Raw genomic sequence first — 59,457 nt, 5'->3', positions numbered from 1 at the left:
GTTTATTTCCTGACAGTTAATTCTACAAAAATATAAAAACTTGAGTTTTTATAATTGAGTTAAGTGGTAACCGTCCTTACTCAGACTTTGCAGCTATGTTTCACGGGGTTTTTTTTATTCCAAGTTTTACAAAATTTATGATGCTCTTCCTCAAAGCTGAATCTATCTTTCAAAAATAAAATATCACAGTTAGTTCCATGCATTTTGGTTTTATTTGTGGAGTAATATCCTTTCATAAACCAAATTTCACTATTATATAAAATTATGGGTTTAATTATGAATCAAATAGATCTATTCGTGTAGACTCCACTATATGTTTCATTATTAGAAATAACAAGATGAGGTATGATTGACAATGAGACAGCTATCCATTAAGAACCAAAGGACAAAATGTTAACAACTATAGGTCACAGTACGGCCTTCAACAATGAGCAAAACCCATTCCGTATGATTAATCTATAAAAGGCCCGTAATTACAAAATGTGAAGTATTTCAACGAAGAAAACTAACGAATCGAGTGATATTACACAAAAAAACGAAAAACAATTATTGTAGACAGCAACCAGTGATAATCTTTGGAAACTGGGTACCGGCTTGGGACAGACAGAATATGTGATAGAGTTAAACCTGTTGGTAAATGTTCAACCCTTTCCCTAACCTGGGACAATGGCGTTACTGTCTGTAACACAACAGAATAAGAAAAACTGTTAAAATCAGTTGGAAAGATCATCAGATCGGACCTAAAAATATAAATATTTTGTTTGAAATAAATAACAGGATATGTCATTTTAAATAATTAAAGCTACCAAATCATTATTTCACAAAAAATGGAAAAAGTTACCCAAATTTCAGAAAAAAATCATCCATTTTATATGTCAAAACTGGAAAGTAGAAACATTAATGGAAACAAGTCTTACCTTTTTCGGGAAATATGTATATATAAACTGAAACTATTGAAAAAGTACTGACTTTTATATAAGTGGTTGCTATAGAAACTTTTCTACAAATATACTGACATCATTTTTGGAATTATCACTTCTAAATTTGGTAAAGAAAAATCATCAATAGGAATAGTATTTTCAGTGGGGTTCACTGTCAGAGCTAACGATCCTAATTTGGGAAACCCTATTACACACGAGTGGGTTAAACTGCCAAAATATCAAAATTAGAAGAAAAACTATAACTTATGAATAAGCATTCAAATAACATTTATTTTCAACTTGAATACGTTTGAGCATGCGCAGGGCATATTCCAATTAAGATATTTATATATTTTCATTAAAATACTCAAATTTGGCTATACTCTATTTACTATACACAGGCAGTACAATTATTTATCCCATAACCATGACAACTATACCAATCATCATATAACCAATGGAATTGTTTGTATTATTCTATCTGAAAAGGACCCGGAAGATAACCAATGGAATTGTTTGTATTATTCTATCTGAAAAGGACCCGGAAGATAACGTAAAAAAATAATGTGATCATTAGATTTAACATCCGTTATATGTGGGAATAATGATAATAAAGAGTCTATAATTTAACATATACGCTATTGATATCCATATCAAAATAGCTTTTTAAAATGTTTTGTAATGGATTTGAAAAAAGTATGTGATAAAATAAAATAAAATCTTTATCATTGCTTAGAGAGGTTTCACATACCGAAACACGCTCACGCTCTTTTTTTTTTTTTTTTGTAACGTTAAAAACAGATTTTCTGCAGAACATTTATTCAACGTTTCTTTCTCTAAATAAAGTAATTTTATAACAATTGAAGTATGATGCATTATTCACACCATTTGGTTATGAACTGCATGTTATCATTGAGACTTAAACGTAAAAAGAATCCACTACACTCGTTATATGTCTAACATCACCAAGCAAAATATTACGCGGGATAGGACACAAATTACTATTTTACGAGCTTTGGACTATTATTTCTCATAAATTTATCATCGCACTGCACAATGCTTGCAATATTTAAAAAGATAATACAATAAGCTTTCTTTTGATATATCGCATGTTGTCCGAACATTTTTATATTAGTACTGAAACAGTTTTTAGAATAGGTCTAGCACGTTTTTTCGAAGTAGCAACAGGGGCCTGGTTTTCGAAAGTATCCTAAGATATGCCATAAGATATATATTAGGACAAGTTTTATGACCATCTTATGACTATCATATGATATGTCATAGAATGTAAATCAAAGCTGTCCTAAGATAGTCATACCTGTGATGCTCTTATGACTCATAAGTGAACAGATTTTCTTTTTTCTTAGATAATGATTAAAAAATGATAAAAATAAATATGAAAATAATAAGTATGAACATACTAAGGGAGCTACCATTTGATTTTTAGGGGGGGCTAGGATGAAATTTGAAAAAAGGCAGGATGAGCAACTTGGCAAAAAAAAAAGGCAGGACCGAATAGAGTGGATAATAAAAAGGCAGGACAGAGATTACAACTAAAACAGAAATGCAGGACCAAATTTTTCATCCTAGCCCCCACCCCCCATTAAAATCAAATGGTAGCTTCCTAATTATTACACTTCTTATTATTTACGAATATTTATTTTATTCATTATAATGAACATGAAATTATATATGAAAAGGAGTTAAAATCTGAGTTGATAATTTGTTTAAATTTAGTTTGTATATATAGTAAATTTTGAACTTCGCGTTCATATATTATCATACATGAAGTGTTATTTCATTGTGAATACTTTTAATATTCGGTACATCGAGTACCCGCTTGACGAAATGCCCGTGCAAATGCGTTAATAAAGTACTACACTATATATATATAAGGAAAGAAATAATATATGTTATAGTTATCCCACTCGGAATTGGTGTGTCAGTGTAAGATCACCACGATGGCAGGAGGCCAGAGGGTGATCTTACTCTGACACACCAAGTCCGAGTGGGATAATTATTTTACATCCCAGCTCTTCTAGACTATATGAAAAAAACATTTACGCTTCATAACATCTAGTTCAGAATGCAGTACGATAATTATAATATACTTTATATATTACTATATAGTATATACCCTTTATGAGCCCCGGAAACAATGTTTAAATATGTTAAATTAGACTTTGTATCCAGTCGCCCTGGTGTAGGGGGTATGAATCGAGGCCTCATATGCTTAAGGTCTTGAGTTCGATTCCCCGCATAGACACTGGAAATTTAGTGGATTTTTTTTTACATAAATTTTGAAAGTTAGTCTTTATTCCGAATAATAATTCGAACAAAAGAAAGCATGCAGAACAAAGAAACTCAAGGTTGGGTGATCTGGTAGGGGTGATCCGACTCAGATCACCCCTGTTAAAACAAAGGAGTTGGGATGTAAAATATATTTATTATACAAAATCATGAGTAAGAAAAGGAGTCAAAACTTTACGTCACAGGAGATTCAAATTTTAATTGACGAAGTGGAGAAGAATAAATCTTTACTATCTAGCCGACTGAGCAACACAACTGTTATTTTATTGTAATGAACATGAAAAGTAATTAAAATTTGATAAAAAAAAATTGATAATCCTAAGACCATCATAAGTCATGTCGTGAGGTGTCTCAAGTTTACGATAAAAGTTATGACATGCCGTATCTGGGGACACTTTTGGAAAACATATCTTACGACTATGACATGTCCTAAAACCATCATAAGACATGTCTTAGTCATAAGATACTTTCGAAAACCAGGCCCCGGTATCTTGCGACATGTCTATAATTACCTACCCACCATTATTAATTCACATACAAAACTTATTTATTTTTTTGGCACATGTTGTTTGAGGAAAATGATAATAAAGCGGTAAATAATTTTAAAACATGAATAAATGGAAATGTTTGTAACACGTGTCTGCCAAGGAGACTGCAAACAAAACAAATTGTCTGGATATTAACAAAAGAGGAGAAATACCCAGCGGCAATCCAAAATCATAAGAATGATTCAGATATATTAACGCTATAGAAGAAAAACCGCAAAACACTACAGAGTAACAAACAGGTTGTGTAACACAATGTCAAAAATCGGTATCAGCTCAGTTGCTCAGGGAGAGCAAGTAGTTCTTGCTTCACTAATAGAACCTGTCACGATGCTCGTGTCAAGGTAGGTGATATGTGTATTCGATGATTTCACAATTGGATCAATGACTATGTTAACTTCTATCAATGTATTAACGGAAATTTTAAGAATTAAATGTCTTTTGTGAGAGATAATATTCAAGTTAAGGATTATAGTCAAGTTACGAGAAATGATAGTCAATTTAAGAGATAATATTCAAGTTAGGAGATTATAGTCAAATTACGAGAAATAATAGTCAATTTAAGAGATAATAGTCAAGTTAGGAGAAAAAATACTCAGTTGTAGAGATAAAAGTCCCGTTAAGAGAAATAATAGTCATGGTTACCAGAAACAAAAGTCAATTTAAGAGATAATAGTCAAGTTAAGAGAACTAATAGTCAAGTTGGGAGAAATATTAGTCAAGTTAGGAGAAATGATACTCAAGTTTAGAGATACTAGTCAAGTAAATAGATAAGAGTCAAGTGTAGAAAAATAATAGTCAAGTTGAGGGAAATAATAATCAAAATTAGAGGTATTAGTCAAGTTAAGAGAAATAATAATCCAGTTAAGAGATGATAGTCACGTTAAGAGATAATAGTCTAGTTAAGAGATAACAGTCAAGTTAAACGATAACAGTCAAATTCAGAGATAATAGTCCATGTTAAGGGATGATAGCTAAGTTAAGAGATAATAGTCACGTAAAGAGATAATAGTCTAGTTAAGAGATAATAGTCAAGTTAAACGATAACAGTCAAATTCAGAGATAATAGTCCATGTTAAGGGATGATAGCTAAGTTAAGAGATAATAGTCACGTAAAGAGATAATAGTCCAGTTAAGAGATAATAGTCAAGTTAAACGATAACAGTCAAATTCAGAGATAATAGTCCATGTTAAGGGATGATAGCTAAGTTAAGAGATAATAGTCACGTAAAGAGATAATAGTCAAGTTAAGAGATAATAGTCAAGTTAAACGATAACAGTCAAATTCAGAGATAATAGTCCATGTTAAGGGATGATAGCTAAGTTAAGAGATAATAGTCACGTAAAGAGATAATAGTCAAGTTAAGAGATAATAGTCAAGTTAAACGATAACAGTCAAATTCAGAGATAATAGTCCATGTTAAGGGATGATAGCTAAGTTAAGAGATAATAGTCACGTAAAGAGATAATAGTCAAGTTAAGAGATAATAGTCAAGTTTAAGAAGAAAGAAGAAAGAAAAGAAGTAAGCAGTATCCTTTGAGTTTACCTTCCGCTATATAGATGATGTTCTCTCACTAAATAATTCCAAAATTTGGTGACTTTGTTGAACGCATCTATCCCATCAAACTTGAGATAAAGGATACAACAGATACAGTTAAGTCTGCCTCATATCTTGACTTACATCTAGAAATTGACAATTAGGGTCGGTTCAAAACAAAACTTTACGACAAATGAGATGATTTCAGCTTCCCGATTGTGAAATTTCCATTTCTATGTAGCAACTTTCCAGCAGCGCCTGCATACGGAGTATATATCTCCCAGTTGATACGATATTCCAGGGCTTGTATTTCCTATCATAATTTCCTTGATAGAGGGTTGCTGCTCACAAGGAAGCTATTAAAACCAAGAGTTCCAAGTGGTGAAGTTGAAATCATTCCTTCGTAAGTTTTACGGACGACATCACGAGTTGGTTGAACGTTATGGAATATCCGTTTCACAGATGATAGCGGATATGTTCCTAATGTCGTAACTACAATCTCGTCCCCCCTTTTCCCCAATGTGACCTACCGAATAAGACTTATGACCGGGTGGGTACTAACATTAGCAATACGACGAGTGCCACATGTGAAGCAGGATCTGCTTACCCTTCCGGAGCACCTGAGATCACCCCAGTTTTTGATTGGGTTCGTGTTGCTTAGTCTTAAGTTTTCTGTGTTGTGTTTTGTGTACTGTTGTTTTTCTGTTGGTCTTTTTCTTTTTTAGCCATGGTGTTGTCGGTTTACTTTCGACTTATTAGTTTGAATGTCCCTCTGGTATCTTTCGCCTCTCTTTAAGAGATAATAGTTAAGTTAAACGATAACAGTCAAATTCAGAGAAAAAAGTCTAGGTTAAGGGATAATAGCCAAGTTAAGAGATAATAGTCTAATTAAGAGATAATTGTCAAGTTAAGAAATAACAGTCAAGTTAAACGACAACAGTCAAATACATAGATAACAGTCGAGGTTAATGGATTATAGCCAAATTTAGAGATAATAGTCCATTTAAGAGATAGCAGAGAAGTAAAGAGGTACATGTAACAGTTAGGTTAAGTGATAAAAAATGAAAACAACAATTTTAGATAAGATATAACTGGGAACAGTATGTCAATATATATGTTCCTGGATATAATAATCAGGGGAAGTGATAATAGTCAAGCCAAGTTCAGAGATAAGAGTCAATTTAAAAGATAATACAACAGTTAAGAGAGATAATAATCAAGTTAAGAGATAATAATCAAGTTAAGAGATAATAATCACGTTAAGAGAAATACTAGCCCAGTTCAGAGAATTAAAAGTACAGTCAGACAATTCGAGTAAAAATTCAAAACCTTTTTACATGTGTCGAATTACTCATTAATCACACTCTTCCTCATTTACGGAAACGCTTCATACTAAAAATGTGCGCACGAACAACGCCTCTACAACCCTTTTAAAATTACAAAAAGAAGCATTCAATTCTTATAATTACATTTATATGATACAACATTGAAAATAAGAGTTGTATTTAATTTTTCTGTTAGTTTTCCAATGCATGTTGTGACGTTGTCAAGGAATGAAAGTGCTGTGATGGATGTTGAATTTTATTAGGAAACAAATTCTAATTTTGGAATCAATGTCTGGCGATTGTTGTGAGTCAATCAAAATTACGGATTCTAGTGAATCTTTAATACATGTGATGTAATTACAGTCATTTTAACTAAGTAACTTTATGATATATTCAATTCTTATATAATATAACTTCCTGTTATGCAATATATATAATAATAAATGCTAACATCGACATTGACGAAGGAATGACTAATTTATTTATTTTTGTTACTTGTTTAATCCATTTTGAAAAAAAAAATTGGAACGAAGCTAAATAAGGGCAAAACGATTCACATTTAATTATGACAAAAATACATGTATCGGGGTGTGGACCAAACCTTTACATCAATAATGAATAAGTTATTTGTATGTAACGAAGAAGGTAAACTAAGATAGTATTCACGGGTATCTACGTCAACATTGTTTAGAGTCAAACAAATAAAGGGCAGGAAACCAGTCTAGAGAGGAACTTAAATAGCTTAATACTTACTCAATGTAAATTGTGAGGATGTTTCAGACTATCCAACATTGATACACCGATACGTTATAATATTTTAGGAGAGGAATTACATTCTCTAATATCGAGCAGACAATTGAACACATTGATAGATGAACCAATTCTGTTTAAACAAAACAGCTCAAAAAATCTTATTACAACTGAAACAACGGATGGATCGATAACAAAAGTGTTCTGTGTAGAATGAAATGTTAAAATGTATGCGTTATTATTATCATTTTAACAGTTAAGGAAATGGCCGTTTCCGAGCGTTAAAAAACTGACCGTGTAACCGTAAACTGTTAAGGAATTGACTGTGTACCTGTTAACCGCTATTACATTGACCGTTTTATCGATAAACAGTCTGAAATTGACCCTTAAACCTTTAACCGTTAAGGAATTGACTGTTTTAACGTTAACCTGTAAGAAATATATCGCTTTTTACAGTAAACCGTTCAGGAACTGACGGTTTCACAGTTAACCGTTCAGTAATTGATCGTTTAAACGTTTAACTGTTAGCTGTTAAGGAATATTTGTATTGGAGATGGAGAAAACGGTATTTGTCTTGGAATCTTGGCGTCTTGATATCTCGGCCCTATATCCTCGTCTTGGTATCTCGGCCCTATAACCTCATCTTGGTATATCGGCCCTATATCCTCGTCTTGGTATCTCGGCCCTATAACCTCATCTTGGTATATCGGCCCTATATCCTCGTCTTGGTATCTCGGCCCTATAACCTCATCTTGGTATATCGGCCCTATATCCTTGTCTTGGTATCTCGGTCCTATACCTTCGTCTTTGTATACCGGTAACGGAGTGTGTCACCACTAAACACGAATAAGAATTGTGTGGAACATAATTTTCTAACAGTCTAACAATCCCTGCCTCCTGCCCTACAAACAGCCTCCTAACCTCCTCTTTCCGCCACCTTAAAACTAGGCAGCACTATCATCCCCAAGCAACAAAAAAATGAAAAGAACAAAATAAGTATTGAAATAAAAATAAAATTGAAATACAGGTGTACATGTGCAATATGAATTAAATTCGGAGATACATAGGCCAATACATAAACTAGACTATTCACAGGAACGCGTTACGTGTACGGAAAAAGAAATTTTAAGAGAATGCATTATCCTCTGGATAATGTTAATCTTCATCAGAACGGTACTTAAAGCTCTAATATTCTGATTAGGGACTTTCCTTTTAGAATTTTCCTCGGAGTTCAGTATTTTTGTGATTTTACTTTTTATTCTAACAGAGTATGAACATTTTCTGTAATTTTTCAGTTATCCTTTAATGTAAGTAAGCATAATATATAATTATGTATGCTCTGATGTCGACATCGACAGCGATTTTATTCTCCTCGAAAGTACGTCTAGTGGAAACGTGCTCGCCTCATATGCCGGAAAAAGTGGGCTTAATTTATCCCACGCCGGGTCAAACCAAACAACTTTTGTATTGGTATTTTCTGCTTCTCTGCTAAGCACTTGGTAATAAGGGATAAATGTAAAGACTGGTTACTTGGAGTTAGATAAATGTCCGCGAAGGGTGGCATGAGAAAGGGAAAGAGAGAGAGAGAAATTTGTATTTTCAACAACAAAATAAAACCTAGGCAAAACGTTCGTTATCTCTCTTAGCACCGTGATATACATGTAACATTGTGAATATCATATTTTGTGCGGAGATAATAGTTAAAGTAAGGTATATATATTGAAGTAAGCGAGAAAGCAAAACGACGTATCGTATTAGTTCTGCAGGAATAAATTACGGAAAGTTTTTCGGTGTTTGCTTGAAAAGAAATCATTAAAATAATAACATGTGAACGAATCAAACGTTAACGAACACTAACGTCTTCCTGTTCAGCACCGATTTACAGTGTAGGATGGCATGATTTCTTATCAGCAGGTTAAGTACTTTGGGCTTGCTTTCGGTAACTTCGAGCATTCCCTGAAACGATCTGATATTTTTTTGCAATTGTTTTGTTTGTAATTGTAACTATTATACTTTTCTTCTAGTTCGTATGACTGTAATGATTCTTCCACGAACCTTTGTTATTCCAGATATCGAGATTAAAATGGTGGCAGACCTGGGTTCAAATACATGCCAAAATAATAATAATAATAAAATACATTTCAATAACATACTGATTTCTTTTCGTATAGATAACAGATGTATAATGTAATATTATATTTCAATTACATTACAAATGTTATAAATTACATTTCAAATACTTTTGTGCTAAGAACTTATCAAATAGGATAAAACCGTGAACCATCTAGTATGAGACTTTTTTAATGCACTACTGTTTAACATTGAACCATTTGTACATGTGATAGGGTGCCCAGTCAACGAATTTGATCGATTTGTGTTAACGGAATAACACACGGCTGTATTTTATATCATTGGAAAGAGGAAAACAAGCCTCATCGAAATATTAATGTCGTCAATGTCTACAGTTGTCACGATTTTCTTAAATTTGGGTCAAAGGTCAAAGCTTAAATTTCTAGGAAAACGCAGAGTCACGTTTAGACAGTTGATCACCCCTACATATATGCGTTTATAGCAAAATAAATTCGAATAATTTAAAGGATTATAACTATAGTTTCTAATTTGATATTTATGTTGCCAAATATAGTTCGAGATTGACATTTGTACTTATAGGGTGCACATTTACAATTTTCATTTAAGAAATGAATGCTTCATTTTGTAAATTTATTGGGGTGAAAAAGCGTTGACCGAAGTACATTTTGTATGAAGCGCAGAAGCGCTTCATTCTAAAAATGTGCGCACGGTGAACGCTTTTACAACCCTATCAAATTACTAAAAGAAGCATTCAATACTTATAATTACATTTTTTTGCTAGGATCATGAAAACACGATTTCTATCAAGTTTTTCTTTTACTTACCTGAGCACTTTATTATGGAAGCTCGTGTCATCATGAATGTTACATTTCATTTTGAAATGAAGGTTAATTTCAGAATGACGCGAGATTGCTGTTAGCCAATCAAAATAACGTATTATAATGAAACATACATGTAATGTAATTATTCAGCTGGTAAATAACAGTAACCTTGACCTATTAAACTTTCCAAATTCGGAATTTTTACACAAGATTCGATACAAGTGATCTCTAGAGATGTTTTTCTTAGATATTAACATTTATAAGTTGCCCTCGCAAAATGTTTTTTTCCCGTCTTTTGATAGAAGTTGTTCGTAATGATTTTCTGGGTAAACATCCAATTTTTGGTGAGTGTGGAAGCACATGAAATTGTACTTGGTTCCAAAACTGGTGTAATATTAATGCAGAATGGATTGAATTAGCAGGTCTGAATATATCTTTGCTTTATAGAAATATGAAAGATTGCAAACGGTGAAAAAGAGGGAGGGTTTCTATTAAAGTATATATGACAACAAAATGACAATTAGAAACAGGTTAATCACTCCATCTTACACACTTATATGCCTTTTTGAGCATAAATTGGCCTACAATTGACATGAAGTTAAAGATTATCTACAAATAGAGGGTTGTAAACAACATCAATTCAATTAGAATATAGATCTCTGATTTCGTTATCCTCATATGAGCTTATATATACGAGCACGCGAGTTAATATACATGATATAGATTAGAATTTAAATCAGATTGAAACAACATAGAAAAATTGCCGAAGCTAGCAATAGCTATTACGTTTCATTGTCTACTGTTACGTTGAAAGCCCGCCGACCAGGTTTAGGTTGGAGAGATGATTTCCGTTGTTCTTTTTTAAATCGCATTCAAAACAAGTCGCAGAATGCGAGGCATACAGCATACAGTCTGACGGTGGTAGCGGCAACCCCGTAAACTATTTGTATATATTGATATTTCAGAGGGTAGAGGAATCGGATGATTCATACTTTGTGTATAGATAATAGAAACTATTCTGTTCTTTGAAATTTCTAGATCTCAAAGCATGTACTATAGTTCTAAACTTTGTATTTGAATTTTAAAAGTAATCTGTTTAATATTTAAATAGTTACCATATTTTTAATCTAAATTTTAAACTTTAATGTAGGTAAAAAATGTTTTATTTCATTCTAAATTTGTAGCTAAATTTTTATTGCATGCTATGTATGTAAGATTCAGCTCTGTATTACAGGTTGTTTTATGTGTTTAATTAGACTGTTTTTATGTTATGTATATGTTTTTATATTCTGTCAAAAGCTCCTTAGAGCTTGTGTTTGTGTTTTAATTTGTGCCGAATCAAAATAATTTTTTCTTATCTTATCTTATCTTATCTTATAGATCCATTGTGTTACGAAGTTCCCGTCTGTCATATAATCATTGTCCTTGGCCTCATTTTCATGGTTAAGTGACTGCTAAAAAAACTTTATAGCTTTTTTTCGTCATGTGAATGTCTCACTTGTGAGTTTGAATGTCCCTTTGGTATCCTTCGCATCTCTTTTATCATGAGTTCTAGGATAACTATATTTGGTTACTGATATATGGTATCCTTGCAAGGTCTACATGTCGGTCATACATGGTTCACCTGACCTTGACCTCATTTCATGAATCAGTGAACAAGGTTAAGTTCGTGTTTAAGTCCTTATCTCAGATACTAAAAGTAATGGGACACATATATTTGGTGTATGGAATGGTAGCAAAGTGTCTTTGTGGCAGAGTTCATCTGACCTTACCTCATTTACATGGAACATTGATAATGTTAATTTTATGTAATACCTTGTATAATATGAAAATAAGGAGATGTGGAAGTAAGCAGTTATAGGCAATCGTACGGCCTTCAACAATGAGAAAAACTCATACCGTATGGTCGGCTATAAAAGGCCCGGACATAAAAAATTGAAACAATTCATTTGAGAAAACTAACGGCCTAATTTATAACAATACAATTTGCCCAAAAAATTTGACAGACATGAACCAACGACAACCATTCAAAGACCGGCTCGATCATGACTTGAGACAGGCGTATAAAGAATAAATATAATCCTTTTCCCTAAGAATTTCGACATAATTCAGTCAGTTAGTAAAACATGCTGTACCAGTAGAATCATAGTTTTTACGGTAAGATGTTTATGGTCATACTTTTCTCAGACTATAAATTGATGACGTCCTTTCATTAGCTTTCAGTAAGGGGACGACCATTTGATTTCAAAAGGAGGAAGGGGAGGAGGATTTTGAAAATGAACAACTTTGCCTGGTATTTATGAACTAAAAATAAATGACTTTGCACAAGACCGGATGAAAATGAATACTCTGCAACATGAAATGCAGGATAGTTGAGGATATAAATGTGTACAAAAGTGAAAATAAATTTTCGCGCAGCAAAGCCGCGGAAAAAAATAAGCATGCGTAGCAACAGATGAAAAAAAGGTCAATCCAGAAAAAAATTTCCTGCTGCCAGCTTGGCACATATAGGTCATTGGCTTCAGTGATTTGCTTGGACAAACGTATTGCCAATTTAGCTTTGAAATTATTACAGTTGTGTCTTGTGTCTGCTGGCGTATAATTTATAGCACGAACGGTGATACATTTTTGTTGTCGATCACACCGAGGGGGATTAAGTTCGAAAACATCATTCAAGACCATTACGCAATATTCCGGGTGGGAAACGACACCGACCGATTTGATTCTTATAATAAAATTATATTTTTGTTTAAAAATATCTATTCAATAAAAAGTTTAAAGTATTGAAAAACAGACACAAAACATATTACTCCGGAGAAAATAACAATTTACAAAGTTAGCTGGCTATTCAAAACAAATAAATAAACCACACAACAAGCAAAAATGAGAAATGTATCAAGTGACCACTGTCCTTGTTAATAAGCAACAAAATGATTAATGTCACGGGCTAATCCGTGTTTAATCAATGCCAAAATGTTGACTTAATTTGTGTTTTTAATTGCTAATTTCTTCAAAACTACGTTTATTTCACACATGAAATTTGGCACACACATGCATAGTGTCTTATTGCTTTAATCAGAGTAAACATATCGTGATGATACACGTAATAATTTTGCTTTTAATGAAAATGTGGTAAATTTCGGGTAAAATTTTAGTCTTACTAAAATGCTGAAATAATTATACTGAAATCACTTAAATACTTTCCGCTTTTGTTATATGATATATTTAATGTATAAACTATATTATAAGTACTATTTTAACCACCAACAAAGAGCGTAATAATTTTATTTTTCATGTTAAAGATTCCACGTACAATACGGTAAATGGGGGTACCCTGTAAAAACACGAAATTTAGAAAATCGTGACCATGGGAACTTACGACGACAAAGTCAATCATGATTGTAAAATATAATGATTTTCCTATAATTTGCCAAAACAAATAGCCGTGTGTTATCCGTTAACTTAAACTCGTTAACTAGAGGACTTTTTGGACACTGGGCACCCTACTAAGGCATTGTTGTCAGTTTTGACATTTTATATTTCTGATTACTTACTTACTTAGTCATTCTATGCCTCTTTACACATAGGACAAGGACAAATTACAGCCTCTACATTTCAGTGGAAACAATAAATCATAATTAGAGTAATTACATATTATGTTGGAAAGGCATCTGCTATGTGAGTTTACCCCACATTAGATTTATTCTACTTCATGCCTTTTTTTTAAATCAAGTGCGTGGTTTTTTTTCAATTAATTCATATTCATAAGTTTTTCTGATTTCTTTTTATCACTTTTCACCAAAAAAAAGATTCAGGAAATCCTATTTTTATCAAAATAAAATAAATCCGTATTCTACATTGGGAGAATTTATCCAATAGGTTATCCAACAGTTTGCACTAATCAAATTTTCATTAATATTATAAATTTATTAATTAGTTTGCAAGGCAGAACGATATTGCCTTTGACATAACTAAGCAAGGGATCGAAATTGTACTTGTTTAACTAGTATAGTGGAAGAATGTATCCTGAGGTTAAGATTATCGTTAATGTTTAGAATAATAACAAATACACAGAGACTAAGGGAGCTACCATTTGATTTTTATTGGTGGCTAGGATGAAATTTGAAAAAAATAGGCAGGACAGGAGTTTTGAGTAAAGAAAAAGGCAGGATGAGACACTTGCAAAAAAAAAAAGTCAGGATGACAATTAAGGTAAAAAAAAGTCAGGATATACTTTAAAAAAAAAGGCAGGACCGAATAGAGTGTAAAAATAAAAAGGCAGGACAGAGATTACAACTCTTTCAGTGGTTTATGTGTACTTCTTGTGGCAAAGATCGAGCTAAAGTTCACTCCACTTCTGTCAGAGTTATGCCCCTTTATAATTCGGAGTAATCGTGTAATAATTTTTTACACACATGTACACATACATATTTATAAACATCAAATAAGAAAACACATATATATAGATTGTAAACATTTTTATCATACTTCTTAATTTGTTAAAACATTTTATCCAAAATAAGGAAGTAGAATTAAATGTGCCTGTAATTATTCGGCAGATATCATAGGGAGGTCAATTCAAGAAGAACATGCGTTAATCAATAACAGACAAATCGTGGGTTCGAATCCCGGCCGGGTCAAACCAAAAACTTGAAAATTGGTATTTGTTGCTTCTCCGTTTACCAGGAGTAAGAGCAAAGACTGATCGGCTCGGAGCCTGAATAATGTGTTCGAGTAGGGTGACATGTAATCCTGCGGACTGTTACCTTGTGAACTTGTGATTTTAACAGGAGGCTTTTTTTCAATGACATAAGCTGTTTCAACAAACGAAATGGGTTCCGTCACTAGAAAGTCTTTAAAAGTGTTTTTCGTAGAAACATAATTTTGCGTTTCAGAAACCTTGGTTGAAATCTTTTGATTCAACAAATTACTACAGCTGTAGTTTCGTTTTATTTTCGTCTTTGCAAAGTTCGTTTTTCTTCTAATTTAGATATTGGAATTTTTGATATTTTTAACGGACTCGGATATTTGCCAATCTTAATAAAATCATTTATGATGCTATCCATGTTTATGTGCGACAAGGACGTGAACTCTGATATGTTTTGTGAAAATTGCAGCGTCTATTATATTTCTCTTATTTATTGGATACTTTCTCTTTTCGTTTTGTATATAAATTATGCCGTTGTTTTATTCGTTTGAATTATTTTATACTAGTCATTTTTGGTCCCTTGATAGATTACTTTTCAGCGTTGAAGGTCGTCCTGTAACCTATAATTGCTTACTTTACTTGATTGTGTCTTGGATTGAGAGATGTCTCATTGGCACTCATACCTCATACTCTTTTCTATATACAAAGCACGTTTTAGAAAACCTAAATTGACAACATGGCACCCACTATGATCCGGAGAATCAAGTTAAATGATTGAAGATATTACACATAAGTCAATAGGACAGCAGCCGAACGATAAAAAATACCACTTATACTATAGGTATATTTTGGGATAAAATTAGCAACAGACGGACTTCATCGATGGACGAAAGTATACAAAATATGTTAAGCTATTTGCCGTCCCCGCTTTTTATAACACAATTTTTGAGAATACTGAATATTATGATGTACTTTCTTTTAGACCAGGTCCTGATAATAAGTTTATACATCCAGTGCAGACAAGTCTGCGTCTGTCGTTGCATCCATATTGCCGGACAGCCTGTAACGCCACAACGGGAACATGCTTAAAATTAAGCAGTGTTTCAGTGCCATGTTCTTTGTGTTTTTCGAAGCTGCAATGTTTTTGGAATGGCATTATACAGGTTTAAAGAGCTCAAATGATTTTTATACTGGACAATGGTCAATTCATTGGAAATTTCACTTATTCACGCCAATGTATTTATAAAGGTTACTCGGGAACACGTGTATTTGTTTACTTTTAACACGTGTGTTTAAATCAAAACATGTTTATGTTTAATTTGATTGGACCATCAGTAAGTTATTACCGGTTTAAGTTATATCAATCATGATAACTTCATGCTAGAATTTTAGCGCTAAAATTATAATAAGATATCTAGAATTGTCATTCGAGGTTCGCCTATCCGACAGAAAGGTTCGTTTTTTCTTAAATCGCCACTTGGTAAAATGTCCGAATCTTCTCCACGTCTGGAATTGAATGAAGACATACTACTCGAAGGAGATAATAGTTTACCGCCACCTAATATTCATAAAGCAGCTGATAAGTCGTCTGATTTGGTAGATACTGTAGAGCTTTTTAAGACAATTTTAGACAGCAAGTTAGGTGAGTTGAAATCTGAACTCATACAAGAACAAGATTGCCTTAAGAGAAAAATTAAGGAGGACGTCACTCTAAAAAATTAAGGGGGAAGGAAACAGAATTCAGTACACCTTTAACGAGGAATTATTAGACACTGTTAATAAACTTTCAAAATTCATCCCTAACTCCAATACTCAAGCCTATAGATTAGTTCTTGACATAACTGATAAGATCAAAAGCCGTAATAAGAAAATACGCATAGCTGATGCTTCCCCTGCTGGTTGGGGAACCGTTAGGGAATACGAATCCAATGCCGTGGCTTCAGATTCTGAAGATGAGAGAAAGATACGACAAGCTGAGACCAGAGCTATCCGTACCTCCAAGGAGAAGTCAAAATCTCGCCAGCAACCTTACCCAAAAAATCCGCCTCGTCAACAACCTGCGGAATCTTATGGTAACCCTGCTTACGCTCAGCATTATCAACGTAATCAGCAACAGCCCTTTCGTGGGAGCTTCGCAAGGCGTGAGCCTTGCTCAATCGACACGTGCCACTACTGCAAGCAACAAGGCCACTGGAGAAAAAACTGTCCTCTTCTCGCCAGTCTCAGGTCATCCAACAGCAACTCCACAACCTACCAGAAGTAGTAAAGTAGGGCCTGAACGTCACTCTCCAGTCATTGTGAATGATAAGTATTTAGACACTATTAATGACCAATTTTCTACATGTTTTGTTGATAACGATTATATAGAATCTTTTTTAGATCAAGTTCAATATTTTGAAAATTGTCAGTCATATGATAAATTTAAAGGGGTGAAAGGTAGATTAGCTTGTCATGTAAAGTATTGGGAAAATATAGGTGCTTGTCCTTTTGTGCTTGATACAATAAAAAATGGTTATGTTATTCCATTTATAGATACACCTTTTAAAATGTACCACAGAAATAATAGATCAGCACGGCAGAATACTGAATTTGTCACAAAGTCAATTGAAGATTTAGTTCAAATAGGTTGCGTAATTAAAGTGCCTTTTCAACCATATGTGGTAAATCCATTGAGTGTTGCTACTCAAAAGTCCGGTAAGAAACGACTTATTTTAGATATGAGTCAATTGAATAAACACATAAAGCGCGAAAAAATAAAATTTGAGGATTGGAAGTTAGCTATACAATATTTTGACAAAGATATGTATCTGTTTAAGTTTGATTTAAAATCTGGTTATTTTCACTTAGACATATGCTCACAGCAACAGACTTTCTTAGGTTTTCAGTGGGAAGGTCAATTTTATTGCTATACTGTTTTAGCTTTCGGAATTACTACCGGTCCGTACATTTTTACTAAATGTTTGAGGCCACTAGTAAAATTTTGGCGTGGAAACGGTATAAAAGTTGTTTTGTATTTAGATGATGGATTTGGCATGAGTCCAGATGAAAATACATGTAATGAGCAATCGTCCTTCGTAAAAAGGTCTTTGATTGATGCTGGTTTCCTTATTAACGAGGAGAAGTCTGTTTTTAAACCTGTTACCGAGTTAGAATGGTTGGGAATAGTTTGGAACTCGAAAGAATACAAATTATCTATTACTCAACGTCGAGTTGACGATTTGATTTTCTCATTGAATGTAATTTTGGCTAAATTTCCCTATGTTACAGCTAGATCTTTAGCTCAGGTTGTAGGTAGAATTATTTCTATGACTCCCGTAATCGGAAATGTGGCTAGAATTATGTCAAAGTTCTGTTACATGGAAATTGAAAGTAGAATTGGGTGGGATATTCCCATTACAGGGTACAAACCCGTCGAGGTTTTATCAGAGTTAAAGTTCTGGTTAGAAAATGTCACCATGATTAACTATCGTAATTTATGTCATTACAGTAAATCTTCTGTTGTCATATACTCAGATGCTAGTAATATTGCCGCTGGTGCATACACCGTTGAATTAGAAAATAAGATTTTCCATAAGATGTGGACATGTAGTGAAACGGTACAAAGCTCCACATGGAGAGAGCTGAAAGCTATAGAGTTGGCCCTTTTTTCTTTTAAGAATAGTTTCACAGGAAAAACTATAAAGTGGTTTACTGACAATCAAAATTGTGTCAAAATTGTTAATTCGGGAAGTATGAAAGAAAATCTTCATGTTATAGCAAAATCTATTTTTTCATTTTGCATTCAAAAAGGAATATCAATTGACATTCAATGGATTCCCAGAAAAGAAAATGAAAAGGCTGATTATATCAGCAAAATGGTTGATTTCGAGGACTGGGGAGTCACACATATATTTTTCAATTTTTTAAATGATATGTGGGGTCCTTATTCGATTGACAGGTTTGCAAGTGTCGAAAATAGAAAAGTTATGAGATTTAACTCCTTATTTTGGCAACCTGATTCTGAAGCAGTTGATGCATTTTCTCAAGTTTGGACCAATGAAAATAATTGGCTAGTTCCACCAATTAATCTTGTGATACGATCGATTAAACACATTATAGCTTGTAAAGCTCGAGGCACGTTAGTTGTGCCTAAGTGGATTTCTGCTGCATTCTGGCCTTTGATATTCGATAAACATCTGATTTATCAAGATTACGTAAAAGATGTTATTGTGTTTAAAAATACTGATGGTATTTATAAGCAAGGTTCGAATAAGAATACGATATTCGGAATTGAACCGTTTGGTTCGCCAGTTTTGGCTGTTTTGCTAGATGCATCTTAGACATGGCCCTAATATATATAGATATATTTTAGCAGGCATGGTCTGTTTGTGACATGGCCCTAATATATATATAGATATATTGTAGCAGTCATGGTCTGTTTGTGACATGGCCCTAGTATATGTATATTGTAGCAGGCATGGGTGTTTATGTTGACATGGCCCTAGTATCGGTAATGATATTGTAGCAGGCTTGGTTTTTTATTTGACATGGCCCTAGTATCTATAATGATATTTTAGCAGGCATGGTAATTTGTTTTACAGTTTATGGCCCTAGTATCTATAAAGATATTGTAGCTGGCGTTGAAATATTTGAATATATATTATATTTTACTGTGTATAGAAATCTGAAATATGCTAATAATTCGTCCTCTGTATATGTATATAAAATGTTATTGCAATTTTACGTTTTTCAGATATTTTTTCAGTAGGACATTGGTCAGACTTTAATTCACAAGTTGCCTCTAATAATGATCTCAGCAGTTTGTTCAAACAGTTACCAGAATTCCTTCTTTCGTCCAAGGCTGCGAGTACTCAGAAGAAATATAGATATGCCTTCAATTCATGGTGTAAGTGGACTAGTCAATATTCTTTTTCACCATTGCCAGCATCTCATTTACATATTTCTTTATATTTAATTCATTTGTCTGAAACTGCAAAATCGGTTTCAAAATTAAATGATGCTTTTTACGCCATAAAATGGGCACATAAATTAGCTGGCGTTGCTGATCCCAGTGAAAATAATCTAGTTGCATCTGTTCTTGAAGGGGCTCATAGAAAAATAGGTCATTCAGTTGTCAAAAAAGAACCTATCACACCGCATATTTTGAAAAATATTGTATGTAAATATGCTAATAATACTTGTAATTTAAAAGATGTAAGAATAGCATGTATGTGTTTATTAGCCTATGCTGGCTTTTTAAGATTCTCCGAGTTAGCTAACTTGAGAAGGTCTGATATACAGTTTTCCCCTACTTACCTTACACTTCATTTAGTCAAGTGTAAAACTGATGTATATAGGGAAGGGAAAGATGTTGTCATTTCAAAAACAGGGAATATTACATGCCCGGTAGATGTACTTCAGCGTTATCTAAAGTTAGCTAACATTCCTGAAGAATCGAATGATTTTATTTTTAGATCTATTTGTTATTGTAAATCTTTGAATATATACAAACTTAGAAAGAGTAGTCATATTTCTTACACCAGAGCCAGAGAGTTATTGTTATCTGCACTTGACAGTTTAGGTCTTGATAAAAAACAGTTTGGCTTACATAGTTTGAGGTCAGGAGGAGCTACTGCCGCGGCAGAAGCTGGAATAGATGACCGGTTGTTTAAGAAACACGGGAGATGGAAAAGTGATAAAGCCAAAGATGGTTATGTTAAAGAGAGTATACTCAACAGATTGTCAGTATCTAAGAATTTAGGATTGTAATTTATATTGTTTGTCCCCCCTTTTTCTTTATGTCCCTTTCTTTATCAATCGAAGCTTTCTGTGCTGTCGGGGCGAGCTGATAACCAAAAACTGTGTTGAGTTTTTACTTTGTAAATGCTTTATGTTCGTTTGAAGTATTGAATAAGAACATAAATGTATTTATAAAGGTTACTCGGGAACACGTGTATTTGTTTACTTTTAACACGTGTGTTTAAATCAAAACATGTTTATGTTTAATTTGATTGGACCATCAGTAAGTTATTACCGGTTTAAGTTATATCAATCATGATAACTTCATGCTAGAATTTTAGCGCTAAAATTATAATAAGATATCTAGAATTGTCATTCGAGGTTCGCCTATCCGACAGAAAGGTTCGTTTTCCCACCCACCCACCCCTTTTATTAAGACTTCATAGGAATGTGAATCAGTATGTTATGTAGAAAATAGTTGATAAAATACATGTATGTAAATCGAAATGATTTTTTCTTCAACTTATAGAACATTTTTCTATTGTAGATTGTGTTTATATGTGATGGCAGCGGTCGATGACAGCAAATTGGACATTTGTTTATTGTTTATAATAAAAATAAGCTTTCTGTGCTGTCGGGGCGAGCTGATAACCAAAAACTGTGTTGAGTTTTTACTTTGTAAATGCTTTATGTTCGTTTGAAGTATTGAATAAGAACATAATGAAATTAATGCACAGGTACAATGCATAACAATGGACAAAACCTGTTCAACTTCTTTTTAATCTGAGCATGCAAATTGAAGATTATGTTGTATATTTTAAATTAAACACTTTTTCGCAGACAAAAAACACTTATTATGAGAGTCCCAGACACTATATTAGTTGACAGTTTTCCCACTAATTCCACGTGTTTTTCAGTGGTAGCCCACAATGCATTGTAGTTCACTGAGTCGATTGGTCAGTTTTTCAAGGCCATGTTTACCTTCTATTTGGGAAATTAATATGCAAATATATTCTGACGTCAGGAAATCTACAATTCCCGACCTGATAAACAGTTACATTTACCAACAACAATTACTATTCTTCTTTAAAATATAAATAAATGGGGAATGTGTCCATGGGATACATAATGATGCTCCCGCTTGCACATAACGTTTTAAAGGGACATACCTCTAGAAATGTAAAAGTGATGCTACCCAAATTCGTACTTGATTTGAGTTTTGTGGTTATAAGCATTGTGTATAAGTTTCATAACACTTGATTTAGGCAAACTTAGTTAGAGAACGGAAATGAAAAATTCAGCAGTGTTTCCATTTGTAAAGGGACATAACTCTGAACGGTAAAAGTGACGCATCCAAATTCAAATTTGATCTGTGTTTTATGGTTAGAAGCATTGTAAATAAGATTCGTAACATTTGGTTTCGGCATATTATTTATATTTAAAAGGGGTGTTACCCTAATATATCTTCATTACTCATTTTTAACTTTTTCATAGACACCAACTAGAATTATTATTTGACCTAACCTAACATTTACCCGCCACATATCTTTTTCAACTATGTTTTTATGTTTGTTCTCTCCTGCTTTGTTGACAGTTGTCTCTTTGTCGTTTTTATTTTGACTCTATTGTTTGGTGTCTGTTTCTCTATGACTTAAAAGTTTTTTAATGTTCAATTTTTGTAAAGGGTAAGGTATTGGTATGACATGTATAAAAATACTGAGCTGCTTACACTTCTAGTTCACAGGTTTTTTTTTAAGTTCGTGTTTCTCATTTTTAACACTGGTTTACCCTGTCGTGCTTTGTGGACAGTTGTCTCTTTGTCATTTTTTTAAACCATGGTGTGTGGTGTTTGCTTTTACTTGACTAGTGACTTTTTTTAATGTCCCTTTTTTGCATATAAAATATTATTTTGTTCGCTCTGATATATGAATAAAACCTTTCATTGCTTTATTTGTACTGATTGTAGCAAAGATCGAACTAAAGTTCGATATATAGTTCACCTCACTTGTGTCAGAGTTATGCCCCTTTATATTCGGAAAATATTGTGTAATAAAATTCTTTTACAAACATGTACACATACATTTTAATAAACATGAGAATAAAGAACACATATATGTATACATTGTAATCATTTTTATCATTCATAGTATATACAAATACAAAAGGAACAATTGAAAATCCAAATTGTTCAAAGTAGCCGACATGGCCAAGGAATGCCCTAAAACGTCATGATATGATAACAATGAAGGGTTTGGGTTTGGTTAACAGAATAGTGAATAGTGTAAATTTGACAGAAAGTTGGACCACAAAAATAAAGAATAGAGAAAATAGGCCCCAAAAAAATAAAGAACAAAGAATGATGGGGAACGAAAATATAAAGATTTGAAAATAAAGGGCAAACACATAAAGAATACAGAAACTTACATAAAAAACAAGGAATACAGAAAACTGACATAAAAAACAAAGAATACAGAAATGAAGACCCCACCATTCCCCACCCACCCAGACCCTCCTAATGCACTAGCTGGCAGTACAACAGTTTATAAAATATATTTGTCCAAACTAATGTAACTTGTCCCCATCCAGTCATCAAGAGATGCTTCGCCATCTTCAAATTCTGGCAGCGGACTTGTGTTGTTCGTTGGAGCTCGTTCCTCCATTTGTATGTCGGAACAAGTACCTGTCGGTACCTCTTGCGAACTCCTGAAGTAGGTCAAATCTTCAATATCTCCGTGATCATCCTGTTCGCCTCCTCGTGAATACTCTATGGTGTCATTACTATCTGTTTTAATCTCAACTTCTAATGCTTCATATGTTTCTTGTTGCACTTGCATTTCAAGCATATTTACGGATGTTACGTCACAGTTATTAAATTCTGTCATTATACAAGCAGTGTTCATTGTCATTTCTCGACCAATTGCAGGAATTTGTATTGGTTCTTCGAGGTGATTTGAGAAAACACCGACGTTTCCAAGAAGTTTTTCGGTAAGCCTGATCTTTTCTTGTTCTAGTTCTTGAACCTGCGACCTTAGTTGCTGATTCCTTTCTCCCAAATCGTCCTTCAACTAAAATAGATAATATTTAAGTTATGTTCTAATTGTAAAAAGTAACCCACAGAAACCAGTTCATCATCGTTGGACGTATTATGTTTATCACGTTGTATATATCCGTCTCTAGTTTTCATTGTTGTTTCCTTAACGTCCAGTCGTAAATATTTCATGATTATTCAGGACGAGAGAAATTAACAATAACCACAATGGGTAGGTTCTGAAAAGTGTGTAAATCGAAATTTAATGCCACTCAAAATGGAGGATGTTTGATAGGGAATAAAATGTTTTGACCTACGGACCCAATTTTGAGATCAATTAATTATTTACTATACAAAATGGGGAGATGAGAAAATATAGAAACACAGAGAAGAAATACATCGCCTTAACAAATACCACTGATACTTCTTAATTTGTTAAAACATTTTATCCAAAATAAGGTAGTAGAGTTTTAATTGCCTGTAATTATTCGGCAGATATCATAGGGAGCTCAATTCAAGAAGAACATGCGTTAATCAATAACAGACAAATCGTGGGTTCAACCCCGGCCGGGTCAAACCAAAGACTTGAAAATTGGTATTTGCTGCTTCTCCGTTAACCACGCGGCATTCAGGAGTAAGAGCAAAGACTGATCGGCTCGGAGTCTGAATAATGTGTTCGGGTAGGGTGACATGTAATCCTGCGGACTGTTACCTTGTGAACTAGCATGTAAAAAAATCCGACTCAGCGTGTCGGTCTAGTACAAGGAAGGTTTATATTCATATCACATGATCATGTTCTCGCCCTGAATATACATTTAATTTGCCACTGGATTTTAAACAGCCACCCATCCATCCATCATTCACGATGATGTTTTTGTACAATACAGATTTAACTGAATGTTAAATAAATAGCAATTGTTTTATTATTTATTGAATACTTTAAAATATTTTGTACCGATAATCGACTTAAAAAATTGAACGGTTTTTCTTTGTGTGAGTACGATTTTGAAGACACTAAAAATAAAATGCTCCGCAGGGCGCAGCTTGATACGACCGCAGAGGTCGAACCCTAAACAGTTGGGGCAAGTATGGACACAACATTCAAGCTTGATACAGCTCTGAATTTGGATTGTGATTAAATATTTGACACAGCATAGGTTTCTGACACAGAATGAATGTGGTCTAAGAACTTAAAAATTTTAAATTGGACATTCACCTATTATGGTCCAATATCCAAAATCTAAATACATGGTTAGATTCAGCATATCAAAGAACCCCAAGAATTCAATTTTTGAAGAAATCAAACAAAGTTTAATTTTGGACCCTTTTGACCTCAATGTGGACAAAGTTGATAACGGGGCCCAAAAATCAAAAATCTAAATACATGGATAGATTCAGCATATCAAAGAACCCCATATATTCAATTTTTGTTGAAATCAAACAAAGTTTAATTTTGGACCCCGATTTGGACCAACTTGAAAACTGGGCCCATAATCAAAAATCTAAATACATGTTTAGATTCAGCATATCAAAGAACCCTAAAAATTCAATTTTTGTTAAAATCAAACTAAGTTTAATTTTGGACCCTTTGGACCTTAATGTAGACCAATTTGAAAACGGAACCAAAAATTAAGAATCTAAATACACGGTTAGATTCGGCATATCAAAGAACCCCAATAATTCAATTTTTGATGAAATCAAACAAAGTTAAATTTTGGACCCTTTGGACCTCAATGTGGACCAATTTAAAAACGGGGCCCAAAATCCAATAAAATGCTTCGCTGGGGCGCAGCTTGATACGACCGCAGAGGTTGAACCCTGAACAGTTGGGACAAGTATGGACACAACATTCAAGCTTGATACAGCTCTGAATTTGGATTGTTATTAAATATTTGACACAGCATAGGTTTCTGACACAGAAAGAATGTGGTCTAAGAACTTGAATTTTTTTAATTTACCTATTATGGTCCAATGTCCAAAATCAAAATACATGGTTAGATTCAGCATATCAAAGAACCCCATATATTCAATTTTTGTTAAAAATCAAACAAAGTTTAATTTTGGACCCCAACTTGGACAAACTTGAAAACTGGGCCCATAATCAAAAATCTAAACACATGTTTAGATTCAGCATATCAAAGAACCCCAAGAATTCAATTTTTGCTAAAATCAAACTAAGTTTAATTTTTGACCCTTTGGACCTTAATGTAGACCAATTTAAAAAACGGGACTTAAAATTAAAAATCCAAATACACAGTTAGATTTGAAATATCAAAGAACCCCAATAATTCAATTTTTGATGAAATCAAACAAAGTTTAATTTTGGACCCTTTTGACCTCAATGTGGACAAAGTTGATAACGGGGCCCAAAAATCAAAAATCTAAATACATGGATAGATTCAGCATATCAAAGAACCCCATATATTCAATTTTTGTTGAAATCAAACAAAGTTTAATTTTGGACCCCGATTTGGACCAACTTGAAAACTGGGCCCATAATCAAAAATCTAAATACATGTTTAGATTCAGCATATCAAAGAACCCTAAAAATTCAATTTTTGTTAAAATCAAACTAAGTTTAATTTTGGACCCTTTGGACCTTAATGTAGACCAATTTGAAAACGGAACCAAAAATTAAGAATCTAAATACACGGTTAGATTCGGCATATCAAAGAACCCCAATAATTCAATTTTTGATGAAATCAAACAAAGTTAAATTTTGGACCCTTTGGACCTCAATGTGGACCAATTTAAAAACGGGGCCCAAAATCCAATAAAATGCTTCGCTGGGGCGCAGCTTGATACGACCGCAGAGGTTGAACCCTGAACAGTTGGGACAAGTATGGACACAACATTCAAGCTTGATACAGCTCTGAATTTGGATTGTTATTAAATATTTGACACAGCATAGGTTTCTGACACAGAAAGAATGTGGTCTAAGAACTTGAATTTTTTTAATTAATCTATTATGGTCCAATGTCCAAAATCAAAATACATGGTTAGATTCAGCATATCAAAGAACCCCATATATTCAATTTTTGTTAAAAATCAAACAAAGTTTAATTTTGGACCCCAACTTGGACAAACTTGAAAACTGGGCCCATAATCAAAAATCTAAACACATGTTTAGATTCAGCATATCAAAGAACCCCAAGAATTCAATTTTTGCTAAAATCAAACTAAGTTTAATTTTTGACCCTTTGGACCTTAATGTAGACCAATTTAAAAAACGGGACTTAAAATTAAAAATCCAAATACACAGTTAGATTTGAAATATCAAAGAACCCCAATAATTCAATTTTTGATGAAATCAAACAAAGTTTAATTTTGAACCCTTTTGACCTCAATATGAACCAATTTGATAGCGGGGCCCACAAATAAAAATTCTAAATTCATGGTTAGGTTCAGCATATCAAAGAACCCGATATATTCAATTTTTGTTGAAATAAAAAAAAGTTTAATTTTGCACCCCAACTTGGACCAACTTGAAAACTGGGCCCATAATCAAAAATCTAAACACATGTTTAGATTCAGCATATCAAAGAACCCCAAGAATTCAATTTTTGTTAAAATCAAACTAAGTTTAATTTTGGACCCTTTGGACCTCAATGAAGACCAATTTAAAAAACGGGACCCAAATTAAAAATCTAAAACCACGGTTAGATTTGGCATATCAAAGAACTCCAATAATTCAATTTTTGATGAAATCAAACAAAGTTTAATTTTGGACCCTTTTGACCTCAATATGAACCAATACACCTTTCCATTTTCTACTGGTATGCCCCGCCCCCCTTAGCAACACATGGCAACCCAACATCCTAGGTCAAGCTAATCAACAAAATGGCGGTTATTATGAACATTGAATAATAACAAAGTAAAGAATTTGTTATAACAGATATAAATAAGAGCAATATATTGTTCATATATTTGTTTTTGTGTTAAAGTATGATGAAATAGTTACTCCTGAAGAGTTGAGAGATAAATTTATGACATTTTGAAGAAATTATGTCTATTTATACTGAAATAAAAAGAAACAATTAAAATACTTTTGCAAATTTCAAGCTATTAGATTACCCTCATTCCCCAAAAATATAATCTAACAACTAGATATAGAATATAATATTGCATGATTGATAAGATGAATTACAGATTTAATTAAGCATGGCTAATGAATGCTGATAAGTGTGTTTACTGTGTAGAAAAACACAGCATGGGTCAACTTATAAAACAAGCATCCTTGCTCCAGTAGCTATTAGATTATTTATCAAATAACATTTAACCGGTTTTCTTTTTTAATATCCATAGATAACTTATGATAATTAAAATTCTATCACTAAGTAAAAAATAAAGAAGAAAAGAAAATTAATTTATTATTTGCTTACATGAATATTTGGTCATTGTAGTTCTTCTTTGTTTTAAATTTATATACGCCTCTTGTCCTTAACAGAAATCTTTGCACATTGTACTCACCCTTTTTTCAAATAAAGAAAATAAAATATACCGGATACTTCTAACTTCCTTTCATTTTTTTAATTCATACACAAAATTTGAAAAAGGTCAAGTACAATCAGCAAATACTCTCACAGTAGACCAAAGTCATATCAAAATTAAACATCATCTTACTTGTTATGAAGCATCTATTGAAATATATTTTTTTATTATTATTTCAGTTTCCCCTCTGTCTTATAACAAAATGCTAGCGATGAGGGCATTACAAACGTAAATACTTTCATTTTTATACATTTTGTACACGAAAAGACTACAAATATCTGATTCACTACATCATTCCATGCAGACTTTCAGATCAGTAATTCTTATTTCCATCTCATTCCAATGATGTTGTATATAATTTTTCATTCAGATTAATTTTAAGGTGGGAAAACTTACATTATCTCTAAAACAATTTGATTGTTAAAGAACATGGAATAATTCTTGTATAAATATTATACTGGAAAATTAAAATTTTGTATAAAATCTGCCAATCCAAAAGATGATCAATACCCTGAAGTTTTCAGTTTAAACTGCTTCCAAGTACAAATATTTTAACATTTGAATAAAGTTGGGGATGAGTTGTTCTATGTAATTGAAATTGGAAAGGTGTCAATTATTTTGTTTCTAAATCTTTACTATATTATAATTGTAATTTCTAGAAATTTTACATACATGTACTAACTTACATGTTTTATTGTTTAAACTTTTAAATTAATGCAAAAAATATCTATTTCAACTCAGTTTGTACACCAATTGAAATCTTGTGTTTCAGAATATATATATTTTTTTTATTTTTCAAAATAGCATGTAAACAATATTTCAAAAACAATAAGCACTGCCATTATATTCCTTTTTAATTGATTTATAATAACTTTCATACATTGAAACAAAATTTTTATTGTTTCAAGTTGACAAATTGACCTTCCTCTACCCTCTAACATTGATTCCTTTCCCAAAAACAAATTCTGGACAATTTAATTGTGAAAATTTTAAGAAATGTTAGATCAAATTAACTGTTTAGATAAGAATGTTTGATCGAGGTTATGGCCGACAACACGTGCTGCTACCAAATGTTTACACATGTGGTAAATTTACCACATGTGATTGGTCAATTAACTGATGATTGACAGGAGAGTGGAAAGGTGTATTTGATAGCGGGCCCACAAACAAAAAATCTAAATACATGGTTAGATTCAGCATATCAAAGAACCTCATATATTCAATTTTTGTTGAAATCAAACAAAGTTTAATTTTGGACCCCAATTTGGACCAACTTGAAAACTGGGCCCATAATCAAAAATCTAAAAACATGTTTAGATTCAGCATATCAAAGAACCCCATATATTCAATTTTTGTTGAAATCAAACGAAGTTTCAATACTGGACCCTATCTTGGACCAACTTGAAAACTGGGCCCATAATCAAAAATCTAAACACATGTTTAGATTCAGCATATCAAAGAACCCCAAGAATTCAATTTTTGTTAAAATCAAACTAAGTTTAATTTTTGACCCTTTGGACCTTAATGTAGACCAATTTAAAAAACAGGACCCAAAATTAAAAATCTAAATACACGGTTAGATTTGGAATATCAAAGAACCCCAATAATTCAATTTTTGATGAAATCAAACAAAGTTTAATTTTGGACCCTTTTGACCTCAATATGAACCAATTTGATAACAGGGTCCACAAATAAAAAATCTAAATGCATGGTTAGATTCAGCATATCAAAGAACCCCATTTATTCAATTTTTGTTGAAATCAAACAAAGTTTAATTTTGGACCCCAATTTGGACCAACTTGAAAACTGGGCCAAAAATCAAAAATCTAAATACATGTTTAGATTCAGCATATCAAAGAACCTCATATATTCAATTTTTGCTAAAATCAAACTAAGTTTAATTTTGGACCCTTTGGACCTTAATGTAGACCAATTTGAAAACTGGACCCAAAATTAAAAATCTAAATACACTGTTAGATTCGGCATAACAAATAAATAAATGTGATCAATGATTTCACAAATCTAATGCGCCATACTGTGCAATTAAAGATTACTTCTTGAAATTTTTCGATATTTGAAATTTGAAAAAAAAAAAATATTTGAAGAATAATTCTTTTTTTTTTTCTGAAATCTGAAATGAGAAAAAATTGACCCCCCACAATTTCTTTTTATCCCCCCCCCCTTTTTTTCCCCCAAAAAATTCTTTCCCTCAAGATATGGTCATAATTCAAATTTCCAAACGAGTTGGCAACCATAATTACCCATTTAAATTTACCATAGTGCTAACTTAATCTATTTTATAATGGAATTAAAAATATAGTGTCAAATCTTTCATATGGATTTTTTTGTAAAAAAAAAAGATGCAACATTTGCAGATATTTTTACTGGTCTTCCTTTATAAATATGCATTTCTTTAAGCATAATTTAAAAGCAGTGTAAGGGAAGTAACCAAAACGTTGTATTTGGATTACCTCCCTTACACTGTTTTAAATTATCTTTATTGTTCATTAACCATTACTTTATACATAATTTAAAAGCAGTGTAAGGGAGATAATTTCAATGATGTATTTGATTTATCTCCCTTACACTGCTTTAAATTATGTTTTGTACTAAAGTATTTGTCCATTAACCAGGACAACCTTGTTTTTCCCCCTTTTTTGCCCCTAATTCCTAAACGGTTTGAGCCATACCCCCCAAAAGCAAATCCTAACCATCCCTTTGTGGTATGGAAACTTGTAGTATAATTTCAGAGAGATCCATACACCGTTCCACAGTTATTGTCTGGAAACTAGAAAATGCTTATTTTTGGCCCCTTTTTGGCCCCTTATTCCTTAACTGTTGGTACCATAACCCCCAAAATCAATCCCAACCTTCCTTTTGTGGTATTTAACCTTATGGTAAAATTTCAAAAAGATCCATTCACTTAAACTAAAGTTAGAGTGCGAAAACCAATGTGTCTTCGGACGACGACGCCGGACGACGACGACGACGACGAAGACGACGACGCCAACGTCATACCAATATACGACCACAAAATTTTTTTGCGGTCGTATAAAAACTTAATACACTATTAGATTCAGCATATTAAAGAACCCCAAGAATTCAAGAATATAACCCCATTGAAATTGATCAAGAAATAAGCAATTTATACGAAGTATCTTCTTTTGCACAATACTGTGCAATTGAATATTTCTTGCTATTGCGCAATACTGTACAATTGACAATTTCTTTTTTGCCCCTTTTTTGGCCCCTAATTCCTAAAATTTTGAGGCAATAACCCCCAAAATCAATTACAGCCTTCCCTTTGTGATATGGAACCTTGTGGAACAATGTCAGTGAGATCCATACACTTACACACAAGTATTTGTCTGGAAGTTACAAAAATGCTTATTTTTGGCCCCTTTTTTGCCCCTAATTCCTTAACTGTTGGTACCATAACCCCCAAAATCAATCCCAACCTTCCTTTCGTGGTATTGAACCTCATGGTAAAATTTCATGGAGATCCATTCACTTAAACTAAAGTTAGAGTGCGAAAACCAATGTGTCTTCGGACGACGCCGGACGACGCCAGACGACGACGACGACGACGACGCCAACGTCATACCAATATACGACCAAAATTTTTTTAATTTTTGCGGTCGTATAAAAATAAATTAAAAACGCATTTAATTATTGTTTAACGTCAGTGTGCGTGTACTGAAAGTAACAGACCAAAGAGAGGTAATTCAATCTTTTTTTCGTAGTAAAACTTGTTTGAACGAGATTAAGCTTTCTTTGTATGTCAACATGTAGTTACGAACAGCTATATAATATTAAACATAATAAAGAAAATGTGGTCTATCAACCTCCAACACTATTTGTCCAAATATACAAATACTCAAAATTCTTAACCCATATCATTAACTTTTACCATGTTCCTGTGACTTTATGTGGCAGTCATTACCATTTAGACTTACCATCGGTCAATAGATCTGGTATGATCGCAAATGGGACTGCTATCCAACAGAACCTTTAAGTTAATGACCCGGATTTCAGCATTTATAAATATGTCACGGTACAGTCTTCAAAGATGAGCAAAACCCATACCATGTATGTTATGAGTTTGTTTGTTTATTTAAACAACTTTAAAGACCCATATATGTACGGATGTAATTTCAATAAATAAAATTAAAATAAGAAATCTTTTTTTATTTACTTGTTTTTACCTGATCAAGATTGACTCTCTCTTGTTTTTTCTTTCCTCTGCACTTTCTGGCTGCAACCCTGTTGCTAGCTCTCCTGCCCCTGGCTTTTTCTTGTTCGTCTTTGGTTAACTGTAAAACACAAAATTTGTTCCTGTTTCAAGACAATGGGAAATCGAAAGAGGAGAGTTGTTCATGCATTTAACAGGAGGCTCCCAAGCGCCTGAATTGCTCACCGGGAATTTTTTGTACATCAATGACTATTTTGCTGTTTAAGATATATTAATACATGTTTAAACATGCCATTTAAATGGGTCTCTCTATCTATCATAGTTTCAGCAAAAAAAAATAAAACAGTTGGAATGACTCATCTGTTAAGGGCAATAACTCTTTCATACAAGGGGTTAACTGACAATTTTGGTTATTGGACTTATTAGTAGGTCATACTTTGTTAAACATGTTTTGCCTTTTACAAATTCTGTCTATCGATCATAGTTTTTGTAAAAAAATCAAAAAGTGGTAAAAATCATCTTTCAAGGGAAATAACCCCACTTAGAAATCAATTGATGATTTCTGTCATATTAAATTATTTGTAGGTCTTACTTTGCTTAACATTTTACCAAGTAAAGTTTCTTTCTATCTATCATAGCTTCAGAAAAAAAATTATAAACATAATAAAATTAGCCTTACAAGGGCAATAACTCCTATACAGCATCAATCGATGAATTCGGTCCTAGACTTTTTGGTAGATTTGACTTTGTTGATCATTTTTGCTGTTTAAAATTTCTCTTTATCTTCAATAGTATTTGCAAAGTACAGTGTACACTACACTTCAACGTTACAGTGATGACTGGATATGCAATGACTTGTTTTAAATTAAACGGGTTATACTCTCCATGTTTAAAAATAAATGGGGAATGTGTCCATGGGACACAGATGATGCCCCCGCTTGCATATAACGTTATAAAGGGATACAAATCAAGAAAGGTAAAAGTGACACTACCCAGACTTGTACTTGATCTGAGTTTTGTGGTAATAAGCATTGTGTATAAGTTTCATAACATTTGGTTAAGGCAAACTTAAGTTAGAGAACAAAAACGAAAAATTCGCCAATTTTCCATGTGTAAAGGGGCATAACTCTAGAACAGTAAAAGTGAGGCGACACAAATCAAATTTGATCTGTGTTTTGTAGTAATAAGCATTTCACATAAGTTTCATAACATTTGTTTAAGGCAAACTAAAGTTAGAGAACGGAAACGATATATTCAGCAATTTTTCCATTTGTTAAGGAGCATAACTCAAGAATGGTAAAAGTGTCCTTTCTACATGCATGTATACATCCCGTAAACTGTCAAACTCAGGTGGATGAACTAGAACTAATTTCTATACCGAAAGGGTACCTTCATAACCTTAGAGGGATTACGATATACTGTGTAACTTGTAAAAATTCTAAGGTGTCAATTATATTAATCCCATCTTTGAGAACAAATATCATTGAGGATACTTTTCAATGCAAAAATAAATTAGAAGCAAATATGCTATACTGCATTCATTATGGTCCGCCACTAGACCCCTCCCCCTGTAAATATCCTAATAACTTACCTCATTAGAACTGTGAGGACTTTTTTCAAAATCTACTCGCAACTCCTCTTTCCCCTCGGACAGTCTTCTCGACTGAATTTTCGCCCACAATTCCACTTTCAGTAGAGGCGTGATCCTTCCACTCTCCAGGGCCTTCCTGCTGGCGCTCATCACTTCCTCATCCGAACATGTATGAGTTGATGTCGTCATCTTCATTGCAAATAGAAAAAAATAGAACTTAGATGTTTGAACATTTATGCATTAACAAACTGACGACCAATTGATTCTTATTTCCCCTTTAAACCACAGGTGGTTGGGGCTTTGACTCCCTTTTTCTAGTTTTTTGGGGGGTTATGATTTTTGCTAAATTTTCTTTAATATTTCAAACCTATTTTCCGTTATCCTATGTGTTCTTCCCTATACATTTACCAATCGCTCGATACTTGAAGTTCAAATGTGCCGAACCACCATTACATTAATAAAACAGCACGTATGAAAATGACTTTTTAATATATTGAAAGATTAAACGTATAAAAACAAGAACACTTAAGTAAGGGAGAATTAGTTGAAATGAGGGGAAAATCTTAATTCCCTCCCAATATAGAGGGGTCCATGCCCAAGTTTCTCTACTCAGAATCAAATGATCGTTATCTACCCTACTAATAAAATGAATCAGAATTATTTTCGCAACCCGATTTTTTAAACTCGCATCACACCCTTTTTAAACACGCAACTGGATATCGATACTCGACGAATAGAAAATGAAAGGATATGGAGTAAATGTAAATGGGACAAAATCGCACTAAATACATAGAAAACATAGAAAATTATCAATGAACAGGGCTTTTATTCCTGTTCTTCATCTCGACAGTTGATGTAGGGTCCTCAACAATGAACGAATCATTCATACCCTACAACAAGGTTAAGACGGCCCCTAGCGTCGACTTAAGCGGTACTATTGATAAAAATAAACCACAGTCACATTCTTGTATACTGCTTTCATTTATATCATTTTAATGTTATTTATATTTTAAATAGATCAATTGTTGTTTGCTTAGCATCCAGTGGCAAATAGTTCATACATAATATAGAACGAGAACAGCATTTCAATTAATTGATTGATTGTTGTTTAACTCACACCCAGTGGCATTCGAAGATTTATTCACTTACACACATTATAATATCATGAATATACATAGATGAACATGGATACAAAACGTACAACACTAAACAAAAACTTCAATCAAATAACGGAAATTGATAGATTGACTGGTTGACAGCTTAAAGCCCTTTAACGAACATCTGATAAGTCGCAACGAGTGTCAAAATGAAGAACTAAGTCGTAACAAAAGATCTAAAATAATCACGAGAGGAGAAATACTAATTTTAAATTGATTTAAATATTTTAATAGTTGATTGCTTAAAATTCAGTGGCAAATAGTTCATGCATAATTAAGATAATAACAAAATTATAACTGCAGATTGAGTGTTGTTTATTTTACACACAATGGCAAACAGTTAGATGAAATTATACATCGATTGTAAATCAATACTGATTAAGGGCAGAAAATACGGCTGACACTGGAAAGAAAGAGGGCGTGGTAGATAGTAGAAACAATGTTAGAACTTTGCAACGGATTAGCTGAGACCGAAAGATTTGTTGCAATGTCCCTTTTTAGAATAGCTACCACTGCCCCTGCAATTTCTTTTTATCCACCGGAGCATTACAAATCGATCGCTCACAAGTATTTTTGCTGTTGCAAATCTATCAATTTCAAATTCCAAAAGCCGTGTTTTTCTTCAGAAATAAAACGAAATGATAATTTTGAATTACGTTTTGCAACTAATCAGATTCATCGCTTTTATTTTTTTGTTCTAAATTGTTGTTTTATGAAGTGATGAAGATTTCGAACTACGGTGTTATGCAATAAGTATTCGTCGCCTTCAATTTTTTACTACATATATATTTCATATGAAACTACATTTTTCAACTCAATACTTTGAAGGCATTTCAGGTTTGATTTTAAGTAACATGGTACCATTATAATCAGAATTATCACACATTTATATTTTTTTTTGGGGGGCGGTATATTTTTGTTGTGAAAAGTTCTCATTTTCTGATGATTTAAACGCAAGTGTATTTTTTTGTCCTGTAATTTGCTGTATATTTCAACAATATTAAATTGTTATTACATAATGTTCAAATCAGGAGAAAACAATAACAACTTAAGACAATCTGATGACTAAACTGTCATATTTGAAATGTTTATGTTATCACATGTATTACATGTATTTTCACATTAAAATAATGTTTTACACTAACAAATCGTATGAGCAGAGACAATAACACATTAAATAAGTTAAAATATTACAGATAAAGTTACTTAAAATTTTTTTTTTTTTTTTTTAATATCTAGAAAAGGGGGGTCTTTTCCCGAAGCGCCTGCATGTGCCTTTCAACACATGGTTTATAGTAAAATTCAACCATAAGCATGATAAATAACTTCAAAATTTATTTTGTTTTATATGTGATATTGTGTGAAATATAAAAGCAGATGCCGAATACTTATTGAATAATAATATCTACAAAATATTTAAAAATTTAGTTTTGAATTAATTTATTTCATAAAATAAAATAAAAAACAAGTTACTTTTAAACTACAGAAAACACTATGAACCTTCGTTTCTGTTTATGAAAACACTGCTCAGTAAAAATTTTGGCATTCTTCGTTTATTTATAGATCTAGAATCTAGTGTGCCGTGTGCCTTGTAATTATACTTGCGTCATATTCTCAAAGTCGAAAAGTCAAATGAAAAAGCAGGATTTACAAGGTTTGTACTCGTCGAGCTCGAAGTTACGGTACATTTTACATAATCAGTAAAATATTATAAGGTCATATGATTTTAGTCTACCCTCCCCCCTTTTTTACACAAATAATAAATAACTGCAGACCTCCGATGTAAAGCAGTGCCATGACCTTTTACTTTTTAAAAGTGAAATTAAAAGAAATATAAGCTTTTATGTCGTTATGTATTCATAATAAAGCTCAAATTTATTGACAAATGAAAATAATATAATAAGTCACTCTTTTTGCTTAATGAAATTATTTTTTTCACACAAAAACGCAAAAATAAGTTCTTTTTTTATTCTTTTTGAGCTAAAGATAAAATTAGTATTATTCAATAAACATGATATTAATCAAAAATCATTGAATTACTTAATAAACAAGCTTACCTTGTTAGCATTTAAACCACGTTGTTATTTTGTCGATCTGGCAAGTCCTGACATGATCCCAAGTTTGTCCAATTCTAGCAATCTGATTGGTTGTTTTCGTTACGATATATTTATAAATAGTATCTGACATTGTCGAGCGGTAATAAATAGAATTAGGTGTTTTCCACACGACAAGTGATTTAAAAATACGTAACTTTTTGACTAGATTTGTGTTTATATATAAATATTTATGTATGCAAAGAGGAACAACTCAGGGGTAACTTCAACAACAAAAAATATAAAGGCACCGAATTCGAAATTTACATGTTTTTGCATGCATATGTGAAAAAATGAAACTATCTATACTCATATATAAGAAAGCATTATGTTTATCTGGACCGAGAATTTCACAATCAACTAAGTATACGACATTTTTTCCTTCTGTGATGGAGTTGGATATGGGTCGTAGGGTTGTAGGGTTGAAAGGGCGATTGAAGGGGTGTTTATATGTTTGGTGATTTTTTTTTACATTTTTTCTTTACTCGCTCAGATGATTGATGTATTTTTCCCTTCAAATTTACCTCAAACTTGAGAATATGCAAAGTTCAGACATTTTTTAACAACTTATTTAAGATATAAATTTTATAAATTTTAACTCCTCTTTTGCTCCCTGGAAAGAAAAGTCTACAGAAAACGGAAACATCAAAACGCTGTATTACGTCGCATCCTATATATAGCCATGCGCTACGCCCTAGACAAAGAGTTTGTCCTTGAAATCGTTTTTCTTATGAAATAGAATACATAATTAAATATTTTTTCCTTAAGAAATCATAGCTTTATAACAACTAGCACATATATAATTAGATCGTTATATCATGGAAGTAATATTTAAATATTACTTCCATGGTTATATCTTATAACAGTAAATATGAAACACATTGTTAAACAATCAATTTACTGTTTGCAGGCAGATGATTAGCGAATGGGCCGTGTTAGATTTAATCCAACGTAGGACTTACGTTCTGTGGCAAATATTTTATTCATATCTAGGACGATCAAATGAACAAATAATAGAACAGTTTAGCATGTTTAGTGCATGTACGGTCAGCAAAACAAACTGTAATATTTGCATCAAGTCATATGTCTGAACCGACAAGCCCCGAAGGAAGAAACAATAAAAGAAAATAAAAACTTTTGTCCTACAGTTTGGAGCCATTTCTAAATATTGAAATCCTAATTTTTTGCTTTAGTAACATTATCTAGCAAACTGCTTATCAAAATGAATGGTACGTAAAAAAAGATAAGATAAGATATATTAGGCCTACACAAAATGTTGAAAGTATATATAGAGACCACATCAACAACCAACACACTATAGACGCCCCTTAAAATATGGTGGAGATAGACCAATTGTACGTGCGCACAAACGTGCTAGTACCCTAGATAAAAAAAAAAATGTTTAGAATAGAATGGTTTTTTTTATCCTGAACCATAGCATAATTTATGAAATACGTTCGAATTCAGTTTGAATGTCGGCCTTAAAGTCTATGTTACAAAAATAATGTTTTATTTTCAAAAACAAAATGAAATATTTTGGGTGTTTTTTGTGTTTGATCTCGGACAGAAAAAACAGTAAGCTGACGCAATTTCCTTTACATATTCTTGCATGGTCTCACTGTCTTTTTTGTTAAGTCCCTTATAGTCACTTCTCTGAGACTTTTGCAGTAACAGTTAATTCATTAGTCCAAGCTTCTATTTGTATGCAGACCCCAAAGAGTTGAATTGAAGTGCTGGGATATTGTAAACACTAGACACAATGCAGTACAACCCTTGCTAAACTGGAACGTCTTTGTGTGAGGTATACAATACAATACAATACAATACAATACAATACAATACAATACAATACAATACAATACAATACAATACAATACAATACAATACAATACAATACAATACAATACAATACAATACAATACAATACAATACAATACAATACAATACAATACAATACAATATTTTTATTTTTCCAAATTAAAGGGCCCATTAAGAGCATAACATCAATTACAACATGACATAAACATTACAGAGTGATTAAAGAAACATAAAATAATAGTTCAAATGCATGAGGAAAGGGTCAGTGGTCAAGGGGAGGTAATTTTGCTATCTATTAGAGTATTTGACTAATTTTCTGATTTTCTAAGTTGCAGGCCTTTATCAAGGTATGCACATAAAATAGATAAAAAACTGCTATCTTCATTACTCATGATCCATGTAAAAAGATCATTTCTATTTAATTAACTAAACTGGGGTATTTTTTGGTATAATCAGTCATATTTCTTCCGAGGTTATTGTAAAGAGGGCATTCCAGAAGAAAGTGCATTTCATTTTCAATAGAATTTGAATTACAATATAAACATATCCTCTCATATATATACATACATATACATATGGAACAACTTCTGAAAGGGGTTGTGAAATCCGATGCCTTGTGTAGGGTGAGTGTCATGCTCTATGTACGTTCAAGAACGCTTTCATCTCCTCTTTGAGGGGTCGTAGGTGGCTAATTGCAAGGCATATTTTCACAGTTTCCAAAGTTGTTATGACATTTTGATCATCATAGATCCTCAATTATTTCTATTGTTTATGTGTTGTTTATATGTTGTTGACCCACATTAACATATCCTCATTTATTATGCACTGGAAGTCCAAATTTCCCGCACTTCATTCTAAAGCAAATATAAAAAGAAGATGTGGTATGATTGCCAATGAGACAATTCTCCTCAATAGACCAAATGACACAGAAATTAACAACTATGGGTCACCGTACGGCCTTCAACAATGAGCAAAGCCCATACCGCATAGTCAGCTATAAAAGGCCCCGAAATGACAAATGTAAAACAAGCATGCATCAATCAATCGATCAATCATTGAACGCGTTTACAAAAATTAACAGCTACTTTCGAGAGTTCATTTATCCGGATCCGATCTTATTTAATTCACAACAGTCACATGACTACTTATAAAATGTCCTTTCTATGAGTATGTGAGCATTTACTTAGATACACGATATTATAAAATCTACAATTAACATTGGTTTTTTTTTCGTCTTTATATATTGTTTGAACATTTGGTCTTAATGAGAATATCATCAAAATATCGTCTTATATTTCCATAAATATTTGCCAATGTTTAACGTTAAGTAAGCACAGGTCAATTATTCAATTAATCGGGGCACATATAGAATGTTTGGGAGTTAACCATATTTTCTGGCGCCAGATCCTTCCCCTAACCCGAGACAGTGGTTAACATTACAACATATGATAAGAACAGACTATAAACACGGTTGAAAAGGGCTTAACTCATAAGACCGATACAAATCACAAAAAAGCAAAATACTCATAGTACAGATCTGAGAGTACTCGCAGCTACTGAAAGTTAATTCAAAGCCAATAAGCATTAATAAAAAAAAAGGTCATGTATCTAAGACTAAGATCTATTTTAGTAACCTTTGGTCCGTCGTACACTGAACGCTTAGAGCTCAGACTGGTCGCCTTTAATTACTGCTTAAAATGTCACAGAAACAAAATGGAGTTGTCTCTCTTTGATCTTTTAATCATTAAACTACATTTATCGAAGATTTCAAGGATTTCATAGAGCAGCTGACAAAAATATGGTGACGCAGTATTACATTAATATTTATTCACAGGTCACACTCACTAGTTTTTGAAGAAAAACTCTCCTATCCACATACTTTACTACTACTATTGTATTGTTTGTTAATGTGTTCTCGATCTGAATATTCATGAAATACTTGCTACTGGACATTGAACAAGCGACGATCAATCCATTTTTTTGTGTACCGGTTACCTGTCAATATTTAAGTTCATATGCAAGGTTAGTGTAATACATTTAATATAATCAATTCTAGAACTTCTATAAATGTTTGCATTTCCGACAAATCTTGATGGGGAGATAAAGATTCAAGTATCGACTATTTGTGATAGAGGGGAGAGGTTCAGGTATCGACTAATCGTGGAAGCAAATAAAATGTTTGGATTTCGACTAATCGTAGTGGCGAGGAAAAGGTTAAGGTATCAACTAAGCGTGATGGCGAGGAAAAGTTTAAGGTATCGACTAATCGTGGTGGCTAGGGAAAGGTTAAGGTATCAACTAAGCGTGATGGCGAGGAAAACGTTCAGGTATCGACTAATTGTTGTGGGGGAGGAAAATATTAAGGTATCGATTTATCGAGATGGCGAAGAAAAAGTTCAGGTTTCGACTAATTATAGTGGCAAGGTAAGGTTTCGGGTATCGACTAATCGTGGTGGCTAGAAAAAGGTTCAAGTATCGATTAGTCGTGATGGCGAGGAAAAGGTTCGGGTATAGATTAGTCGAGATGGCGAGGAAAAGGTTTGGTATCAACTAAATGTGGTGGCGAGGAAAAGATTCAGGTATCGACAAATCGTGGAGGTGAGGAAAAGTTCAGGTTTGCACTAATCGCGCACTAATCCTGGAGGCGAGTAAAATGGTCGAGGTATCGATTAATCGTGAAGGCGAGAAAAAGGTCCAGGTATCGACTAATCGTGGTGGCAAGGAAAAGGTCCAAGTATCGTCTAATCGTAGAGGTGAGGAAAACGTTCAGGTATCGATTAGTCGTGGTGGCTAAAAAAATGTTCAGGTATCGATTAGTCGTGATGGCGAGGAAAAGGTTCAGGTATTGATTAGTTGTGATAGCGAGGAAAAGTTTTGGTATTAACTAAATGTGGTGGCGAGGAAAAGATTCAGGTATCGACTAATCGTGGAGGCGAGGAAAAGTTCAGGTTTGCACTAATCGTGGATGTGATGAAAAAGTCAGGTATGCGTTAATCGTGGAGATGATGAATTGGTCCAGATATCGACTTATCGTGGAGGTGAAGAAAAGGTCAAGGTATCGACTAATCTTGGAGGCGAAGAAAAGGTCCAAGTATCGTCTAATCGTAGAGGCCATGAAAAGGTTCAGGTATCGATCACATCTAGTAAAGCGATTTGATGACCTAATCAGAGTTTTGGGGGGTTATTTCATTTGTCATTGCTTATCTTTTTTATTTTTTTTTTATTAAAAAATAGGGAGATGCGGTATGATTGCCAATAAGACGACTATCCACCAGAGTTCTAGTGACTAAGATATGAGCAATCATAGATCAGCACATGGCCTTCAACAATGATAAAAAAAACCAAACATTAGTGTTTCGTTTGCTAAATTTTCATATCACGGTTTCTCCAGATTCACACAGATTTGCTTACGTACTTTATGAAAAATTCCCAATCCGAGAACTCTAAAAATGAAATTTATTAATCTGAATAATAACAAAAAGAGAGAGGAGATACAACAAAAAAAATCATAAGTCCAATAAAAACAATCAACATCATGACCAACATGAAAACCACAAAATGACAAACAACTATGACAAAATATTTCACAGAAAACTAAGATTGACCTACACGAACCCTACCAAACCGGTTGTGAACTGTATGGTAAGCAGTTCCTACTCCATTAGTGTCACTCGTCGTGTTAGTCATTGAATGATCAACTTATGGTGATGTATTTCCTGGAAAATTTTTGTTTCCCGCCCCCCTTAATTTTTGTTTTCTTTCTTTAATTATTCAGCATTATGTTCCTATTGCAAAAACATCTTATAAGATAAGAAGGCGGCATGGTTTCCAATGAAATGATTGTGTTGGTAACAGTAAGAACACGTTTATAAAGGACGATAGGTCATAGGTTGATATAAGAAAGAAAAAGAAAATATCTTGAAACACAGCACATGAAAAGATGATCCATGACCAAAGTAACTGAGCAAAAAGCATAGTTAAAACCATATTCGTGTACTGACAACAAATCAAACAAAACAAACTGATCTTTTGGTATAATCACATCTTGCTGAGGTTTCCCGTTTACCCTAAGAGAATTTGGTGTTCCTGTGCACAATTATACTGAGAGCGATATTAAGAGCTTAATCGACACTGTACAGTCTATTGTTGAAGGCCATATGTTGACCTCTTATTGCCTTTGTTTTTTTATGTCTTTGATTGCTACCCTTCATCTCGTTTTAATCTATTTTTGGTGAATTTTTGCCGGCGAACTGTGGGAAGGTACATTAACTGACTACCTTATAAGACACCATAGCCCCACCTCTGCCCTATAATCTTTTTAAGTTATGTAATTTTTTAATGTTTTGTAAATTTTAAGCTGTTTTCTCTCTCTCTCTCTCTCTCTCTCTCTCTCTCTCTCTCTCTCTCTCTCTCTCTCTCTCTCTCTCTCTCTCTCTCTCTCTCTTTTTTATCGTATTCTAGGACTGAGTGTTTCAATTAAGCTAAGTATAGATTTTGTAAGGTAGACAAATCCGCTTTTCGAACAATTAGACGATCAATATCTGGGTAAATATAAGAGCTATTTTTAGTTGAAATTAGCCTCGCACTTGCTAACACTGTCCCAGTTTAGGCGGGTGGTTAAACGCTCACAAACATGTGTAACCCCTCCACATCCTTATGCGTCCCAAGTTAGGAGCCTATTATTCAGTCGTTGTTTACTGTCTGCCATATTTATTGTTTTAGAATAAATCAGTGCATTGTTTTTCTCTTTTGAACTGATTCATCTTTAGTCATGCGTGAGCTTTTAATAGCTTTCTTTACAGTATGGCTTCTACTCTTTTTTTCTGCAGATGACCTAGCTATGGTTGTTATATATCCTCGTCTGTTGGTCTCCTATGACGGTTCAAATCATATTATATTACACTTTTTACCAGCATCTTTCGTTTGGGATAAATTGAAATTAAAATGATGACGACATGCAACGACATAAACAGCTTGTTTACCTTTTATATAAACTAGTAAACACCAGCAATTTTAAAGACACTGCTCAAGTTCTTCGTTTCGACCTTTGGCCTTTTTCATAAACTGCCAACATAAAAAAGATTACTTGCTTCACTTTTGTTACTTTTCTAATGACTGTTACTACATGTAGATGTTATGTATTCATGAAGTCATAGTTTGATATAACTTCATTTCAAAATTTAAAAGACACTTTTGACAAAACATTCAGTTTTAATATCAGCTGTATTTAATGTAACTGAATATTTGTAATATTTATATTCTATAAGTTGTATTGCTTACGAATAAAGATTATTATTAATAAAGAAGCCAACAGATTTTAAAATGATCGGGGTATCAATCTGCTCTATCACTTTCTCAGCTATGATTTATTCATATAATATCCCATGGCTTATATTGTATAATTATCCTTCGACTCGGTTGACACTGTTTTCTCAGGGTAACAATCTGTTCTATCACTATCTCAACTGAATGGTATTTATCTACTTCTATACCACTTGATCGATGTTAATGTTGGTGGACTGTAACTACACAGAAGAGAAACAAACACACAAGCCACTTGTGATTGCTGTTATTGAACACGTGAAACTTATCTCTCCATTTTGAAGCAGTCATAAGAACTGAGGACACAAGCAGCTTAATTGTTCATCTTTTTTTTTCACTCCGTGCCTTGATATGATTCGTGTTTGTTTAGTGTTGTATTGGTATATATACAAATGTGTTTGTCACAAACATTTAATTTGTTTATAAGACCGTGACGATATTTGATTTGTAATATGTTGATGGTATTGCACGACATTAAAGAGATAATGTTATAAATCCAACAGTAAACAGGCAATCTGCAAACAGTCTGTGGAATTAAGGACATTGACACTACGTGTCCAATATGTTACATGTGTGATGATGCTGTCCTTTAATTGTATGAATTGTCATATTTTATTGTATCAACATTCCCATCTATGCGTTTAGTTTACGCTGAATGTAATAAATGTAATTATATCCAAACTCGATATATTTTCAGTAGACATTAAAAGTAAAGAAATTGTTAGAATCCAAATGCTTTCATCCCACTGTTCTTAATTTGTCAAATTTAAGTACAGTTATTCTCGTTTGCATTGCCTCCCCTTGAATGAGACATCATTAGGAAATCAAAGAAATTCCATTTTTTTAAGATAATTAATGTGCATAACTCTTGAACAGCAAATGTCAAAAACGTCAATAGTACTTTACCAGTATCTTATTGTTAATGACATTCATTATGCTAAAATCTGTGAAAAAAATTGTCAAATGGTATTTAATTATCAATCGAAAATCGTTAAAGAAACCAATTGTCATAACTCTTGAACATTTTATGTAAAAACCATCAAAATCGGTCCTGACTTAATTTATTGTCCATGACATCGTGTTGATTTTCAAAAGATTTGAAGAAAGTAAGACTACATGTTTCATAGTCCGCGTTTAAAGATGTCATTGAAAAACCAATAACTGATTATGTTTAAAAAAAAGACTTCCAGTTTTAGTTACTCGACCACAAGGTAAGTTTTACATGATGAGTTCCTTCTGTCCCTTAATTGTTTGACCGATGGTTTAGCATAGAACATAGCAGATATCTCATTTTACCTCCAAATAAATGAAAACCACATTCTACTTTGCTGTTAAAAAAATGAGAATACTTTAATATAGATATAAAAATATCTCTTTTATTGCTATAGATATCTTATATTTTCAAATCTTTCTGATACTGAAAAACTAATTGTCCTGTTAAATCCCTCAAATCTTAACCAAGTGAAAAACAAAAGGTTCAATTAAAACAGACTTTGGAGTCGAGGACAGGGAATTCTTAGTTGATTTGCTTGTTACATGTTTCTGGGTGCTCATCTGAATATATATGTGCATATACACCAACCCCAAAAATACATATTACTGCCAAAGATCTTCAATAATTTTGTCAGAATACATGTATTCCATATTAATAAACCAAATGACCTATAAAACAAACAATTGAAATTCATATGAATCTCACGTGAAATTTCTTGCGTGAATTTCACGTGAACTTTTCAAAAAAAAAGAAGGTGTTTTTCATTATTTAATTAAATCTGAAAATTTAAATGTTATTTGAATAACCCTATTTTCAATAATTCAAGTGAATTTCACGTGGAAAAAAAATCATGCAATTTTTATGTGAAATTCACGTGAGTTTCACGTATAAGTTCATTTGAGGTGAAATTCACATGAATTTAAATTCACGTGAAATTCATGTGAGTGAAATTTGCCTGTGTAATCATAAAAGTTAAAAAGACCAAAAAAAGTACGAAATTGAACAGCATTGAGGAATAAAAAAAAACAGAAAGGGTTTGCCAAATACAGCTATGACAATCTATTCCTGCATGTGAGTAGGACTTACTTAGTGCATATTACATGTGTGTTTTTAATTTTTATCTATATCTTCTGTTCTTTTACAGATCGAGGCAAGATAATTCAGATTTATACTAAGAATTAGCAGATATGGATTTGAAAAAACACAGATAAGATTAAGAATTCACAAACAATTTAATAAAACCACAAGTTAATGTGCCCGTCTAAAATCAGGAATTTCATTAGGTGCGGTCGTTCCTTCCTCATCTGTCGCACTGTCTGGAGAGATTCTGGCATTGCTATCAGATAGTTTCTACTCAGTACCGTTGAATTATTCTTGTAAACTAGCTTTCCTACAATATAATAAATTAATTACTTATTATACGACGTAGAGTTGTAGGGCATACATCAATAAGGTAGCAACCCAGCGAGAAAGTATAAATTTAAAGACTATCTGGAAGTCAAAATACGGTTATTTTATCACGCATGAATATTAAGAGGTGAAGGGGTTATACGCCAGTCAGACAGCAACCAAACAACATCCGAAAAAGACGTTAGGAAGACTAATGTGGTCACAATTAGACCCAACCTCTAAATATGTATTTTGTGTAACATATGTTGTTGTGTTGCTGTCGAATTAACGTTTACACGACATCTTTTCTGATAAAAAATTAACCTTGTAATGTAAATCGCCAAGAATTAATTTTTGTTTTTAAATGTTTTTAATTGGCAGATATAAAACATTTTTTAAATTGAATACGGGATGAAAAGCAACAACTGTCTACAGCCTGTCATGTAATGTGATGAAAGATTCCAGATCCTTGTCAGAACAATTCAATTACCGTCGTTATCTCGCATTTTCTCGCGCCATTACTGGCATTTTCGTGAATATATCTCTTTCCTTATCTTAGTTATTAATCAAATGTAACGACTTGTTTTCCTTTTATCTTATGACAAATTAGAACCTTTAATAAAGACAGAGGTGCCCCGAAGCGAACAAAATGGATGACAGTGTTCTGTAATACCTCAATACTTTCAGCACATTCTATCTGTAAAGATAAGATAGCGAGGAGATGAAAAACAAATTATATATACTGAATGATCGAGGGAAGAAGAAATGTTAATGATATCAAACATTATTTTACTTATAGAAGGTGCTGCATGGTGCACTTTTGTTGTTGTTGGTCCAATCAATTATTTGCTTTCATATATTCTGATAATATGCCACTTCTGGTGCATAGTTACTCTGATTTGGCTTCGATCATTTATCTTTTATTGAGGGATTATGGTTGTTTTATGATTTGTTGATTCATGAAAAAAATTGTTCAAAAGAGAAGTAAACAAAATAGTTTGTTTCTGTTGAAAAATAAACTTAAATTGGATTAAAAGAAAATCTTATTCCTGAATATTTGAAAAAAAAACCTGTGTTTCTGAAAGTTGAAAAAATTGTTAATCCCGAGAAAAAAATCCCAGGATGTCTGAGTAATTTTAATGTTATATTCTTCTACATGTACTAACTGTGTCCGTTTTTAGCTTATCTGTATGAGTAGAAATTAGTTAATATAGTTAAGTATATTACATAACAAAACAGCGTGAATTAGTTTATTATGCACCAGCAGTGGCAGATCTTTCGAGCTTAAAAGTTTTATATTGCACATTTTTGTAGACAAACTATCATACTGAATGTTTTTGACCCAAGTGACCCTTTTCATATTTAATGATTACTGTTATTGTGTTAAACAATAACTTTCCGCTTATGGTCGTCTTCCCGTTTTGTCCTTTTTTTTCATTTTGGAATTTCAATTTCAAATTTACAAAAATATAATTTTTTTCAGTATAAAAACGAGCTGGTAAAATTCTTAACCATTTGTAGATAATTTAGCATTCAACATTTTTTTGTAAAACTGACACCTTTTTCGGAATGAATATGACTCGAGTGTAAGTTGTCTTTACTTGTTCGTAGCAAAAGAAACCATCCGAAACTGCAAATTGACGTTATAAATAAGATGTCTATGAAAACATTAGAATTCGGGCTTCCCAAATGCACCTCCTATATTTATACAACAAAAAGATAGATATATTTTTCAAATTATCATGACAATTAACATGAAACAGATATTAGCGACTCGAGTTTCACAAGAAAGAGGTTTTATTCCGAAATATAAAATGGGACAGTACGTCATGGGCGTGAAGCGTCTGTGTGACTTGCTTATCTTTAAAACGTTCCTGTGACTTGTTTATCAATGTCAGTTGAAGTGAAAGATAGGCCGTTATCTGCATGTTTGGAGCCAATTTGTAGTCTGTGGTTAAAAAGAAATGTTATATATTGGAAATATTTTCTACGTTGGTGATTACAGAAGAATATAAAGCTGTGAGTATTTTTTTTTTCTTTTTCAATATAAAATAAATCGAAAAATTACGGCATGCAGCTGCTTTTCGACAATCTAATGCAATAAAGCATACACTAAATCAGAAATTGAAATTTTTTATTGTCGTACATTACCAGAAATAATCAAATTCTGAACATTGTTATAAATGAGAGGACTGTTCTGCAAAATGAAATCGAATGGGGAATTACTTTTTTACACTTTCAAAACTTAGGTACTGGACCAATTTCAACTTAACAAATATAACTTGCCCGGATAGAACTAAAATCCAATATTTTATTTACTCTGAGAATAAATTGATAGAATGGCTTTCAGTTACTGTGAAAACTCTTAGATCAGTACTTTGTGTCTGTTGTCTTTTCATGTCTCCCATTCGACGAAGGGAGACATTATATTTTGGTTTCTGTAGTATTATTTCATCTTCTGGTTCTTTCTGCTTCTGGTCCTGTATGGGCAAACAATTTTATTTTGTATGTTGACATTAACATATGGTAATCAATATAAAGAAGTATTTCTATAAGATAGTGTGTTACGTATCATTTTGACCTCTCGGGTCAAAATGGTTAATTTTTTTGTCCTAAACATAACGTTAATATTTTGCCTTTGACATAGGGTAATTTTATTTGCTATATGAGTGCACCCTTTCAACAAGACGTGTCACGTACCTTAACAGATGATATCTGACCTTGACCTTTGAGCTCAAGGTAAAATAATTGATTTTAGGATCAAAACCATGTTTTACTGGTTTTTTCCACGGTAGGACCTTTTTCGGTGTTTTTGGTTCTAGAATTGGGATCATACTCCATCCCCTTGATTGAATAATTGATAACTAACTGAAAACCACACCATCCACATCATTCAATCCACACCTTTAAAACATATATTTTTAATAATAGTCTTGTTTTAACCTTTTTAGTCCACCATAAGGCTTGTCCCTTGGGGACATGTACACCTCTTTCATAATATATATTGTTGAATATCTTGAAAATGTTCAGATCCCAACCCCTAAACCGTTCATATTCTTTGTTGTCATGAGATGACTTTTAAATTGCACTTGAGATCGCCCCCAGTTTTTGGTGGGGTTTGTGTTGCTCGGTGTGTCTTTAGTTTTCTATGTTGTGTTTTGTATACTCTTTCTCTTTTGGTCTTTAAAAACTCAAAAGCTCAAACACATAAAACGAATGGACAACAACTGTCATATTCCTGACTTGGTACAGAAAATGATGGATTAAACCAGGTTTTATAGAAAGCTAAACCTCCCACTTGTATGACATTCATATAGAATTCCATTATATTGACAACAATGTGTGAGCAAAACAGACATAATAGGTAAAAATGTCAAAAAAATGGGGCATTAAATGTCTTCAAGACAAATAATTTGTTTCGGAATGAAGTACAAAATAGTTGGTTTCTTTTGAATAAAAATTTAAAAAAAGAGGCAGAATATAACATTGGGGTTTTTAATAATCTCAAGTCGAAGGAAAACCATGCCAAAAAAGAAAATCCACACATAGACAAACAATTGACAGTTCACAAAACACTATTTAGAAAACTAAAGACTGGAAACACAAAAGAACAGTAGGTTACTCCAGGTGCTTTGGAAGGGTAAGCAGATGTGGCATGTACAACTTCGATTAAAGGTGCCAATCTTTGATGTCACACTCGAGGAAATGAGGACTGGATCTATGACAATACGAAAATACCTGTATTCGTCTGTGACACACGCACATATCCGATAACATTAGACCGAATCGTGATGGCGTCCGTAGACGGTACAACTTTCGAATGGATCACTTTAACTTTATCACTATCATATATGAGCCCTTGGTTCAATAGCTTCCTTGTAAGAAGCAACCTCTATGAAGGAAATCATGATTGGAAACGCAACCTTTTGAATATCGTATCAACTGTAATATACTATATATGCTGTTGCGCTGATGGAATGTTGCTACATAGAACTGTAAAAGTGGCAATCGGAAAGCTGACATTTTTTTGTTTGTTTTTTTTGGGTTTTTTTTTTTTGTTAATATGAATAAGAAGACGTGGTATGAGTGCCAATGAGACAACTCTCCATCCAAGTCACAATGTGTAAAAAGTAAACAATTATAGGTCAAAGTACGGCCTTCAACACGGAAGTTTAGTTTTCAGTCGGCATACTTAGCTGTATCTGTGGTATCCTGGAGTAGAATTAGCCAAAACATTTTATAAAATTTCTTGTTCCAATTATGTAATTGATAAAAGTCGATTATTTCTGATTAAAGCTGAGAAATTGTTTTTTTTTTATACGGGAGAAAATAAAACATAAAAAAGAAGAATGATCGAGGCCTTACATCTTTGCACTCCATTGGTCACATGCGTCTAGCCCGATATGACTGTTACCTTAAATTTGATGTTGATGTAATGGCTTTTCTCTAGGAAACAGTGCAGGTCATGGATTTAGACATACCAGATAATGTATAGCTTTAAGATAACCATTGAAGGCTTCATTTATACCATTGTGTTATACGGACCATTTGATATATCGCATGTTAGAATTTCATTTTTATAAGGCTTCTGAAACAGGTTTAAGAATAGATAGAGCACGTTTTTTCGAAGTAACACCGGTATCTTGCGACGTCTGATTTTTTTTACATGTTTATTATAAGGCTATTCTAAAATCCCAGGATACTTAGCGTAAGTTTCTATGCACCGCCACGATAACGATGGGGAGCCTTAAGTTTCCGGTCTGTGCGTCCGTCCTTCAGTTTGCCAGTTCGTCCGTCCTTCATCGGGTGAAAGTTTTGGTTTTAGGAAGTTCACCATGAAGTTTACTGTGGTATCATAACCCTTAAACTTAGTACATATGTTTATGATGCCGTGAACCTTAATAAATGTTTGACAAACTTAAATCCAGATTCAGCTGACTTCATGCCAAACATCAAATTACCATTAAAGAGTGGAATAAGAATTTTTGTTTTGCGCCATTTACTTTTTTAATTGGCTCAGTTCCTTTGAAGTCACGTAATTGGGTGGAATATACATATTTTTATGGAAATATATGTATACATGCCTGCACATGTATGCATTTTGAACTCATTGGTTTGCATCCAAATAAAAAAAAGATTTCGTATATGGCATTTTGAAGTGCATTCTATATATATTTACAATTTTTCTCCCTTGGTGATCGGTGTGGGTATCAATGGTGCTGACAAAACGTTATTATATATATTCATTGCGATTTGATGAGTGTAAAATTATCCTAAACACATCAACATGTGTGGTAAATAAATATGTACAAACCAATCGTAATTACTTTTTTCTCCAAACGTCATGTTCGATTAATAGAAATGAACACAAAGTTTGATGATGAAAACCACAAGTCAAGTTCGATTTCTTTAAGTATACATAACAAGTGATGGTTTATACTGCTATATAGGTAATGATTGATAGTAAAAAATTAAATTTGAGTGTAAATACCCCACCATCAATAGTTTAAGGGGTATTATGTTTTCCTGTCTGTGCGTCCGTCAAGTATCGGGTTAAAATTTTGTTTTAAGGTAGGTTATATTCTATTTTGAGTTGGTTTACCATGAAGATGTGGTAGAAGTCACTTAAAACTTTGTACACATGCTTTTATACGACCGCAAACTTTTTGCGGCCGTATAATGGTATGACGTCGTCGTCGTAATCGTCGTCTTCGTCGTCTGGAGACATTAGGTTTCCAGACAATAACTTGATTATGAGTGAATGGATCTCTATGAAATTGTACCCCACAAAAAGAAAGTTGGGATTGGTCTTGGGGCTATTTTCCCAACTGTTTAGGTATTAGGGACCAAAAAGGAACCTAACACAAGATGTTTTCTTGTTTTAGGACTATAACTTGGATCTCTTTGAAATTGTACCACAAGGTTCCTTACTTCAAAAGAAAGGTTGGAATCGATTTTGGGGGTTGTTGCCTAATCCTTCTAGGAAATTGGCCAAAAAAAAAACAAGGATTTTCTGGTTTCCGGACAATAACTTGAGTATAAGTATGTGGATCTCTATGAAATTGAACCACAAGGTTTCATACCAATAATGGAAGGTTGCGATTGATGTTGGGGGTCATGGCCCTAACCGTTTAGGAAAAGGGGTCAAAAACAATATTTCCTAATACTTTGCATACATTGCTTATTTCTTGACCAATTTCAATGGGATTTAATTCAAGGTTTTGAATTCTTGGGGTTCTTTGATATGCTGAATCGAACCGTGTATTTAGATTTTTGATTTTGGGCCCGGTTTTCAAATTGGTCAACATTAAGGTCCAAAGGGTCCAAAAATAAACTTTATTTTTTTTATCAAAAATTGAATTATTGGGGTTCTTCGATATGTTGTTTCTAATCATGTAATAAGATTTTGGAGATTGGACCATAATAGGTAAATGTCCAATTTCAAATTTTTAAGCTCTTAGATCACATTAGTTCTGTGTCAGAAACCTATGCTGATTCAAATATTTAGTTACAATCCAAATGTAGAGCTATAACAAGCTTGAATGTTGTTTCCATACTTGCCCCAACTGTTCAGGGTTTGATCTATGTGGCCGTATAAAGCTTCGCACTGCGGAGCATTTTATTTAAAATCCTGATGTGAACGTTTTATAATATATGACAAATAATGTTGTCGACCTAAATATCACAGTTCACTGAACACAGAAATGATAAGATTGTTTTGAAAGAAGATTTTCTTGAAAAAGCTTAAGCTCTTGCAACTTCAAATTTGTTATTATTTTCATACCCCGCCGTAGCGGAGAGGGCATTAAGTTTTACCCTTGTCCGCCCGTCCGTCCGTACGTCCCTAAATTGGTTTCCGTTCTCTAACTTAGGTTTTCCTCAACCAAATGTTATGAAACTCATACACAATGCTTATTACCACAAACAGATCAAGTTTGATTTTGGGTGGCGTCACTTTAACCTTTCTAGAGTTATGCTCCTTTACAAATGGAAAAATTGATGAATTTTTCGTTTCCATTCTTTAACTTAAGTTTGCCTCAACCAAATGTTATGAAACTTATACACAATGCCTATTACCACAAAACTCCGATCAAGTACGAATTTGGATAGCGTCACTTTTACCGTTCTTGAGTTATGTCCCTTCATAACGTTATATGCAAGCAGGGACATCATCTGTGTCCCATGGACACATTCCCAATTTATTTTTAATTGAGGGAGCGGGGGTAAACGATATTCGACAAGGGACATATATACCCAATTCATTCTACTGATTATCGCACTGATCGATATTACACTATTGATAGCGACCAATCAATCATAGCAAAATCTTTAAAAACGAAACAATTGAAATGATTTTATCAGTACAAACTAAACCCACCTTTTATTGTCTCCTGCGCAACGCGTCCGTCCGTCCGGTCTTGTTAGCACTCTCATATATATGTACAATTCTTGCCAGATTTTTATGAAACTGATATCATAGGTTTGTATCAGCATATGTCTTGGACGAGTTCGAAAATCAGTGCCGATCAATTATTCTTAAAGAGTTATGCCCCTTGGAAACATTAATTATATGGAAAATGGCAAATGGAAAATGGCATCGTTGGCGCTCTCATTTGTACAATTCTTGCCAGATTTTTATGAAACTTATATCATAGATTAATATCAGCAATGTCTTGGACAAGTTCGAAAATCAGTATCGATCAGTTATTTTTAAAAGAGTTATGTCCCTTGGAAACATCAATTATATGGAAAATTGCATCGTTAGCGCTCTCATTTGTACAAATCTTGCCAGATTTTTATGAAACTTATATCATAGGTTTATATTAGCAATGTCTTGGATGAGTTCGAAAATCAGTGCTGATCAATTATTTTTAAAAGAGTTCTGCCCCTTGGAAACATTGATTATATGGAAAATTACATTGTTAGCGCTCTCATGTGTACAATACGTGCCAGAATTTTATGAAACTTAAATGATAGGTTTATATTAGCAATGTCTTTGACAGGTTCTATAATCAGTGCCGATCAATAATTTTTAAAAGAAATATTAATTATATGGAAAATTTCATGCCTAATGAGCGTTCTAATGTGTACAATTATATGGACATTGTATTATAGGTTTATATCATCAATGTTCTCTAAGAGTTCAAAAGTCAGTGCTGATCAAATATTTATAAAAGAGTTATGCGCCTTGGAAATATTGATTATAAGGAAAATTGCATTGTTAGCGCTCACATGTGTTCAGTTCTTGCCAGAATTTTATGAAACTTATATCATAGGTTTATATCAGCAATGTCTTTAAAACTTTCGAAAATAAGTTCTGATCAAATATTTTTAAAGAGTTATGCCCTTGGAAATATTAATCATAATGGAAATCGAATTGCATTTTCTGTAAAGCCTTCATTTCTCTAAGATTAATAAAAAGTTTTAAAGAACAAAAAAAAAGTGCTTTTTTTTAGTTATTGCCCTTGTACTTTGGATAGATAAAATATGTGCAACGCGGGGGACATTGGAACTCTGTTCTTTTATTCAATTTGAGATTAACATGTCTTAAGTATAAAGGTGCATGTATATATTTTAATCGTGAATATGTTACCCATCAGATTTTCTTTACTTACTTTTTCTCTCCTTCTAGTCTAAGAAAACATGTCTAGAATCTTCTATATGAACCTAAAAACAAGTCCATTAGCCTCAGTTTGACATCTGTATTTTAACTAGCATGTAGCGTCTATTTAAGATTAATTGCTTCTTAAACAAAGCATAAGATGATCAAATTAATTTAAGTGATTTTTAACGCCTCATTTAATTACCGCCATTTTAAGGGGCTCAACCCAGTCCATTCTTGATTCTTGAACAGGTGAAAAAAATGTAAGGTAAAAAAGTCGCAATTCATCTTCCTCACTTAGATCACATGAAAGGATAGACCTGTACCAGTTGCACTATTCGTTCTTGAAATGTAACCCTAATATTCTACAAAAAGTACATAAGTAAGACTTATAAACTGATGAATTTTAGTTCTCCCTTTATTTATACTTGCGAAAACATTTAATATTTTCCAATACCTTCATTTTACATTCATACTTCAATTGTTTCCCATTCTGATAGACAAAACACCTTTTGTTATGATATATCGACCAGAATATGCGCGTTATACTTGACGTTGTGCAAAATTCAAGGAGGGTCTATTATTAATGTGATACTTTACATTGTACATAGTTAAAAAAAAAAGACACAGAAATTGTTTCATAATTATTTCATTTTATTTAGTTACTGTTAAAACTGATGCATTTTATATAGTTTATATCTTCTATGACCAGACAGATATTCTAAAAACAATGCTACATTCTTCTTATTTGTGTTTATATTGCATTCCAAAACTATGAGAATATAACTGTTTTTATCCATCATGTATCACCCACGATCTGGTTTTATGATAAATAGCTTTAATGAACATAATAAGCTTAGACGTGGGCCCCATGCACATGTACATGTATTTCTCAGATGCTGTGTGCATGAAAAAACCATTTCTAAGCAGTTTGATAAACTTTGGTAAAACCACTAGTTAGTTTTGTAATTTCCCGCCATATCCATTTGGAACATTGCACTCGGTATTTTTTCATTAAATTCAGAGAAATAGATTCTACCTCTTTTCCCCGTTGACTACAATCCTCGCATTTTAAATTTTGAAAATTTAACAATCTCGAGTGGATCATGATAAACGGGGTGTTGTGGTAGAAACTAAATGTAAACAATCAAACAATTAGCATACTAGTATTCAAAACAATGAATGGACCAGTCGGTGAAATGGTGATCCGATAGTCCGAAAACTAGACAGGCCAAAACAACACATGGACTTAATATCTGTCTGGATTGTTCCCGTTACTGTATATTTAAATTCTGTTTTTCTGTTGTTTATTATTATAGCATGTTCTGTCACTAAATATCTTAAATAAGTATTAACAATTGAATTAATATAACTAAAGACGAGATAGATACATAAGCTATCGCGGGAAAAGAAATTGATTTGAAAGGTGCAATTAATTATTTATCATAAATTAATAAATTGCTTTTTTCAAAGCTAGTTGGGTAAGAAGTATCTTTCTTCAATTGGTATGGAGGCGGTTTTGGAAGGTCTTTTTTTATGAATTTAGTTGTAAGAACCTCAAACCAAAACTAGAATCTACAAATCAATGTCGTCCAAGGGTTATTAAAAAAGAGATGTTGAATTTTTCAAATTCATACTATCCTAGGTCCATTCTTATAATTTCAAGGATTATTAGTCCTACCCCGGGCCTCTAATTACTTATTTTTTATGGAAAGATCGTTATCTCATTCTAGTCGTTTTCGATATCCCTTTTTTCAAGGACTGCTTATTTTCAATTTTATTGTGTTTGTTAAATTTTTGATAATATTCACATTTCTTTTTCGAGAGATAAGGATAAGATCCTATTTTAAGTATATTGATAGTTTTCATTGTGAAATTTTTAGTATCATTCATTTAACGATATTCAAAATGTTTTGCCAGACATTATATGAGCTCACTTCTGCTGCATCCGTTTTACGATAGATAAGTATATCAGCTTATATCAACAATAATCAACACGTGTAAACACGAGCAACTTGCAAAACATCAGGATTTTATCTCCTGAATGAAGAGCGCAATCATACGTACTGCACAGTGATTCATTTGTGGTCAGAAAGAATCAGATCGGAAAATCCTGAAACATAATTATTTGGGAAAACTGGTCATCGATAGACCATTGGCTTTAATAATCGTCATTAACTTTACTGCAAGACGGGTTAAAATGCAAACATAACAGACATGTATACAAGAAACATACAATACATGAATTAACAAACATGTAAAAATAAGAAGAAGTGGTATAATTGGCAATGAGACAACTCTCCACCAGAGAACAAATGACATAGAAGTTAACACTATAGGTCACCGTACGGTCTTCAACAATGAGCAAAACCCATACCGCATAGTCAGCTATAAAAGGTTCCGAAAATGACAAATGTAAATCAATTCAAACGAGAAAACTAACGGCCTGAATTGTGTACAAAATAATGAATGAAAAACAAATATGATATACAAAAACAAACGACAACTACTGAATCACAAATCTATATATATATGTCAAAGGATTTGCTCAAAATATTTTGCACGCAATTTGTATGGATAACGAGGTGACATATTTTAATGGACACAACTCTTCTAAAACCATTGAAACGTTTGTGCCAAACATTTTCAAAACTATATTCTTTGCATTTAAGGGACTGACACAGATTATCTCATATCAAGGGGATGAATGCTTAAAACGCATTGATGAAAATAACCCGAATGCAATCTCTCCACTTGGTTCGACTCTCCCACTCGCGAGGTAGCTATCGCAGAGCAAAGGAATATAACGACTGAATTATTCGGGTTATGATAAACCTGTCTTTTAAAAACGCATTACTAATTCCAGAAGCTACCTGTCTTTTAAGTGGTACTGTAAAGTCATACATGGGGTCAGCTGTATTGTAGAGAGCGATTAGGAGAGAGAGGAGCTTATGTGGTAAGGGCGGGGTGCTACCCTGGACCTGCTGGGGACATAGGCAGTGGTCCTACGATCCCCCGGCACCTCGCCTGACGCAAAATCCAGGTTCCGACCCTGACATTCGCTCTGAATATGCACGAGATATTTGTCACTGGACGTAAAATAAGCACTAAACCATCAATTAAACTTTCTGTATTCAATTAGTGGCAATTTAACAGATATAACCAATGTACGAAACTACACGGTTCATGACATTTGGCTAAGTAATGGATTAAACGTAAAAAATGACATCGCACTCTACATATGTAAAATGAACATGGCATGGGAAACTGACAACGATGTAAATTTCAAGTGTCACCTTGGGCAGGGAAATAAATCACTCAACACATTATGTCGTCATGGGCTTGTAAAGAAAGGTGTTCATTTAGTACATAAAATGTCGGACAATGCATAGGTAAGTTAATTGTTTACTTATCTACTTGTTAAGAAAATTATCTGGGTGGGAAAATGAAGATGCGGGGTATTGTCTTTGAATTCCAATCGCGATCCTGAATACCGTTCGTTGTGTTTGGTGTCCGTCCGCCAGTCCGTACGTCCTTCTGTCACAATACATCTATGGCGTCAAGTTTATCTATTTTATTCATGTATAAAAGAGAAAAACAAAGGATATGGGTTATCCATCCATGACACAAAATCAGTACATGCACAGCAAAAAAAAAAAAAAATAAAAAACCACACACACATAAAAAGCAAAGTTAGCATGCTTTCTGATTAAAAAGAGTTTATGTGGGGAAAGACGGGCATTTCTATATAGTGCACAGCCCTCAAAGTTATCCATTGACATGACATTAACTGTACAGGCGCACAATGTACCAGTGGCAATTTTAATCCTATTCGTCGTGTTTAATTATGTTTTATCGAATACCGTTGTGTGATTAGCGAAGTGGTGTCGACTTGGTAAAGAACAGCAATAAAAGAGCTGTTCATTTGGTTTTGATTTGTATTTTTATTGTGCATGTACTGATTTTGTGTCATGGATGGATACCCTATATCCTTACTTTTCTGTCGACTTAAAAAGATGATTTTGTATGAATCCAAATCAAATCTAAAAATTTCGACACAGGAAAATACAGCTTTAAGAGTAGAAATTGACTGTTTCTTTTTGCAATTTTGAGA

General features: G+C 33.1%; 2 protein-coding genes across 5 annotated transcripts; one reads left to right on the top strand and one right to left on the bottom strand.

Moving 5' to 3' along the window:
- The first annotated feature begins 16,666 nt into the window (after nucleotides 1–16,666).
- Nucleotides 16,667–21,374, top strand: LOC127718875 (integrase/recombinase xerD homolog). 4 transcript variants are annotated; one of them, XM_052224929.1, is made up of 3 exons: nucleotides 16,667–17,642; nucleotides 19,681–19,833; nucleotides 21,214–21,374. In XM_052224929.1, the coding sequence occupies exons 1-3, from the start codon at nucleotides 16,832–16,834 to the stop codon at nucleotides 21,228–21,230; spliced, it is 981 nt and encodes a 326-aa protein (XP_052080889.1). In that variant the 5' UTR covers nucleotides 16,667–16,831; the 3' UTR covers nucleotides 21,231–21,374. The 4 variants fall into 4 exon arrangements, 3 of the variants coding, with proteins under 3 accessions (XP_052080889.1, XP_052080888.1, XP_052080887.1); XR_007989991.1 differs by having other exon boundaries at nucleotides 16,667–19,833; XM_052224928.1 differs by lacking the exon at nucleotides 21,214–21,374 and having other exon boundaries at nucleotides 16,667–17,252; nucleotides 19,672–21,204.
- A 1,361-nt stretch (nucleotides 21,375–22,735) lies between these two features.
- LOC127718910 (uncharacterized) lies at nucleotides 22,736–37,315 on the bottom strand. Its single transcript, XM_052225003.1, has 4 exons — nucleotides 37,183–37,315; nucleotides 33,969–34,157; nucleotides 32,391–32,498; nucleotides 22,736–23,731 (listed from the first exon to the last, which is right to left on the bottom strand). The coding sequence occupies exons 2-4, from the start codon at nucleotides 34,155–34,157 to the stop codon at nucleotides 23,207–23,209; spliced, it is 822 nt and encodes a 273-aa protein (XP_052080963.1). The 5' UTR covers nucleotides 37,183–37,315; the 3' UTR covers nucleotides 22,736–23,206.
- Between the last annotated feature and the right edge of the window lie 22,142 nt (nucleotides 37,316–59,457).

The sequence above is a fragment of the Mytilus californianus genome, unplaced genomic scaffold, assembly GCF_021869535.1.
Source record: "Mytilus californianus isolate M0D057914Y unplaced genomic scaffold, xbMytCali1.0.p SCAF_10, whole genome shotgun sequence".
Taxonomy (NCBI): Eukaryota; Metazoa; Mollusca; class Bivalvia; order Mytilida; family Mytilidae; genus Mytilus; species Mytilus californianus.
This window is presented reverse-complemented; position numbering and strand designations above follow the sequence as displayed.

Bases quoted from the DNA above. Each gene is read 5' to 3' on its own strand.
- LOC127718910 (XM_052225003.1), bottom strand. From the start codon at position 34,157: ATGACGACATCAACTCATACATGTTCGGATGAGGAAGTGATGAGCGCC. The intron at 32,499-33,968 runs GTAAGTTATTAG...TGTGTTTTACAG, and splicing joins GTCCTCACAGTTCTAATGAG to TTAACCAAAGACGAACAAGA. The intron at 23,732-32,390 runs GTAAAAACAAGT...TATCTATTTTAG, and splicing joins AGAGAGTCAATCTTGATCAG to TTGAAGGACGATTTGGGAGA.
- LOC127718875 (XM_052224927.1), top strand. From the start codon at position 16,832: ATGCTTCCCCTGCTGGTTGGGGAACCGTTAGGGAATACGAATCCAATG. The intron at 17,643-19,680 runs GTAAGAAACGAC...TACGTTTTTCAG, and splicing joins TGTTGCTACTCAAAAGTCCG to ATATTTTTTCAGTAGGACAT.